Source organism: Echeneis naucrates, chromosome 17 (genome assembly GCF_900963305.1).
Source record: "Echeneis naucrates chromosome 17, fEcheNa1.1, whole genome shotgun sequence".
NCBI lineage: Eukaryota > Metazoa > Chordata > Actinopteri > Carangiformes > Echeneidae > Echeneis > Echeneis naucrates.
In genome coordinates this window covers 9,790,173-9,860,408 of record NC_042527.1, presented here as the reverse complement: position 1 = coordinate 9,860,408, position 70,236 = coordinate 9,790,173, and the positions used below count along the sequence as shown (strand labels likewise).

The following is a 70,236-nucleotide window of genomic DNA, read 5'->3' as shown; positions in this document are numbered from 1 at the left end:
CTTATTTTTTGAAGCCAAACAACCTGCCTGCCTGTTGCCAGGTTAACCAACGAAAGATTAGCGATATTATTTTCATGGGCTGCAGAGAGAAAAAGAGTGGAGAGAAAGAAAAACAGAGAGAGCACCAGGGAGTGGGAGAGAAGGGGGTTGGGAAGGGGAAACGGCCTTATTGATCTTCTATGTGCAAAGCCAGGCAAACACTGAAAGGACAGAGCTACACTATTAATGACACTCACAACCTCAGCTACTAATCCTTATCTATCTATCTATCTATCTATCTATCTATCTATCTATCTATCTATCTATCTATCTATCTATGTATCTATCTATCTATCTATCTATCTATCTATCTATCTATCTATTGATCTATCGATCTATCTAAATGTTATTTCTGCTGGTTGGTCAGAAAGCACTTCTTGGGTGTTGCTGAATAATATGTTGTCCATATTGCTGCACATTTGAGGGTTTTGTTGAAAAATTTTTCCCCATCACTCTTGGGTGTGAATTTCCAATAATTTTGTCACCCTTAGTTTTTTATCAGCATCAAAAACTCCATTCGCTATATTTTTCTTATCCATACTGGTCCCTGTTACCATTCACCATCCCAGCTACAATCAATATTTCATCAGAACTGTTCATGCAGCTTAACGTTCCCTTGAAATAGATCTTGGGATCACATACTAGTGGGGTTGGACGTAGATTTAATGTATAATCCATGTCTCATATGCTTTGTGCTTGTTTGTTTTGGGGCTTTTTTTTTTCTTGTTTTTTTTCACATATATATGAAAAGAATGCATCTTGGTTTAAATGAGTGAAATTCTGGTCACATTTTGGCAATTTTGCTGCACTGACAGCACAGTGCCTTGGGTTTGAGCAATCCTACCTGTCTATGTTCTAAATTTAGAGCTTTAACAACAGAGCACTAAATGAAAAGCCGACAGACCATGCGGTTGTTGCGTCTTTCAGCTCCGATACGAGAAGGCTATTGATCTGTGTGCCACATTTAAAAGGGAGAGTGGGAACTGTTGTATTGATCACGGCAGCCTGGGGTCACCCCGCTTCTCCCGCGCAACTAGTTGGCCCAGTCGCCCCACCACCGCGGCTGCGTGTTTATAGTCGGACACAGAGAGACAGAAAAAAGGCGTCGGGGGAGGGAAACTATTCCGAGGTTTATTGTGAATCAATGGCGATTTGCTATGTGCCGGTCAGAAATATAGACCCACAAATTTAGTAGCGTAAACGCACATGTACACGCCCAAAGTAATCATTAGTATCCTTGAATTCTGGAGCTGTGAATTTACACCAATTACGCCTTTGTAGTATAAAGTTTATATTTACGGTCAATTTCGGGAAGGCGATGCGCTTTGGTCTAGCCGGTTGAACTGTCCGTGGTGCTGAATCTCTCAGGCTCGCGCAGGTTTGGTGTGTGTTTTGATAATTTGGCTCATAAATGGGGGTCGAGGCCTGATCGGGTGTAATGTGAAATGTTAATACTGAAAGGGCAGCATCTTACCGGCCAGCCTGAGAGCAGACATCCTCTGAAACTCCGGCTCTTGTAGCCACTTCCACATCCTCCTGAAGGTCTCTCGCCCTGACTTGAGCTTACTCCAAGGTTTGGGGTTCCTTAGCAGGTCTGACAGGGTTCCCTGTGAACGACTCAAGATCCTCTGGGCGAATATGGCCTGTGGGATGGAGTATCGCTTTAACTCTGCCGTTATCCTCTGAGCCACCTCCTTTGTGTTGATTTCCTCCGCTTGGATGCCCGACCCCGAAACTCCCTGGCCGGCTCCGTGACCGTGCCTCTCCCGATCCCCGAGCATCACCGCGCCGTTTGCCTGGGAGTGGAGGTGACTGTGCGGGTGGTGATGCATGCCGCTTAGGTTGGAGATCATGCCGTGGCCGTGACCCCCTAAACTCCTTGCCAGGTGCTCTTGGTCGCTTCTGGACAGCATGGAGGCATGGGACTCAAACCCTGACACCGGAGAGAGCATCTTGGCGTCGGTGGAGAGGTGCGTACTTGGACCGTATGCAGAGAGCGGCTGCTGAGAGTTGTGCAAAGAACCCAGCCCGCTAGACAGGGGTGAAAGCGAGCCGTGCCCCATACCGGACACTGACATCTCTTTGGGGTAGTGACTGTACAGATTGCCCATGGACGCGAGCCCTCGGTGGTCCTCGCGCATCAACGTGAAGCTGCCGCTGACATTCCCGGCGGAGAGTCGTTGATGGGCGGCTGCATGGTGGTGTGAGTGCGGGTGGTGAAACTTATCCGAGACGGTTGATATCGGAGGTAGATGCTGCAGAGGGGTCAGGGTTGTGTAAGTGTTGCTAAGGCTCATCCCGGTCTCACACATGCTGATGGACTGGTGCAGGTGACCGGACAGCGCCGACGGGTCTGTCCGGTAGTCCCCGCCGGAGCCCTCCAGAAGCGAGGCCATGCCAGACACCATGGCTGACCGCGCACCGGCAGCGTGCGAGACCAGATTCCGAGGAGTGGAAGTGGGAGACGACGACGGCCGAGCGTGCGGGGAGCTCATGAGGTCCCCCGCCTGTGAGTGCGAAGAGACGCTGTGGAGGTTCTCCATGGTGAGCTCCATAGCTGAAAGGATATGTTTTCCCCGGTCCCACCCTCCCCACCCTCTCCCCGTGGCTCGCCCTCTTGCTCCTGTCTCACTCTCACTCAGAGACGCACTCTCTCTCTTACCCCCTATCCCTACCGGAGCGATAAAATTACATTTGAACGCCAATCCATTGATTAAAACTCTCCAATCAATCCAGGGCTGTAGAGATTGGGTCTTTTGTTCCGATGCAGAGCAGCGACAGAACCGAGCGACTCCGCAGCGTCTTGGCGCTTTATGCCTTCATGTGTATGGAGGCTCTCCAGGGCGATCTCTCATCTCTGGTCCAACAGCGCTTCCTCTAAGAGCAGGTTGAGCCACGTGTCAGAAACATGAGCGCGCGCCACTGTGTATTTAAAATGTGGGGCGGGTACGAGCAGAGGTTTCTTAATAGTCTTTCTCAATGGACTGAAAACGCAGCTGGTGGAAAAATAACCTCTTGTTGGATATTTCACAGCTTTAACTGATCCAGCGTTTGTTTTAGTTTGGAAACGAGGCCAGTGGTCTCTGTCCTCGTGGCGTTTGAATTTGCGCGTGTGTACGTCTGTATCTCGCTCCTATTTGTGCACGTTTGACAGAGACTGACAGGTGATGGCCTTAGAATGTTTTGCACAAAATACATTCAGTATCAGTTTCCGGACACAGGAGTTCCTTACAGATAAACTTTGTTTTCCCACGGACTGTATGGTTTTGCATTTATGCGCTTAGTGATAAACCTGATCGAAGTATTGATTGACAGAGATTAATGACGTGGCGCAAAGGGAGGGGGTGGGAGTGGTTGGGGGTGACGGAGGTCACAAAGTAAGATCCTAAGGCTGCAGACAAATGAGACAGCGGCACGCTGTTTGGTTTGTGCGAAGTTCACTGAAGAGAGATGAACTTCAGTTTGTGGTTTTATCTCCAGGGAATGTCTTTATATAAGATAATATTCTGTTAATATTTGTTTCATATGAAAGAAAACAAACAATCAAATTGAGAATGGACTGCTTTAAAGTGTCGCCAAAGAGAATTTATGAGACTTTGGATTCAATTTTCTACATATAAATGCACACAGCACTGTCTTCAGTTGGCTAATTTGCAGCTATGGGAAATAAGTAAGTTAAAATAAATAATGTGTAACTCTTTAACAGTGCTAACAATAAGGAAAATAGATTTAATTACAACGACCACAACTACAATGACAAAGGTACTGTACTATAATGGCAGGTAAATTCACATTATAACTATCATTATAATGATAATAATACTAGTTCTGTACTTAGTGTGGAATATGAATTTCTTGTCATTTATTTTGCACACAGTCAGTATACTCAGTGTGTGTGTTCAGAAAATTAAAGAAGCCTAGAAACAAACTGATTTTTTCGTAGTTCATTTGGCTTTTACATTTTCAAATGGAGTTTTGTGGGTTCTCAATTATTTGCTGCAGAGTACGATTTAATAAATGGTCAGTTGAAAAGAAAATATATAGGTACAATTATCTCTGTCCATTTATTCTGGAGTGTTTATATAGGCTATGTTACCAAAAAATCTTTGATACAAATGAATTAATTAAACCAAATGATGCTTAAATAATCTTATAAAAAAATGCGTGATTTTTAAACAATTCATCTTGTAAACATGTTGATAAAGCAAATCTTTCGGCCTACTTCTACATTTTTCACCTGACATTTTATCATTTAAACCTTAAATAAACCAACATCGGAATAATTCTGTTTTATAATACAATAGTTCTGTAGGGTAATAATTAAGTATGCTGTGTGTGTGTGTGTGTGTGTGTGTGTCCTCCTCCATTTTTTTTTCATGTGAAATTATAGGGATGCAAAGCAGCACATAGTCTCTGACACACATATCTATTTGAGCAGATATATTTTGCCCTCTGTGAGATTCAGGCCTCCTATTCTTCACAACCCCATATCAGCTAAACTCAGTAAAAGCTGTTTACTTCTTTTAGTCGCCAGGTTTTAATCCGAAATATATATTGTAAAGAGTCTTGTAGGCCAAACATTCATTCAATCATTCATCTTCTACTGCTTATCCGTTTCCGGGTCCCGGGGGTGCTGGAGCCAATGACAGCTGACTGGGTGAGGGCGGGGTACACCCTGAACAGGTCACCAGTCCACCAGTCCATCACACACAGAGACAGACAACCACTCACTCACAATCAGACCTACAGACAATTTAGAGTCACCAGTTAACCCAAACATGATGTCTTTGGATGGTGGGAGGAAACCCACGCAGTCACGGAGAGAACTCCACACAGAAAGGCCCCAGGCCGGGAGGGCCAAACGTGATTTTGTTTGTTTTTTTTTTGGTAGTAAAGTACAACCCATAAATTAAAATGAAGAGATCATCTGTTATTTCTGGTTATCATAAAGCTCTGTGGTTAAACTGCTTCCCCTAAAGTTCAGAAATTGATCGCCGCCTTCGATATATTGATCATCGATCCCTTCATGTTCACTCGGCGGTGTTTCCTAAACACAGAGACATTTGTGTGAGGTCGTTATAGTGGGTAGGTTTTGACCTGTAGCACGCAAATGACTGACAGCAGAAATATGTTGAAAAATAAATGTCAGCCGTGTTGTTTTATTATCTATTGAGTAAAGGACCATTAACGCGCGGCCTCTTCCGCTTCCAAAGAAGTTAATAATGATATACGCACTTGCTTGTAATTTAGCTTCTTACATCGATGTGATTCAGGAACGGGAATTTTTCCTTTGTGGTCCAGAATATAAAAATGTGTTATTTTATTTCATCAAAAAAGGAAAAACCTTCAGCGAAGTAGTTTTTCTGGTTAAATATGAATATCAAAATAACTCCATGTTGAACTTTGAGACCAGACTCTGTTTCTGACAGAGGCCATGAGACAGCAAACAGCGCATTCAACTGGTTTATAGCATTTATGTTGGTGTCTGCATTTATTGGAAACACTGTGAGCTTCTTGTGCGTGTGTGCGTATATTACAACAAAACTGGGAAAACAGTTTGTATATTAACTGAGTTCTTAGGCTCTATTTATTGTTTTATCTGGGCTAATGTAGTATTTGAAAATCTGAATTTAAGTTTACATTTCTAGTGTTACACATAACTTTACTGAAAAAATCTTGAAGAACTGGAAATTAGAAATAACAATTAAAAAGTAAAGTTATGGATAACACTAGAAATTTAAACTTAAATTCAGATTTTACCCCATGAGAGGAATCCATCCCACAGGCCTGTCACAGAGGAAGCCAGATGAGTTATGGCCTTTGAATAAAGAAAAAACAGTCAAAGCCCAAAATGAACAGAGAAAAGAAAATCTAATTCTGCAGTAAAAGCATTCAAGCTTTTGCCTTCCTGTCCTTTTGTCAAAATGTGCTGAAGTGCACTGTTTGCATCATCAGGGACACTGCAGCTCTCTACAGTAGGTGCAGAGAGATGCTTCAATTCTCAAAAACTCACACAGAGATGTTTTATGAGTATGTTTTGTTCTTTCACAAAAAGATTAAAAAATATATTGATTCCACATTTTCTGTGTGATGATGAAACCACAGGAAAAAATCAAAAACAAAAAAATCCTGAAATACAAATACAAATTGACCAGAAGATGGAAAGTTGATGTCTTGTTTGAAATGAAACAAAAAGATTTAGGGTCAGACAAAGACAAATAATTTACTGTATTACCTGCAAGTGTAGGCAGCTTTTCATACATAGTATATCAATAATATAATCATTAATTAAATAATCATTTTTTGTTTGGTCTTTCCATCTCAACCGTTTCACATGTGCAGTGGTAGACAACACGGGGGCATTGTCGTAATTAATTTGCTTCCAGTTTTCATAAGATGTGGCCTACATATTAGATATCTCACTGCAAGTATTTTATGTGTATGTCAAAGTCAAAGCCTCTCAGAGAAAATGTCTCCTGCAGCACAGCATGGTGCTTTTGTTTTAACAGACTTCCACTTAAAGACCTTAAGGAAAGAAATACTTAATCACTAAGGCAGTTTTCAGTTTTTTTTTATACATTCTACATTTTTTTTAATAATTTTTTTATTCGATCTGGCACAAAAGATCTCATGGATTCACTAAGCCGTATTTGAATTTTGTATTGAACATTTATGTTGCAATAGTAGGGCTATTGTCTGTGCCCTACCTGTATTACAGTGACTGGATTTGGTTCTTCTTCAGGAGGATTAATAATACAGAAAAAGATACCACATAATCACCTTTTTCAAAATGACAAGAAAACAGGTTAACCTTACTACAGTAAAATCTATTAGTTGATCAGCTGTCAGTGTCCAGTGGTTCTGACAGCATAAAAATAAACATAAAAAATAACTCTTGTAAAATTAAAGATTATTTTAGTACCACAAAGGTTTTTTTTTTTTTTTTTTTTTACCTTTTAGAAATAAAAAAATCACATTGATTAAAACATCTCAACAATTTAATCCTCTCTCTCAATTGGCACAACACTGAAAAACCAAAGTGTGATATTCTTGTCATTGATTCAAACTCTCCTGCAGCTGGGGAGCATTTTAAATCAAGAATTAAGACATGGCAGTTTTTATGATAAGAACAAGATCCAAAAAGCATGTTTTGCCTAGTTTTTGTGAGTAATTTTTAGATCATTTTACCCCTTAATGTGCAAATGGTGACATTTTCGTTAATCATATCTCTTTATAAACTGAAAATGCACAGTGGTACAACTTCTCCAGCATCCATATCCTCTCAGGCACTGGTTGCTAAGAAACAGAAGGAGAGATGTATTGAGACAGAATAGTCAATCAATTCTCCTGTGAGGTGTGTTTGTGTGTCTGTTTGTGTGTGTGCGTGCATGCTTGGTTTTTCACAGAGCCATATTGTCTCTGCAGTTGAGCTGCCTATACTGCCATACTTTGTGTGTGTGTGTGTGAGCAAAGAGTTGGAGAATTAATCTGTTTTTAAAGCTATGAAAGTATGTGAAATATCCTTTTATTTTCAGTTATTTAAATATTCTTAAAGTAAATGCTGCTATAAATGGATCACATATCTCAGGACAGATTCCCACACTAGTCAGATCAACCAATTCATATTGAGAAAAACATAATCTCCAAGCACTTTATATTGAAAGGTCATAGGTCAATGTTCTTGTCCTCCAAGAAATGTCAGCTTTTCATCCCATCGTTGGAGGGAAAACGGAAACTCTTATCTTCACCATACAGAGGCGAAGAAATGGATTGTTAGTCACCTTACCCAAACCTGTACCTGAAAGGGATGCATTGGACTTCATTTTCTTGCCCCGAAAACAATAACAATAAATATATATATATATAAAATGATAGCAACCTGACATCTAGGGAGTTTGATGTTGCTCCTGGACCAAAAGAGTTTCCTTCTCTTTGTGCAAATATATAACTGATGCGCTGCATTATTCAGCTATACATTTCAAAATTAGATTTCTTTCAGATGACTAATTCAGTAGTCCAAGGATTGAAGATGTTCTCCTCCATTCTAAAACATAATATTATCTTTAAACTGCCTGTGTCAGGAAACACGGACACGGCACATACAAATCCCTCCACACACTTCTCTCTGTTTGCCCTTTGTAATTTCTCCATGGAAATTTCCGAAAATTTTGTCCTAGGAGTTTTAAAATGTGTAAAGCAAGAGCTGAAAAAAATTGACAATCCAAAAAAAGGTAGTCAAAAGACAAATAGCAATGCACATTTTCACTGTTAACCACCTTCTCATGTCTGCTTCCCTCAGGTCTCCTCCAGCAGGAGGCAGAGAAATATGCTGGTTTCATACACTCCATTGATTTTGCCCTCCAACAAAGACAGATGGAGAGAGATGGAGGCAAGGGAGCGGAGGAGTTGAGGGGTGAGAGAAATGAGAGATAGATGAAGAGTCCTTGCCAGAATGGTAAATTTTCTTGTTTTATCCAAACACACAGCTACATAGATTCTGTTTGGCGATTATTGGCACCTAGGAAAAGGGAATATAAAGATGTGAATTTAATATCAGGATAATTTAAAGGTTCTGTGTGTGTTTACTTCAGAGGGGAAAACACTCATCAAGCTGGCTTTGAGATCCAAGTGGAGAAAAAAGCGGCATTTACCCTGCGAATGAGTGTGAGAGAGCAACAGAGCAAGAGACAGGAACAGGGAGCAACAGGGGGAGTAGAGAGAGAGTGAGCAAGTTGGGCTGGTGTTAAGGTGATTAGTCTGGTGGGTTGGCGATAGAGAGAGTTGATCAATAACCTATCGATCTCCCATTGCGAGTGTCAGGGGGGTAGTGGGAAAGAGGGGGAGAGTGAGAGAAAGGATAGGGAGGGAGTCGGTCCTGGCTTGACTTTTAAAAATCCTTTACTCTGTAGATGACAAATAACCCATTAGATTGCAGAAGAGCTGAAAAATCTGGAGGTCCTTCCTTCAACACACACACACTCACATACAAACACGTACACTTGTGCATTAACTGAATGTTGAAAATATTTCTCATTTTCAAACAAGCATGGTACAGGTAATTTTTCAACCATGCCTGCATGAAAAAAAAAAATCATTTCTGTAAGTAGTGTGGAGGAACTATCGAGCTCAGTGCAGTGAAGTTACTTAGCAGACCATTACTTCAAAGAATTCCTCCAGGCTGAAATATTCACTGAAGCAAGCCGCACTCGATACCGCCCTGAAGCCTTTTCAAATGTTCTGCAATAAGTCTATTAGAAATAGGTGACGAATGTGAATGCAAACAAAAGTGGAAAAGAAGCTGTGTTGCACACAATGTTTGTGTGTCATTGGAGGATATTCAACGTTTGGAGAATTAAATAGCAAAATGATAGAAGTTATAGTGAAATGAAAAAGATGATGACTAACAGTCCCTCAGCCACGTAGTCAAGAACAGCGGTAATTAGAGTCTGAAAAATGGACACAGAAAAAAATTACTTAAAAAAACAGCTATCAGGGCCAAGCTAATGAAACCACTTGACACCGACACCTAACACGATGTATGAATAATTCTGTTTCACCAGAAACAAGGCTATGAGGTTACAAGGTTTGTTGCTCCCCAGTGTAATCTGGACCATGCACAATGGGGTCAGAGTTGAGAGGTGAGAGGGGAGGGTCATTCAGTCCTTGAAAATACCACAGAGTCCAAAGGATGAATGTCAGAGTATAGAAGAGAATATGGTTATTGAGCAAGCCATCATTTTTACTGTCAGCTCCCATACCGGAAGTTTTTTACTACAGCAGGTGGGAGTCAGGGGTCGGTGCAAGTGCATGATGTTTCTGCATGGAAATAAAATCGTGGCACTTTTCCTGTCATGAATCACAGCTGTTCTCGGCTCCCTCTTTGCAGCGGTTTGGAGGTTTGATGGCTGCGAATGATGGATTCTCCTCACATTGGGGCAGCACTCGCTCTCTCTCAAACAACCATTATCATTACAGATTCCTGCTGACCTCAGACTCATTTGAACAAATGGAAGGGGGGTTTGATATTCAAGGGAAGTCATGTACAAGTAAGGTTAATGGGCAAAATCTGCCCCTTTGCCCAGTTCTCTCTTTCTCACCCACGCTCAGCTCTCCCATCCTTCAGCCCACTTTCATTTCCTAATTTTCCTCTCGTTTTTCCATCTCCGACTGCCTCTCTCCTTCTTATGTCCTTGTCTCCAATGTGCCAGTGCTCCCCCCTCCATGCTTTCCTCCATACCTGCTCAGGCAGCCCTGCCCCCACACAGTGTCTCCTGCTCCCATGCAGTCTCTCAAATTAATGTAGAGATATTGACAAGTAATGGGGCTGGGAGGCATAGCTCATCAGAAGGAGGAGGAGGGCTGGGATGAGGCCAGGTTGGAGCTTTTCCTGGATGTTGGGATTTCCCCCATCATCACCCAACAGCTTTTTTGACTATCTCTGTGTCATAAACATAATCTCAGAAGTCCTTCAACAGCTGATCTACTTCCACTTCACTTTTTGTTTCCGAAGCCTTAGAAGTAGAGATAAGATGAAAAAAAATGTCTGAGGTTTTCATGTTTACATGTACAAGCCTCCTTTAAAATAATAACCAGCAACAAAATATCAGAAACAGCAGCTTCCGCATTACATTTTATCCAATATACACTGGATAAGGTGCTGCTAACAATGTGCAAAATGGCCATTTTGGTCAATATGCCAATTACATAGATGAGGGGGTGGAAACTGCAAATGATAGCCAATCAGTGAAGTGCTCTCACTGTCTTCCAGCAAGAGCTGACCCCCTAACCCCATTTGATGACCCTCAGGCCAAAGGTCACCTCTCCTGGGGTCAGAGGGCATTGCCACGCACTGGCCGAAGAGGTGTTGCTATGGTTACAGTGCTGGTCAAAGAATGGCAGGATGTGGCGTTCAGGAGGCAAGGGGTTACTGCGGATGTGCGGAGCTGTGATGTGGTGTGACTTGTTTAAGATATGTTCCAGAAATGAAAATTTTAATTTGATCAAACATCACATTAGGTCTTCTCATGCCAGGTTGCTTCATGTAATGTATTAATGTTACATTGCTGCTTTGATCCAGTGTTGGAATGTAACAATTTAAGCACAGTTTTTAAATTAAGGTAATTTTGAGGATTCAAAGTTTATGATACTTCGCATTTCCAGTCACTGTATTTCAGAGGCAGATGCTGAATTTTTCACTCTGTACATTCATTTGTCAGTTCCTGTCAACCGTCTTGGCTTTGCAGTGTGTTCATTGTCGAAACTATGAAATGTTGCTCAAGCTTTGTTGTATTAGAGAGTAACAATCTAATGTTTCACATTATGTTATTCAAATGGCCAATTTACTATTACTGTTAATACTTAAGTCAGTTTAGTTAGTAGTAATTTTATTATCATTATGTTGTGACTTTAGGCCTGTTTTACTGTAACATTATGGTGTGGTTCAAATTCTTCACCACTGTTTTTATCGCTGTATTTCCAGATAAGCTACATCATGTAGCACCAGCTTATGGTGGGGGATACACACCTCTTCTGACCAGATGTTTTCTCTCCCTCTTTATGTTTTGTTGCTATGTCTACTACACTTTGAAATTTACAAGTAAACTGCTCCTCTGGGAACAATAATGAATTATCGAGTTGAATACCACCATTGCTTGTTGATCCATGTTAGTATTTTTTCAAAGATCAGAGTCTCATCATCTGTGCTTTTCATAACTTCTCAGTATCAGTGCATTACACAGTCATCATGGGGCATTTGACAAAATAATCTCAATGCATGATCCAGTCACTGGCTTTTTCCTAGCTTTTATATTAATCCCATCGTCTTCATCACAGGTTTCAGTTTGATGTTATTTATTGGCTTTATTGTTTTATGGAAAAGGTACAACAACAACAAACTAGGTTTATTTTATCCTTTTTCCATAACCCCTAAAATTAACTGTTAACCAACTCTTAAGTTTAAAATGAATTATTTACATTACGTGTAGCTATACACTTTATCCTCACCATAATGTGAGCACTACACATATTTCCACACTGAATATTCCCCACGTCGTGCAGAGCCTGTTTAGTCATTATCTGTTGACTATAGTGCCCTCATTTATAAAGTCTTAAATTGTATAACTACAAAAACCTTGCATAGAAATTAACAGTGGCCTCAGCAGCAATGACCCAGCAATAATTTACATAGGAGTCAAATTGACATAAGAGGTCCAACAGGCAGGTTATTATTGTTGTGAAAGTGGGAGGCAGCACTGACAAGAAATTCTCTCCTTCTTTAAAATTAGCTGCTATTTTACGTGATTTTTCTCATTTGCTGGCCTCATTGGAGATCATATTGTACGGGCTACTTATCTAGGCACTGACATAATGCTTTCAACAGAGCTTGTGATCTGATTTCCTTTGTTTTGCAGATTGTGTAAAGCGTCTGGAGATCAGATCAACGCTATTCACTGACTGACAGAAGAATAGTTAACCCATTAGTTTGTTTTATGCAAAGGTGGGGATGGCACAACTCCTTTTCAGTGAAACAGGTTCCTCTGGGGTATCACTGTTTCCTGCTGCAGGTGCAGTAACCACACCAGTTAAACACCAGTTAAACACCCTCCTGGTTTGAACTACATTTTTCGCAGAGTGGAAATATAAAGGAGTTTCATTAACTGACATCTTTTCGGAGTGGCTAGTGCCCTTTCAGATCCTACAAATCGTTCTGCTCAGTTAAATGCAGTACCGTTTTGCGGTTTTTGTCTTGGACACTCCCGCTCACCACTGCAGGGCATCAATGAGCTCCATGAGCAGTCGCACACATATGGACCGTTCCCTCCAAGAGCACAGTAGCTGGATTTGACCTGACAGCTGTTCACTGAACAATCATTGGGGAAACTGTTCAGAGATGGTGCAACTCGGTTATGACACTGAGCGTCTGGATGGCTGCGTCTGTAGCACTGAGAGATGTCTGAGGTATACATGCAGAATGTTCACTATTAAATTTAACAAAATCTTTGTTTAATAAATGATTCTGCATATTCTGTGGTCTAATGGGATGAGAAAGATGAAGTTGGTTTGTGTAGCTATTTCTTTTGTTAATATGCACATCTTTTATATTTTTTAATGTCTGCTTTGACATGTTGCACTCATCTGAAATATTTTTTATATATACTTTAGATCTGATTCCATTTCAGATTTTTAGAAAATTTGTCTTCCAGTAATCTGAATTACTGCTTTCTACTGAGACCTGCAGTGGGATCTGGTGTGTGACAATACTTGGAAAGTCCCTTTCTCCACTTCCTTATTCTTTGTAGGAGTCTGGATTTATTTGTGGGCAGCTCTCAAATTATTATTATTATAGATTATCTTGCTTGGTGAAAAAAAGCTATTAATCATATGATATAAACACATAGTAAAATTATAGAAATATTAATATTGAACCCAGGCACAATCTGTTGTATTTTAAATTCTTTCAAGATGAGCCACTGTAGGTGAATAAAAATGTTTTGAAGTGAGCTCATCTATCAAGTCCTCAACTGACAGACTCAATCAGGATCACACTCATAATACCATCAAATTCAGAGAGCGGTTTATATCGATGTGAATCTCTGGACGAGGTGTGAAAAATACATTTAAATTACATTCTTCACTCCAATGCTGAAATCATTGCTTTCTTCATTCACAAATGACAATGCATGTTTATTCATTTAAACATAAAAATCATTTAAATGTCATTGTCCCATTTATGTTTCAGACTCAGCTTGAAAATGTGAAATGTTTCATTAGGTTTTCTTATATCTGTTCCATAACTTTGACTATCAAAGATTACTCAATAGCTGAGTCTTGTTTCTTATTGAGATAAGAGTGGAAATAACTGCCTGACATCTAAATGGACAAGCAGGTAAAGTACTAATATAATATTGATTACAGAACCTTGACATTTCCCACCTTTGGTGACAGAGGGAAGAAAAAACTTACTTTTTAGGGGCAGAAACCGCAAGCAGAACCATGCAGGCTGGGGGAGGGCAGCCATCTGCCCTGGCCAAATGGGTAAATAGAAACATGGAGGGAACAGGTAAGAGGAAGGGAGAGTGACAGTGCGCTCATGTGCTTGGGGGAATAAACAATAACCAACATCAAACAGATTGAAACATTTAAGTTAATAGTAATCTTATTGGAATGACAACGTGGACTATAAATATAAATTTAAATGTAAAGAAAATGCCAACGTTTCCCCCAAACAAATCATCTGGATTTTCAAGGACTAATGTCCTCACCTCATTTAAATTTATGCCAGGTAGTAGTCTCACTCACCAGTCAGTAATTTTTTGTGCATTCCATCACAAGTTTGGCAGAGAGCCTGTGGTATCACAGTCACTACCTTGATCCAGGCCACGTTCGTCAGTTTGGCCATGTTCTGTATCCTCAACTATCTCAGAGAGGCTAGATATCCAATAACATCACATCAATTGTACTAGGTGAAACAGAACATGTACTAATCATTTCAAGAGTCCTCGTCATTATCTATTGGCCAACTTCTTGCAGTGAAAGAAGTGGATCATCCCCTCAGGCATGTTGTAAAATCACTGTGCTGTGTAGAGAATTCACTGTTGGCTTTCACACACAAACCCCGCTGTACTGCGCTCAGCTCACTAATGAAAGCAGTTGAGGGATTTTTTAAGATAATCAATTCTCTTGTTGTCTTATTAATTTCAGGTTCTTGGTCCTCAGTTTGGCCAAGCTGTGAGATACTGAGCAAGTCTGCCAAAATGATCCTCACTCTTCTTGGCTACAGTCTAGGTTTTGGCATTGGTTATGCCTACTTCATACGAGGCTGGAGGATGCTGCTGGATGCCACAGCCATCCCTGGCTTCCTATTTATTCCAACCTGGTGATAAGTCTGATTAATCTTATTGTTCAACACTAAGTTCCCAGCTACTGAATGTGCCCACTGGGCAAACAAGCACAAAGAGACCCGGATAACAAAAGAGCTACAATAAAATATAAAATGAATATAAAGTGATTGTACATGGCAATAATAATTATGGATACACAAAGCAAGAAGAGACAATAACAAATGCAAATAGATACAAAATTGCCACAAATATGCAATACAGCCACAAAGACATGTAAAACAACCTCAAAGTCATATAAATCAAGATGAAAAATCTTAACAAAGAGACACAAATGACCTCAAAGCAAATTTACAGTCACATGGTTTGTAGTCATTATATAAAATCTGTGCCCAGGAGCCTGTTATCTACCTGTACATATCTATCTACATAATAACATACTGTTGTATTTTTATTCATGCACCCTCATCTAAATTCACTTAATTGCTCTGTATGTTTTACTGATGCCCATGATTGTATTTGGTTTGAATATTTATTTGATTATCAGGGAAAAAAAGTATTAATCAGAATCAATGCAGTCATAAAAACATGAACACAACACACTTGTCCCAGAAAAATCCCAAAAACCAAATTTCAAACTATAACAAAGGGAGCCAGCTGTGTCTGTATTTAATTGTTTAGGAATATCCAAATAAAGAGATTTTTATTATAAATGTGGCAGATCAGAAGAGGGAAGTTTAAAGAAAAATGAGGCATTAATCTTGCTAACTGTAATGTTGTAATGTCTGTTGACTAATTTCATAAAGACTTTATAGCTTGATGTTATCATTTCAAAACTTAAAAGTTTGTATTTGAAAAAGTGTTTTGTGCTTTTTGATTTTTTTTTTATTATTTTTTTTTCAGATGGAAAAATAAATCTCCATTTCACTTTCAATCATTATCAAACTGCAGATTCATCAAAGCACTTAATTTAATTGTGTTATAATGAGAAAACTGGATTTGGGATACATTTGAGATCAATATATTATTGAAACATGCTGCATTCCATCTTAAATCGCTGTTGACTTCGTATTTCTGCCGGATGTCAGAAATAGATGCCACGGCCTTCTATGGTCTCTCTCTCAACAGTTGTAACCTGAATGGAAATGGCTACCTCAACTGCTTCATTTCTGCGGCCACTGACATTGTGGTGTATGTAGCCTCTCTGTTGCACACTGATATTCGTTGGCAAAATGCTTCAGCTCATCAGACTGCTTCCTGAGGCTCTGGACTTGAAGACACCAGCACAAAACACAAAACAAAACTGGGAATCTGTAGGATTGGATTGGTGCATTTGTAACTTGTACATGTCTAATAATTTTTTTAACAATTGGCTTCTGTTGATAGCATGTTGCTGCCAGACACCAGAAACAGCAGACTTCCAACCTTATCAGCCAGGCCAAACCTATCAGAAGGTGTGTCACTGTGGATGCACATATTATGATACACAGAGAAGATTAATGCCGCTCCTCCATGTATTCGACAGACAACTCATACTATAAACATCAAAAGAGATAAGCATAACTGTCAATGCATCAAGAGCAGGTCTGCTGATGCACAAAGTGTTACATATGTTGGTGATATTGTGTGCTTGAACAGTTTCCTTTTTGTTTCTCTGGTCTCTGCTCCTATGTGAAAGTTGCTGCCGTCCAAATCAAAGAGCCACAGCCCAGACAGACACGACTGAAGGCTGCAAAGAAATGAACAAGACTGCCCCCTGCTGAAAAAGTAAGACTCAAGTGATCACGGAGTAAAAAGCAAATGCAGTATTTCCGTGTGTATTGGAGAGACGTTAATGTCGTTTGGGCTTTACAACCAAATGCAAAATAAGCCATAGCATAGAAATGAAAAGTCCTGTAACGGTGACTTACATTAAGAGATGACTCGGTACATTTTTTCCAAACCACTTGTCCTCATGTCTGTTGTCCTGAATCTATCTGATCCTGTTGACTCGTTCTCTGTTGTTATTTCACGTGATATTTGGTAGAGATTAATGCCAGAAACTATGTTGTAAAAAGAAGTGCATTTCCTCATTTTTATGTAAGTTCTCGGGCACAGCTGCACTGAATGTAGAACAAGGAAAGTTAAACCTCTGGTTAATAATATAATGAGGAATTTTTTTTAGGTGTTAGTTAAAGGTGTTAGTTAAATAGTGGGAAGGTGCAAGATTGAACATTGTATTGATTATAAGATGTCTCTGAATTTGAAATTCGAAACGGGCTTGTTACTTTTTTTTCCTACTGTGTACAATCACCAACGGATAAAAGCTTTTGGCCTTTTTTTGGAGGGGGTCCAGCTAAAGAGCGCACAGTCCAGAGGGATTATTTGATAAATCAGTTCAACAGAGCTCAATACTTTCAAGATTTGCAGTGTATCTTCACACTCCCTGTTCGTACCTCAGGTGGTGTTTGGATTACTGTAGATCACCAGTCAAGCAAAGAGGGGAAGTTCCCTGGTGCCCCGGACCACCAATGCCCAGCTGCAATGTGCGCTGCATGTCATTCGGTTTTGGTCATTTCAGTCATTGCATAATTATCTTTAAAAATATGTCATAATATTACCACAAAATGAAAATTGTAGATTATAATCTCAGTAAAACTGTACTGCTCGTGAACACTGTGCTCATCCCAATGAGTCCGACTAATAAACTCACCCATGTCTAGGTCTGAACAGTTTATTAGGCACAACTACAGCTAAAACTACTGCAGCCTTTTGCACAAAGGCTGAATCCTTTAATATCAGATGTTCAGAGATGAGCCAGTTCAATTGTTTCACACAGCTCTTTACACCAATTCTAGATAAAATGAATATTGAAACAATTTAACGAGGGTAAGATCTATTACAGGACTACTATAATTGGTGTATACGTAAAAGTGAAGAAACTAAAACCCGTATGATCCATGGCTGATGTGTAAAACTGTGCAGTTGGTGACAGTCTCATTACATAATAGCGTTAACATACAGTCACTCCTGCCCAGCTGACTGTCAACGGCAGAAACATCGCGAGATTTTCCTCCGTCGTCTCACGGAGCAGTGCGGGATCCTCCCGGTCTCCGGTCCGGACTGATCCGTGTGCACCACTCCGCCGCCGCCGCCGGGACCCGGTGTCTGTCCGCAGCAACCACACACACCTGCCGGCTGAAAGACAGACAGAGGACACACTGAGCGGGACCACAGCCCCCATGAGCCGCTTTTTTCTAAATGCACAGCCGGAAGTCAAGTAAAACAGTCGCTTGCTATGTGCGGTGTTTTCACGCAACAGCTAGCAGAAAAGGTTAGCTAGCTGCTAGTGATGGCTCTGGTTCTGAAAACATTCAGATTTCCTTTACCTTGTAGCTAGTTTAGTGTATATCCATTTTAAATACAATTATTTCCCGCCAGCTCAGTGATCACGGTGTCAGTTATCATTGTAATGTATCGTCTTCCAACGTAAGACAGTTAAGTTAGCTATTATTTTAATGTTAGCCATCTAGCTAATGATAGCCTTACACTATTGCAGGCTCCCCCCAAACAACAGGAACAGAAAAGCATTATTTCTTACCAGAATTGTTGAGCCCTGAGGATAGGTCTGACCCACCTGACATTGACAGGAAGAGGGGTTCATTTCGTCCACATAGCATCTTAATGAAAACACCTTTTTGCTATTTAAATCCTCAGACCAGTGCCTATGAAATTGAATTGATCTAAAATAATAGTAGTTTAGCTCTAGTCAGCCACTTTGAAGTTATTATTTATAGCACAGAGAAAAGTGCCATTAAACTTACAAATAATAATACATATATAAACAGTTCATCCATAACTGAGCATGCCTCCTAAAAGGAGACCCGTTCCCTTGAACATTGCTCCCATTGGTGATGGATTATCCACCTCCCCCAACACAGATGTTGCAAAAGAGTAAGTTATCATGCTGACCTAACTGTAGACATACACCAAATAAAAGATAAATATGTAATTGATTTACACTACCTGAAAGAAAGACCATTCCCTTTCTGTATTCATTTACTCAGGGCTAATTTAGAAGCACTCAAGAAAATATTGGAAGAGTTGGACCTGGATGAACAGCAGAAGAAAAGATTAGAAGCTTTTCTAACACAGAAGGCCAAAGTAGGCGAGTTGAAAGATGATGACTTCCATCGAATCTGTGAGCTGGGTGCAGGCAATGGAGGTGTAGTCAGTAAGGAGTGCCACAAACCATCAGGAATTATCATGGCTAGAAAGGTGAGCTACAAAGAGGACAACTGACTGGCGTGAATGTAATTAAACTTGTTGTTCTGTAAAGGAATTCTGAATTAATTTTTCATCTTAATGTTGGATTCTGTTCAGCTCATTCATCTGGAAATTAAACCGGCTATCAGAAACCAGATCATCCGAGAACTTCAGGTGTTGCATGAGTGTAACTCTCCCTACATTGTGGGTTTCTATGGAGCTTTTTACAGCGATGGAGAAATCAGCATCTGTATGGAGCATATGGTGAGAGAACATCTGCCATATTTGACTGCTCATTCCCACAGGGACGTTATCGTTTTTCTTCTATTGTTCTTGTACTCTGATGACCCAAAACACGAGCAGTTGCAGATGAAGTGAATAATGTTGATTATCTTGCAACAATGTCACATATGAAAGCTGTATTACAATTAAAGTGCAAATAACAGTAATGGGTAACATGTGCCCTTTCAAAATGCTGTGCTCATTTTATTATTTCATGGACTGTTTCTATTCTCTGTCTCCTTTTTTTTTTTTTTTCAGGATGGTGGATCACTGGACCAGGTACTGAAAGAAGCAAGAAGAATCCCTGAAGAGATTCTGGGTAAAGTTAGTATTGCTGTAAGTATATAGTATTGTCATATTATGTGATATTACATGGTTACACAACAATTGGTAGGACAAGTTTTTACTTTAGATTTAGCACTTTCATCAAGATGTAGATGTATCTGTTGTCACATCATTCTTTTGCGCTACTGAATTGAGTGCAAAAGAAACCATGGATTTAATATGCAGACTAATACCATAAGCCTGCATGGGTTTCCTACTTGTTTCTGAATGTTGTTTTCACATTAATGTTATTTATAATGATAGACTTAAGTGACTTCTTTCCTTTTTTGAAAACAGGTTTTGAGAGGCCTTGCCTACCTGAGAGAAAAACACCAAATTATGCATAGAGGTATAAGAATTTTCATCAGGTCAATTATTAAGTTTTTCTGAAAGACTTTGTGCACAATAGCAAGATGCTTTATACTTAGTCAATACATGTACATTATTCTGCTTGTACATGTTTTCATATACTAAAGATAAATGAGGTAAAACACATTAATTCAACTGTGTGTCAAAGATTGCAATGCATTTGCACATTGTTATAAATGACTAGTCAGGCAAAGTTTTCAATCCATATCCTTTTCACCAACAGATGTGAAGCCCTCAAACATACTTGTGAATTCACGTGGTGAAATCAAGCTATGTGACTTTGGTGTGAGTGGACAGCTCATAGACTCTATGGCCAATTCCTTTGTTGGGACACGATCTTATATGTCGGTATGTCGATCCTTCCGAATTTTTCTGTGGGCACGTGAACTTGGTTCATTTGCTCAAAAATCTGCATCTAACTTATTTGTTGTTGCTTTTTAAATCAAATGTGTAAATCTTTTATGAACCGCCCAATCCATACACAAATTGCAATGCAGATCAAAATATTTGTTGGGTCCAGCTAATTTGACATTTAAAGCTTGTTCAGTTCCTTGTATTTGTTTATATAATATTCATTAAGTATCTCACATTGGCGTGTATTGTTCATTCTTGCTGTTCAGCCTGAGAGACTGCAGGGCACCCACTATTCTGTGCAGTCAGACGTGTGGAGTATGGGCTTATCCCTTGTGGAGCTGTCAATTGGACGCTACCCCATCCCGCCACCAGATGCTAAAGAACTGGAGGCCATATTTGGAAGACCCATATTGGACGGTGGTGAGGGAGAGACGCACAGCACTTCACCCAGACCGAGGCCACCAGGAAGACCTGTTAGTGGTGAGGATCACAAATCTATATCAGTAAACTATGTATGTTTTCACATCACAATGTTCTTTGAAATGTTGATTATGAAACCACCTATTCCAGGTCATGGTGCTGTAATGGCCATCTTTGAACTCCTAGACTACATAGTAAATGAGGTGAGAATCTAAGACCAGCTAAAATGACTTATCTGATTCTATTTTGTATTAGCTGTCATCCTTTCAAAATCTGGAAGTTGTAATATTCTGTTGTTGGTGATATGCTCATATATTCATTCAATTTCAGCCTCCTCCGAAACTACCACATGGTGTATTCACTTCGGATTTCCAAGACTTTGTGACAAAATGGTGAGAAAACATTTTTGCCTGGCAACACTGCTTAGCTGTCTTTTGTCATATACAATTAACATGCAACAATCTTTTTTGTGATTTTGCTGAGTAGTAATTGTAAAGATATGATCCAATGTTTCATGATCAATTTGATGGATGAAACGCTCTAAAATGTCTTTGATCATTTTTAGTCTCATCAAAAATCCAGCAGACAGAGCAGATTTGAAAATGTTGATGGTAAGTGTCATGACTTACTTTCAGATTTCAGTTCAAAATTGTTTTGTTCATCTTATTTGTATTGGGAACATGTTCAATATCTAACAAGTCTAGGAATTAGTCCCCCTAAAGAAAAAGATAAAGATATCATACACTTACTGTCAGCAGCACAAACTTTTTTTGCACATTACGTTTTCAACTCCTAGCATCTTATTTCCATGTGTGCATTTGTGTTTTGTTTCAGAACCACATGTTTATCAAGCGGTCTGAGGCGGAGGAGGTAGATTTTGCCGGCTGGCTCTGTAAAACCATGGGGCTGAACCAACCAAGCACTCCCACACATACTGCAGACTGAATGCACAATCTGTTAACACTGATTAACACAGTATAAAATAATATCATGGAGAAGCTGCTGCCTAAGACCATACACCCACACATAAATATCTTTTTGCCACAACCTCCTTCAGGTTAACTCCTAAAGGCTCCAGTTATCAATTCAACTCAACTGACATTTGAACCAGTTGATGTGAAGGCTATTCTGTCTACAGTTAAACCAATTGTGGAGTTAGTCCTTTGAGAGTTTATTATCCGTAAAATGTCTCCTTAAATCAATTACAGTATGATTCCTCTGAATGTTTGTTTGCAACATGGGGAACCTATGGCTTGCAAAAGTATTCATATCCTTTGAACTTTTCAGCATTTTGTCACATTACGACCACAAACATAAATATATTTTATTGGAATTTTATGTGAAAGACCAACACAAAGTTGCACACAACTGTGAAGTACAAAGAAAATTATACATGATTAAAAAAAAATGTTACAAATAAAAAACTGAGAAGTGTGATGTGCAAAAGTGAGTCAAAATACTTTGTGCAGCAGCCTTTTGCTGCAATTACAGCTGCAACTCTTTCGGGGTATGTCTGCCAGCTTTGCACATCTAGAGACTGAATTTTTTTTGCCCATTCTTCTTTGCAAAATGACTCAAGCTCAGTCAGATTAGTTGGAGAGTGTTTGTGAATGGAAGATTTCAGATCTTGCCACAGATTCTCAATTGGATTGAGGTCTGGACTTTGACTGGGCCATTCTAACATATTAATGTTTGGTTTTAAACTATTCCATTGTAGCCCTGGCTTTATGTTTAGGGTCTTTGTCCTGCTCGAAGGTGAACCTCCGCCCTAGTCTCAAGTCTTTTACAGACTCCAACAGGTTTTCTTCCAAGATTGCCCTTTCCCATCAACTCTGACCATTTTCCCTGTCCCTGCTGAAGAGAAGCACCCCCAGAGCATGATGCTGCTTTTCAGTTTTTATTTGTATAAAAAAAATAAAAAAATAAATCATGTATAATTTTCTTTGTATTTCACAATTGTGTGCCACTTTGTGTTGGTCTTTCACATAAAATTCCAATAAAATATTTTTATGGCTGTGGTCATAACGTGACAAAATGTGGAAAAGTTCAATGGGTATGAATGCTATTGCAAGCTATTGTAAGTCATTAGTAATTTGGGTTAAGTTAAATTCAGGACTGTGGACTATTAAATCTCCTTGGAGACTGACATGCCATTAGGCTTTTGTTCATGCTGTTCTTGATACCCTGCAGTCAAACAGACTGTGCACACTGTATGCAGACTGGAAGAGTTATCCCATAAAAGAGTTTCAAAACAAATATAGTAGCTGTGCTCAATTTTCTAACATGTCTCTTTTTCAGTTCAGCTCTCTGGATCTCTGGTGTTACTTTCTCCACAGTGATATGATAGTTATGGTCCTAGTGTGTCAACCCAATTTTTATATTCAAGGTTAAGCATCTTTACACACATACAGGCAGATGCATGTGTTTTTTTTGTTTTTTGTATTTGATAGACACACAAACATATTGACAAACGTTTATTTTACAAAACACATCAGGTAAGTGGCCAAAATAAACTCTTTGAATTAGTTTTTTGTATTTTTAGACCTTTATTTCAGGCAGTAATCAGCAGAGAGGCTGCCAGGAAATAGGTAAAGAGAGAGAGGAATGACCTAAAGCATAAGTCCCCTGGCACAGCTAATTTCTAAGCTTGTCAACAAAGTTTGAGATATACTCAGGTGAACTCAGTGTTTAGAACATTTCAGCATGACAGTAACATGAGAAAACCATGTTTTGTTTTTTTAAGTTACCAGCTGTAAAGCACCACCCCACTCTGTGTGTAGTTTTGTCTTTTGGTAATTTAAAACAGCGTCCTGTTTACTCAAGCTTCATATTGGCTGTGCAAGTGGAGGCAGTGTCATTGGGAAAAACATAAAAAGAATTAGCCAGGGACAATGCCCTCTGCAGCAAAAATTTGAAACAGGCCACATTGCATCTATGAGTAGGTGAGTCCTGCCAGATTTCCTGAGCCCTTTCATTCTACATTATTAAAGAAATATGAGTTTTTATGGTAAACTCATAATAGGCTTTGTTTGAGAATCACAAGTGTCAATAAATGTTATGCATTGGAAAATGTTGACATGGTACCTTCATTTGTCAGAATCTGCTTTCTCTGCCACACACTTCTCTTTCCAGAAGGGGGCATCGTATCAACAGCATAGCACTGAGTAGCCCTGATCGGATTCCAAATCAAAATAATCAACCAAACCAACAGACAAAATTATTCCCTGGTTGAATGGTGTGTGCACGTTGTTGCAACCACATTAATACATAATACTGAAAGGAGGCAAAGAACGTGAAATAAACCACTGATAAGAACGTATTTGGAATTCTGATACAATACTTCTATTTTAATTTCACAATCAAACATTGTGATTCATCTGTTTGGCTAATGTCTGGTGCTGTGATAACATGTCACCCCTTCAATGTCTGTCAACTTCAGTCTGAAAGTGAGAGGCATTGAGCTCAGAGAGACTGTTGATAGGAGGGGACCACTGCAGCAGAAAAACAGCAAAGTCTGCAGTCATTAATATGCAAATATGCAAATGAGAGGGTAATTAAGATAGGGCGTTTGTCAGTGGCTCTTTGATTGCTAATGAATTCCAATCTGCACAAAAGGGGGAGGGGATGATGAGGTAAAAATTAGGAAAAAGAACAGAATGTTATTGCGCTTTTTCTTCTCCTGAAAAAAAAAGGAATAAGTGAAGGCTATAGAATGTACAAGCTGGTTAGAAAGAAATCATTCTCTGATTTGTTCAAACGCAGAGAAAGAAAATGCTTCTTTCAAACTTATACTAACAACCACCTTCCAACACTGACACAAACCAATCTTGTGTGGGAGATGCACTAAATGTGTACCTTAAAATATATCTATCTATCTATCTATCTATCTATCTATCTATCTATCTATCTATCTATCTATCTATTTATTTATTTATTTATTTATTTTCAGACCAGCAAAAGGTACAGCATACAAGAGGTGAAATGGGGCTATGAAAATGTGCCAAGACAATTAACTGTGAACATTGTCACTGAGCATTCAGCATGGAGGAGCCACTGCAGGAAGGTAGGAGGAATTGTGCTCATTAAGAGTGATGTGGTTAGCCCCTGTTGTGAAAGATGCTCAGGTATCTTGGTGGGGGATGTTGGGAGGCAGAATATTGTGTGTCAAAAAAAAAAAAAAATGTTTCTTATTTTTGGCAAATGTGGTTGTGGGGGGAGGGTGGGGGGTACACAGTTCACACACGAGCACACACTGCTGTTACTGCTGTTTCAGTGGTCCCTTGACACTTGTCCATCTCCCTCCCTGGCATGTGAAAGACAATATGTATACATGAAATAAAAACAAATTAATTGTTGTGAAGAATGGTGTAAACAGCTGCTCTTGGTACCTAAAAGCATAATGACTTCCTTCCAAAACCATAGCTTAGTGTATTCCTCAAGGCTCAACAATGACGGCTGCTGTTTGAAATGTTAATAAAAACTATTCAATGAAGGCTTGATGTTCTTGTGGTATTGAGCCCATTGGATATCAAGTTCAAAGTGTAAACCGATGTATTTGAATTTGGCTGATCCCGGCCCTACGCTGCTTGATGTGTGATGAGCAGTGGATTGTGTGTGTTTGTGTTTGAGTGTGTATGGGCGTGGGTGTGTGTGTATATTTGAGTCTGAGAGAGAAAGAGAGAAAGGGGGCTGTATTTTTCACAGGAAACAGGAAACCAGAAGTCATAACAGGATGCCCCTGGTTTTCTTACTGTACCTGATGCGTGGGTGGCTGCATAGGGGTAACCCATTTACAAAACTTAAAGCTTGTATAGAAGAAGAAGAGAGAGCCCAGGAAAGATTGGGTGGAAGAGAGGGTGCACACATTGGGGTTAGGAAAATGGAGTCCCACTCTAAATATAGCTTTTTCTGAGTCTTGGGCCTTGCCATGCAACCTTGATGTTGTTTTGCCTCCTTGCTGTTCGTCCTACTTTCCAAAAGGCAACAAACCAAACATTGTTTGATGTTTTGTGTAGAGCTGTGATATTATCACTACCATGGCAAATACATATAGCAGCTTTCCCCAGGTGTGCTGTAGGAGCTTCTCAAGTGAATCTGTGAAATGAGACCAGTTTTGTCATAATGAGGTTGATGTGCTAACACTGCTGCTAAAATATGTAGAGAAGAGTTGCAATCTGTATTTTATGACAGGAATCAAAGCATTTGTTGTCTAATTCAGTAAATTAACATCCTTTGGCACTACTTAAAAAAAAAATAAAATATTTAAGCCCGAAAGGACAACATGTTAACCCCATTGTTAATGACAGACAGGTGTTAACTGCATGTTTGCAGTGCATGCTGAGCGCTTGTGTTGTGAACCACAAAGTGGATGGCTGAGTTTTCTCGTAAAGGCCAGCACAGATGTTATTTAGGTTGTTTCCCCTAAAACCAATTGAGGTTTTCTCTAGAAAGTCTCAAAACAAACACTGACATTAACTGCAGCCCTGCTTCCATAAACATTGATGTACAACTCAAGAGAAACAGCAGCCAAACCTCCCCCAAGACTTATATGCTGGCTCATGCTGCAAACTCTTTATATTCCGATGTGTGACAAATAAGTGGCCCCGGCGGTACTTTCTAAAACATGTCAGAGACATATAACTGCAGGGTGCTGTCCCTCCTAAACACCAAGTTAAACTGCAAACCGCATTATAGATGTAGAACACCGTTATTAATGTAACTATTTTTTATTTTATTCTTTTATGTTTTCAGTGTTTCTCCTTTAACTTCAATATAAAACTAATGAAGCGTGCATCGTCAAAACAATATTTAATATTGCATGATTGCTCATATTATCCTGTCTGTGCCATGTTTTATTAATACCAAGGTCATCACTCTGTGAGGTTTCAAGGATTTAAACTGAAACCTTCTTTCAATCGTATCCAAGTTTCACACAACAAAAGCTGAACTCTCATCTGCCTTCAGCACACACACACACACATTTTATTGCACTGTTGAGGAACAAAATTAAAGCAGCCCGAAGGCAAAGTGAGTCTGCCCTGAAGGATAGCATTGAAGCCTGATTGGCCGTCCCTCCTGCCAATCAAATATTAATGATTTCTGATTGGTCCTCGCTCCGACATTATCGTTCCATCTTCTACTGCTCTGGTCTGAGCTTTCTGCCGTCTTCATCCGCCACACGGCATAGATCCCCGCGAATTGCTTCTCCGAACCTTCTATGTCTAGTCCGCAGACACGAAACAGTGACATTTCTAAATATTTATCACATTCGCCAGATCAATTCAAACACTATCGAAACATGCCTCGTTTAGATACCTCGTTTTAGTTGAAATTGGACACCGCTGATGTTTGGAGTGTCCATGTCCTCCCGTAGGCTGTGCTGCGGAGTGATACTGGAAATCGACAATGTGGAGGCTGTTAAAATGTCTACTTGGGAAATGAAATGGTTACAATTTCTCTAACAAAAAGGAAACGGACTAACGCAAGAGTTATGGTTCGTGTCGGAGACGTGTTTTCAGTTTCGTGACGACGACAGCAGCGAGCCGAGGCGGCGGAGGAGTGTTTCACAGAGCCTTTCCACCTCTTCATCAAGCCCTCAGTCCGGACCACGGGGGAAGGATCCGATCCCTAACTTTGTTTTTCTGTCTACTCCGGCCGTCCGCTTCTCCCCGTTGGATGCCACAGCATTGAATCCAGGTAAATGCGTGGATAGGTGCACATTCGTGTCTGCATGTTACACACAAGTTGTCTGTCACGTTGTTGTCGGAGTAATAATCAAGTTTTACGCGCATCGCTGAAGTTGCTCGGAGTGGCACCGCCGGGATAAGCGGTCCTTCGGATCCTCGCCCCCTCGGCCTGAGCCAACTTGCTGTTATTACTGAGTACCAGCAGCCCGTTTGTGCTGCTGAACGCTTCAATGGGCTGTAATGTTACAGCACATTAGCATACTACCAGATCGAGTGCCCCCCCTTTCTGGATTTATCTGTCGGAACCAAAGAATGAAGCTTTCAGCTGGCAGAAGTCCGGACATTAGCCGCGGACAGTCCCCGCACACAGACCTCTTTCTTTGACGGCCCCGGTTGTGATAAAATGTCACAACTCGTCCACCTGTATTAAGATCCGAGTCTGGCAAATGAAGCTTAATTCATCTGTAATAACTTTAAACCGCGAAAATGTGACACAATATCAAACCTTACGTTACAACTTGGGAATTTTTTTATTCACACCCACCTTCAATGATAACAAACCACAAAAGTGTAGCAAACTATACAAAAAAAAAAAAAAAAAAAACGCAAAACCCCAAATCTTTGTTTTCCACTAAAAAAAATACGCTGCGAGCAATTTTCAGAAGAAACGGTGTAATGTTGCTGTGTGTTTGCTGCTCAGCTCAAACTTGGGTGTCTCGGCTCTTTTGTGTTGTTGGTGTCTGCTGAGAGCAGGCAACAGGTCTGAGCGCCTTTTAAACGGGCTTTAACTCACCGATGCACCCGAACAAACCGGCTCAAGGTAACACTTTATATCTTACTTCACGCCAAGGGTGAGATTTTGTGTTCCCGATGTGTTTCTGTTTCTTTTTCTTTTTTTTTTTGGTGGGGGGGCTTTAGCTCTATTCTCCAAATGGGCAGGCCGAAGGTGGGGGTGTTCAAGGCAAGCCTGTGCAACTTCCATTTGTTAGGAGGGACGAAACACTTATCCCCCATTTTGACCTCAGCTCACTGACAGGCAAATTACTGGATTATGTACTGTGGAAAATGTTGTTTGGTTTAATAGTAACACATTAGTCATTCACTGTGTTTTTATTAGGCCAGCCGCCACTATTTCCAAGGCCTTTCCCTTTAGATCTTAGTGGTAGCATCCTTTCATGCCCCCCGGACTCGGATACAGTTGTTAGTTTCATCAATGACTTAGGCCTGAAGAAAAACTGTTGACGTTGTCTGTCATGCTTTTTGATTTTAAACACAGTTGTGAAATCAGTCACATTGTTTTTATTACATTTCTCAGCAGCCCTGCAAGTATGTACAAGGTCGGTTTAAAAAAAAATATAAATAAATAAATAGCCAAGCTTAAAAGTGTGAGTGATGCTTTCGAAGTCCCCATAAAAATCCCAGATATATGAAACCAAATGTTTGTAATGTACTATTTTAGAATAAAAACATATTGCAAATCGTGCTCTGAAAATGATACAGAGTTATCCAAGTGGCAGTTAAAACGTCTCAGTAACATCTCAGAAATGCCCCTGAGGTCATGTCAAAAAAATATATTTGATTTTTAAAATGGCAGGGCAGAAGTCTCCAAAATCGTGATGGCTCATTTCAAAATCAGTGGAACCTCATCTGCTAAGAAGAACAGTGATCACAAGTGAGCCATAAAAAACGTGAACTGAGAAACACTTTATTACATTTGCTAATAACAGACCACAAGCTGCACCTCCACACATGAACCCTGAACTTGATCAACACCTATGACCACAGACAAAGTCGCAGCATTGTCGTTTCCCCCCTTAATGCTTTCTGCAGTGCTTCTTGTATTGCAGACTGGTTCTGTGTGTTTGTCAAGCTCATGTAGAAATCATACTCACTGAGATGTTTTACAGACATAGCTTACATTTTCTTTGATACAGGCTGATTTTACAGTACATTGCCTATTTGCATGTCCAGCATGCTATGTTATTATTCTGGAGGTTACCGTCAGAGCAGGTTGGTTTACGAAGTAAAGGAAATGGCCTGAATCTATGGTCTGGGTAACAACAAGCGCAGTGTGGTTTGTGGCTGAACCATGGTCACCCATGTCAGATGTTGGCCACGAGGCAAACTCATTACTTGGTCAATAGTCGGTTGGTCTCAGCCAAGGATGTGCTACTTGAATATTAATTCTGTCTAAAGAAGGAGGCATTAGTGTTAAATGCATGCCTAACTATGTCATTGATAGAAAGGTTATGTGAGCCAGTGTAACACTCCCTAAAAAGCTGACTGAGTGTAGTTGTAAGTTATGTGCAGTGTGTTGATCTTCACAACATTTTATTTGACTCTACTCCAAGTTGTTTTTAGCAGCCTCATCCACTTGTAACATGGTCAGCTGTGTAGAGATGTATAATTTTCATAGTAAATTGGCATGTGGGATATACTTTTATACTTTTAATCATTATTCTTGTGAGTCACTCTGGTGTTAAATTTAACATTTATTCAAAGTATATAAATGTAGCAATGTGCTACCTTAAACATGGAAGATCATGTTTGAATTCAGATTGTTTGCTAATTCTTGGAGACTTCTGTGTAGTAATTTCAACTCATATCTAGTAAAAGCAGTTTAGATGATATAGTCAGTTGTTTGAGGAAGGCGTTTAACTGGACTGATGAATTTCAAGTCTAATTACCTGTGTGGTTTTCCTATGTGGATGTGGTTACAAAGCTGCGTCTGACAATCTTGTCAAAGCCAGGTGAGTTAGCTGTGGGGAGCAATAGGAATGATGAGCAAAATTATGAAAATAAAGCCCCTTTTCTGATATTTCAAAGAAAGTTTTTCTTTGTTTGAATACTACTTGGCAGTCAAGTGATATATCATCCTGGACTCTTAATACGTATTTCCTGCTGAAGGAAAAGTTCTGTCTATTTGGTTGTTAGACAATACCACCTTCCTTTGTTTTGATTAGATTTTGTGCCAAGCACCAACAGCCATGTCCATATTGTTGTCTCATTATCTGAAACAAGGTGTCGAAACATGGACTGATACCCGATTTTGCGAATAACTCGATCTTGTGCTGTGCACCTTTGCTGGTCAGAATAGTTAAACATCTTACAGATGGGTAATTATACTCATATTCTCCGTTCCTCTGCTTGTAGTCGCTTGCTGAGACTGAAAGGGCCAAGTGAACAGCAGCAGAGAATGGCTGCAGTGGAAACAGACAAGGAGCTCAGCGACTTGCTGGATTTTAGCGCGGTAAGATCTCTCTGAAGATTGCTTGAATTTCTCGAGTGTGCATCCACGTTCATTCTATGTTTACAGAATGAAAAATTACTTAAAGGATCATAATTAGTCTTGTTGTCAAGTAGGTTGAAACATGAATCCATATCAAAGCATCCATAAATGGGTCCAGTCGGTCAGTGTTGGAGGGAGTGTAGTGCGTACATCAGATTTGTTTTTTTTTTTAATGAGACTGCTACTATGCCACCTTAAATTTCATAGCCACTCAGTCAAGGAACCACCATTGGACTTAATGCCCATTGTAGCTGTTGGCTAAAATGGATAGGATACCACCAAAACAACCTTTACACAAGTGAAGAGGTTACATCTCATCAAAGTCTTATACAAACTTACACTGGTGTGTTGACGGTTGCATTATTCTCATTTCAGATGTTTGAGCCTCCAGTTTCAAATGGCAAGAACCGGCCAACAACTCTGGGCAGCAGTCAGTTTGGGGGCTCAGGTAAGATTAAAAAATCCCAAAAAACTTTCTAGACTCTATTCCCTGTGATTTTACATTTTACTATAAACTAGAGCTGGACAACGATTCATATCTCTTTTGATAGAAAATGTTTCAATAACAGTGATGTGGTGTTTAAGCACATTTCTGATATTTCAGTAGACATTATTTCCATCATCTCACTGACTGAGGTTGGTCACAGGATACTGCCGTTAGTTCATTGCATTCAAGCCGAGCAAAAAGACCAGAACACAATAGACTACGTCGGTGCGTCATGACATCAACACAGGCACGCAGCCAGCGCTCAGCAGTACTAGGCTCAGCTCAGAAATGGTAAATTTTAACTGCTAAATGTGAATCCCTGACCGCAATACAAATGTGACTGAACAAGTTCCCACAAGTTAGAATTAAACAGACAGACAGAGAGAAGAGACTAATTTAATGGTGTGGAAGCGTTTCGGCTAACGTGGCTCTGATAAACTTCAGGTTTCAGTGTGCAGCTAAATGTGCTGAAGAGGAGCTGACTAGCAGTGGGGAAACATCAAATCTGTCCATCATCTGAGGCAGCTCACCTCAGATCATAATCTGAGAGGCTGAAGATCAAGCAGCATAGAAGTTTAGGACAGCTTGTCCCTAAAACAACTTCACCACAACCCCACACAGGTCTTTGTTGTTGCCTACTCATTTTTTCAGTTTTCTGTAGAAACTCTGAGCACACTGCACTTTCTTTATTGTGGCTAAAGTGCTTTTGTTACAATCCATTTTCACAAAAACAAGATAATCAGTTCAGATATAGTAATACCGACAAAACCCAAAGTTTTTGTTTATTTGACAGTGATGCCATGTTTTTGTTTTGTATCTTAAGGCTGAATACAAGTAAACGGTCAACGCTGATTTCCTAAACTTTATTTAGTTTTATAGGTGAAGGTTACATAGATTTGGCAAAAACAATTATCAGAAGCTTGTAGGTACGGAAATCCATGGTTAGTTTTTCTGTGACTTTGCAATTTCCATAATTATATCAGAATTATAATGTATCGACCAAAATTTCAATACTTATCTAATTTTGTGGTGTTTCTGGGCCTTTGTGTTTTGCAGCCATATCCAAAATTGCTAGATGTAAACACATCTCTATCTGATCCTAATATAGCAGATCGACTTGCCCCACATTAACTTTTCTCTCATAGAAGTAGAAGTGCACCAGCTCTTTTTTACCTGGCAACAGAAAGGAAACAGGATATTTAATTATGATGAAAGCTGAGCAAACGTGGGCAAGGTGGGAGACTGTTTCTTCGTCTCATTTGTAGGCCACTCGCTTGTTCTTTTGACAAGCCAAGATATGTGTTTACAAAAGGGACAAGTAGATGTAATCATTCTAATAGCTCTAAATAACATTCACCTGTTGCCATAAAATTATACTTTGCCCAAAAGTTGACCATTGCGGGTATCTGTTTTTGTTGCTGGAAATGTTACCAATAGTCCCTCATCATTGAACTCTTCAGCCTTTGCCGTGTCTTTGAAACAGACAAACTTACACAGTGGGAATGAGTGACATGCAAAATATTCAAGAGAGCATACTTCTAAAGGAATACTTAAACACATCTGGGAAGAACACTTATTTCGGATCCTTTCAGAGTTTGAGGAATGGCAGGTGAACTTATCATAGTATCAAGAAAATGGCTTCCCAAAGTTAGCAGAAAAAAACGTACCAGCACCTCTACAGTTTATTGATTGATCAACTTGTGCTCTTGGCAGAGATGGTACTCAGAAGCTTTGGGCAGATGGATGAACTGTTGCTCATCAAAAATGATGAGACTTTTTTTGTGTGTGGGGGGGAAGTTTTTATGGATAGTATGTGCCCAGATCTTCACCTCATCTCACTCTTCACTCATCTCAGGAAGAAAGTGTATTTCCCAAAATACCATTTGGCACAACACTGTACTGTTTGCCTCAGATACTTTCACAATCAGGTTGGTCAGAACAGTACTGCTGGCAAGTCTTATGCATGGCCTAAGAAATAACTTCAGAGAAGAACGATTCATGTCTGTCTCTGTCGTAAAGTTAGTAATGTAAATGTTTGTTATTCCGTTTAATTGAAGTCGTGATAATATATGATCAGCTTCAGAGAATGTGCTTTCTGTGTTCCCACTTTCTCTGAAGCAGCTGCCACATGTTTTTCTTGTAGAATCAGTCAGATGGTTTCCTCCCCAGCATGGTAAAAGTTTGGGATATGTGGAGATTAAATAAGTGTGGCTATGGTGGCTCTCCCTGATAGCGCTTTCAGTGATGATAATGTCTCTGCTTTGCTCTTGTGTGCCTGTAAAATACTTTCCACTAAACAGCCATTTTCAGAGCACTTTCATTTTTTGGTCACTGGAAACCGAGAATCCTAAAATGTATTTTTAAACATTGGTATGGCCCAAAATGCAGAAGAGGGGGTATTTTCAATTTGCATCAAATCTTCCATTTTTCAAAACACATCTATAACTGGATTACAGAAACTAAAGGCTGGTAAAATTATAAGAAGAATGAGAGTTTTACTGGTACACACATTTTTGTTCAAATGTGCGTATGTTTTTTCAAACAGTGTTACAACAAAGATGTTCAAATGCACTCTTTGCTTCATTACTGTGTTGTTTGAGTGGTCCCCAGTGACCTACAAGTTAAAATAGCCTGGCCTCTGTTATTGTAGGTTATTGTACATTGTTCAGCATTTCATTAACAGTGTTCCCTCTCTTGAGATTTGATCTGACATCATGCTTTGTGTCTGAGTGACTCACATTGCCAAGGGAAGGAAAAAGGTGTGTAGACCAAACGGCACACTGAGTTTTAGGTGCCTTGGGCAGTCTTCCTGTAAAAACCACGACATGTCTGCAAGTTCAGTCAATGTATGTGCCAGAGTTTTGCTCATGAAGCCTATGACTCAGGCTGGCTGTCGGTTTCCAGCATTTCTTCCTGTGTAATTATAGACCAGCCATGCTTAAAGGGGCGTTGCATTCTGTGAGGAGAAGTGCATTGGGGTTCACCAGAGAATTTGTCTGATGTTACTCACCCTTTTTTTTTAATGTTGCTCTTTCCAGTCCTGCTCGTCTGGATGAGTGCTGCACTACTCATGGTTTTCTCATTGTTTGATGCTTCCCATGGCTCTGATCTTTTTTTTTTTATTATTTCTTTTTATACAATGACATCTTTAATTAATTTTATACCTGTGAAGTCTCAAGTCTTTTCTCAGATAGTAAGATAATGATGAGCATTGTCATCAGTGCACAGGCCAAGGAGGCAGAAATTATCACCATAAGGGGAATGAATGCTAGAAAAGAGTAGCGTGGAGAAGTTGAAACGCAGCGCATAAAGAACTGAATAACCTTCAAAGGGAAAAAATTGTTTCATCATAATTGGTCAGAACAAACAAAAGCCTGTTGGAGATAGTGTGGAACAGGAAACAAGTATAACATGTTTCAACAGTTTTGATTAAAACTTTATACTGATACTTTTTGAATGGTTTTTATTTGGGGTCTATTCTACACATGAAAACACTGATTGTTGTTGAAACACTTATTTTACAAGGACTGTAAATGCACATATTTATGAAGCCACCAGCAACGAAGAGGATCACACAAGCCAGAGCCAAGAAAACAAGAGGTTCTTGTGTGCTGAAATTTTGTGGCGAAAAACAGATTTTCCAGGCGTTTCTGAGCCAAGTATCATATTAACTTTGGCTATATACATATAATACAAAAGTTAAATGATTCTGTCTCGCTGCTGTTTGGTCAAATGGAAGTTCCCACTCTTTGCCAGTCACTGGATACGCTCAGCAGCACCTACATACATTTTTGGCTTTTTTTGTGAAGAGAAAAAATCAGAGGGATCTTAAAAGCCACAGCACAGTAGTGACATTAAAACTGGGATTATAGCACCGTGCTGTATGTAAAGGTTGACATGTATTATAACCAGGTGATCCACATGAATTATGTCTATTGACCTATGTATGTGAATGCTATTTGTTTATTAGTTGTGTATGGAGAATGATAATTATTGTGGCTATATTGAAAAAAAAAAAGCAGACAATGCCGAGACCTAAAATATAGAAGCCCAATGAACTGAGTAATTAGTTTTACATGTTGATTTAAGTCGTTAGTATAATCGGTTAAATTAAAAAATAAACCAAAATTTTATACTCCGTTTTGTTTAATCACCTGCTTGTTATTTAGTCAGTTAGTTAGAACATGTGGCTCAATTGGTCACAGGTTCTCAATTTAACAGTAGATTTTCTTATGCCTCTTACTCTCCCATTTAGCTTGAATATTTATCCTATGAGACCATACCTTATTCTTATGTGTAACCTTACATTAGTGCTCCTCTTAGGTTCTCCAAACAGTTGAGCTCATGAAACATGCTTCCAATTTTCCCATTTACATTACCTACCTGCACAAAGGTTTTTGTTACACGTTATTACCCAATGTTTTTCTATTGGGCTAGACAGTTCTGATAGGTGACATGGCTCTGTATACTTTGCAATAATGTAGTGTCCATAGTATTGCACTGGCTTGAAAACACTTCATCTGTAAACGCTATTCGTATATGATTTTAATAGTCTGTGCTAATAAAATGCAAAAATTAGGCACTTTACAAGTACATTTAAATTTACGTTTACATTTTAACTTGTCCACAACAAACTGAATATTTAATCCACAAGCGTGTAATGTAAAAGAGCAGAAGACATTCAATAAGGAAGTTTTTCTTGCTGGAGATTGGGTATTTATGATTTCCAGTGGGAAAAAATTTGTCATGTGCGTTATTTATTGTTTTCGATTGACATGGATATGACAGGCAGCCATGGAGAGAGGACAGGACATTGGTTCCTTCATCTCTTCTTTGCTGGTGTCGTGTCTATCGATCAGTTGTCACAGCAATCTAGCAGCTCTCAGCGCTGTGGACCCATCACTCTGTTCTACTGCTGATCCTGTCATGATTCTAGCCCGCCTCTACCCCCCACCCTCTCCTCTCTCTGCTTTTTAATTAGACAACAAAACAGAAATATGAATATTCATAGCACTGATCTTCATTAATATGCACAATTATGCAGATTAGTGCGCAATTAAGCTTCTGCTTTCCCCAAGAGATGCTGTGGAGCAGTATGAGAGGAGATTGAGAGAAAGGGGACGGGCAGGAATTTCTGCTTCACCAGTCTTTAAAATCATTCTTTTCAAACGTGATCACCTCTTAGAAAGCTGTAGTGTCTCTGGTCAGGAATAACGTGTGACAGGCATGTAAGTTTGAGACTTTGTGTCTGTGTTAAGACAAAGGTGTGGGCCAAATGTGAGAAAATAGATGGGCGGTGAAAGACTGTTGCCATGGAAAATGTAAAGCATTGGAGTGGGAGAGTGAAGAATGTCGAGGATGATTCTGGGAGCTTCATACTGGGTGTTAATTATTCAAACTTCCTACAGCTCATATCCACATTATGTGACGGCACCATCACTGTGCTGTCTCTGTGAAGGGAAGCTCTTTAATGGAGGTTACTGTGAGAAGCCTTAAAGACCTTTGTCAAACCAAGTGATTGTTCTTTGAAGTTAAACTTTCCAAAGCCAGAGCTTAATTCCCTGTTAGTAATTTGTGTGCCTCGTGTACTGGTTGATAGGCCTCATCTTTGTCTTCCAGGTATAGATGAGAGGAGTGGGTCCAGTCCATGGGGACCAGGAGAGCAGAATGGTTCCTCTTTCAACCAGGGAAGGGTACGGCTTCTCCTCCTACACCTTTCTCACACAAATAGATTGATGATGGAATGCTCAACTTTAACTTGTCTGCTAATACAGCACCAATTTTATCCACTAAGTTGTCATCTGGTCCACGCCTAAAGTTTCACTTATCACAGCAACACTTTCGGAGTTCACAGGAAATAGAGATGCAGCAAAAACACTGAGACAGTGAAAAATTAAGTTAAGTGAAACTTGGGGATATAGATTAAAAACCATTTTGACAGACATATCAGTGCCCACATATTTTTCTAGATTTTGACCCAAACTTTTGGTCTTTGTTTTATTAAATACGGGAAAAGTCAAATAAAAAAATTATTTCAGTCAGTGCTATATTAACCCGATAGCTGCTGAAGAATCCCATACTTTAAACCAAAATTAGGGTATCAGACAGGATCATTTTTGCTGACCCACTGAAATGATTTTGCTACAGTACAGGATTTCTTACATTATGTCATTGGTGTGAATGGGGTATTAATGGGATTCATTTATTTTTACATCCCTTAAGCCTCTGCTGTCTCTCCCCTAGGGTTATGGAGAAGAAGGTCTTTACAGTGAACCAGAGGGAATGGCCTCTGCCCCTATATTTGGATCAGGGACTGTTGGTAAGAAGATTTAAATTGCTGTTGTGACATAGGCATCATAATCATCACGTCTTTTTTTTGTTCTTAATATTAAAAGAACAGGGGAAACACTCTTTCGAATAAGAGGGCTTTTTGATGGAAGAACGTAAACATTTATGTAAATGGATTGTGGGACTGAATTAAAACAAAGAGTAGTTGGTTTGGGACAGCAGCCATTCACAAGTTAGAAAGTGATGTACTACTTAGAAGCAAACCATATTTATGGTTAGGTGGTGATGGATGAAAAGAGCAGGGTAATCAGGGAATATGTGGCGGAGGGGTTTTGTTTGTGCATGCAGTGCAGGGGGGTGGAGGGTGTAAAGGGCACCCATGCGCAAACAAGGATCTCCCTTGGGACTACGGTGGCCTATAGCTCTCCTCTGTTTAACTGTCAGTGGAGGGGACAGAGGTTGGGCACAATTACCCCCAAACCATTTATAATGGGCCAATTTGTTGTTGTTTTGCAGTGTACAGCTATAAATACAATACATTATCCTATATCCTCACACAACAGATGGGAGGAACCCCAGTGCATAGTAGCGAGTTGTGATTTGATATTGAAACAAAAGCAGAATTTTCACACTGATGGTCTGATTTATATTCTGTTTCTTTTTCTTCACAGGGAAGGCTGAGCGAGGAACATATTCATCATTTGCAGTGCAGGTAAATCACTTAGAAAGGCAGTTGCCTCTGCTACATTCTCTTTCCGTCCTTATGCTCTTTGTCACAAATCACATCCCCCAGTTTCTTTTTGTATCTCTCTGACTTAACCTCTGCAACAATTTCTATTAACCTGCTTTGTTACACTCTATCAGCTTGCTCTTTCTTTTACGTGGTCTTTAGCCTGGCTTTATGGCCAGTGAGATGCCCATGCCCAGTCCTGATCCACTCTCTCCATCTGGATTGAAGTCCAACTCCCAATTTTATTCCTCCTACGAAGGGAACAGTTCTCGCAGGAGACCCGCACAGGATCCCATTGGTAAGAAAGTAACCTGCTATTTCTAGAACTGTGTTGAACACAGTTATTAAATGAATGTGCTGTCACAGGTTGTCTTTATTCAGACTAAATTTTACACTGCTCCTGCTGATGTTTTAGAAGGTGTCTGAGAAATCTCACTTTTTAGTGAGAGAAACTAAAATCACTGAGAGCTCAATACTTTTTTTTATCAAACATTAATGAGTAGTTACAAAGACAGACAGATAAATTACCAGCCAGGGATGAGGCTACAAGAATGAATGCTTTCATCAGTGTATTTATATTCACTTCTGAAATAGGTATTAATACGATATTTGTGTGGGTAAGTATGTTTATATGCTTTCACTCTTTCTGTCTTTGTCTCCTCAGAACCACAGCCAAAAAAGATCAGGAAGGTGCCCCCTGGCTTGCCCTCCTCTGTGAGTACTAACATCCAGAAATGCTGCAGCCCTGAACTGCATTTGAGTCCTTGCATTTTCTCGATGGGAGCCCATGTTTTCATGTTTTACGCCCATTTTACATTCCATTTGGCATCTTAAGTCTTTGCCTGGCTTGCTGAGCAGTGGAATAGCTGCTATACAGATCATCCAGCTCTTACAGCTGTGTATTTTCACCACCAGTGTAAAAAAAAGGAAAAAAATTGGGGGAAAAAGCCACTCATTCATCCAGTCACTCATTAACAGCATGTATTTATAGTCTGTTGTGTTTGTGGGCCCTGTACTTTATGGCCACATTTCTTCCCCTCAGCCAAGTATACTAGTTAGATCACTGGGGGGAATTCATACTGGGGTTTGATGGTTCTTACTCCACCTCATTTTTTCGCTCCCACTCTCCCTCTCTGGGCACCCTATTTCCTCCACCCACCACCACCGCCACGAACAACAGCCCTCCCCTTTCTCTCTCCCTCCCCCATCCCTCTATCCCAGCTGCCAGTGGAGTTGGCTGCCATCCAGGATTCGGCAGATGGTTCAGTAATTAGGAGTGCATCTCTCCATTCCCTCTTCTCCGCTCCCCTCTTTTTCCTCTCCTTTTTCTCTCTGTTTAATCAAATTACAGAAGACAACTTCAGTCCATTTGGGTCTGAATTTTTCAAACACAGTTTGATGCTTGATTTTCCTCTAGAATGGTTTGATTGTGAAGGATATAGTTGTTCAGAATACGGGTGCCTTTTTACTCAATATAGCATTCACATACTCCAGCAAGCATTATATGGCCACGTCTCACTATTAAAACAGCCTGAATTATGTATCCGTCAAGCATTCTCAGCATGTATTTATTTAACAGGATACTATGTAAAAGCTTTACACACAGGCCGAACAAAATTGCTGATTCTCTACATTCGATACTTTGTGCTCGGTGCTTCAGTCTGTTGAGATATTGCAGCAGTCTGTTCACTAAATTAAGTTGTAAAACCTGAGAGTAAAAATATATTACAAATTAAATTCCCAGGAAGGAACCCATACTTTCAAGAGCTGTCTTTATTGGCTATTTTTAGTATATATCCTATTTTTTATTATATTTTTCTCAGGTCTAGGCACTATTTTTGAAGGAAAATAAATTTCTGCTCTTGCTACCACCACCTGTCTAGCTGATCACAAGGAAACTTTCTCGAGACTGTCTCAGAAGAAAATGGCACAGATGCATACTGTGCTTTCTGGTTATATTTATATATGTATATAGATTTGTCTATGTTTATAATAATGTGAGTTTTTTTGCTAGGTTTTGAAGCACAAAGCTGAATCACTTTTCTGTTTTTCTGAAGGTTTATGCATCAGCATCAGGAGACAATTTTAACAGGGACAATGCTGGCTACCCAGCCTCCAAGGCAGGAAGTGCATACCCACCGCCTTTCTACATGCAAGGTCAGTTCAAAAAAGAATTGCCCACAGAACTTCCCCTTGTTCATTGTGTTGAGTTTAGAGACACTCCTAGTAAATGTGGACATATATATCAGATATTAATTAAATTAGTTTCCCATCCTTATTAAAGTCCATAAGAACTTACTCTGAATGTTGTAGCTGTCTTGTAAACACCCTTGTGTGATGACTGCTAAATTGTACATCACATTTGAATGAAGCCATCACAGTAATGCGACATGTCTCATATGCGTCCATCATTGTCTGTCCATCTCCTGTGGCTGGTTATCCTGTGCCCTTTTTGCTTCTCCCTCCTCCCCTGGATGCCCCATGACAGAAGGCCTCCACCCACCTTCTGATCCATGGGGCTCTGCCGGGTCAATGGTTCAGCCTGGTTTTTCCATAATGGGCAACTCCCCCCATTTGAGCCAGCATGGTCCCTTCACTGCCATCAACCCCCAAGACAGACTGGTGAGCTCTGCCCTGAAACTATTGACATGTTTTTCTATGAAGACATCAAGGCATTTTTGACACCATTTGATGACTGCATCATTTAATTCTTCTTTCTGATTATTTATTTAAATCTCTGTGGTGTCCTTGCTTCCAAATAAAGACTCTTGTATTGATGAGTGATGACATTTTTGTTTAAGAAAATGCGATCAAAATGTAAATATTATTATTATTGTTGTTATTTCTCGCTTTCAAGAAACGGCAGCCACTGCCACTCTCTCCACAAAACTACCCTCTGCATGGCAGTGAGGTAAACGGGACTCCTCCCACTGGCTTCCACTCCGGCTCCAGCAGCTTCGGAGTTGCCAGCCACACACCCCCAATTGCTGGAACTGACACCATGATGGGTAAAACCTTTAATGTTTGCTCTTTTTTGGCAAAAGGGGCTCTTTATGGTCTCATACAATAAAGTCACACAATACAGTCATTTGTTTTGTATATTTTGTGATTGAGATGCTTTCTGCCCCCATTCATTCAAGCCAATCGGGGAGCAGTACCTGGGAGTTCAGGTGATGAAATTGGAAAGGCCCTGGCATCTGTAAGTAGTCATAAATTCACACACTTAGCATGTTGTTCAAACTATATTTCTATTAATCAATAGACAATTAAAATACTATGTTGTGTTAACTAGAATAAAAAGAAAAAACATTTGTGTCTAGATTTATCCTTCAGACTCAACCAGTAATGCCTTCCCACCGTCCCCATCTACTCCCTCTGGCTCTCCTCAGGCTGTATCAGGTGAGTGAGTAGCTGCAGTCATTTTTTCCAGAGACCTCAAGGTCAACTGGCTTTGTAAGTTTTGTTTGTTCAATGCAGGGTCTTTCCTGTTTTGTAAGGAGGTGATAACATCTTAGAGAAATGCATTGTTTTCAGTCTGACTATGAACGGTTTATAGTAATAATGCAGCTCCATCTATTGGGTTAAAAGTGGAAGTCAAACGTGTTTTTTTTTTTTGTTTTTTTTTTTTTCAAGGAAAACCAGTTTTAAAATGCATAAACTATGTATCACTCTTCTCAATCAATCTCTGAACTTGTGAACCTTCCGCACTCTTCACGGAGGGACGTGCTTCATAAATCTGATTATAAAAGGTTGTTCTTCTCCAATGGTGTCAATGTGTTCAACCAGACCCTTGTCATCTGCTGGCACTGAACAAAGTTGAACAAAGTGAGATGAGAGATAAGTCTGGTTATCTGGACATTCAGGCCTTTTGATTTAGTGGTAAGAAATATCTTATTATAGTATAGATTCAGTGTATATTTAATATTGTAATGTTGATATTATCAATTGATAATAGTGCATACATTCATATTTCCTGTGTTCATGCTGTAATTGTGCTGAGGACCCCCATCAACAGCTTAACCTTCACTTGATCTTTACACACGGACGCACAAACAAACACACTACCCAAATATAACTTATGAGAGAGGAAGGGAAAATAAAAAGAGGGTGGTGTCACTTCCCTATTTGTCTTTGCATTGAGTTCATGAGAGGGCTCATCACATACTTCATACATTAAATACCACTGCTGTCACAAGATTCAGGGGACGGTTTCATAGTTAGGAGCCTGATGCAGATGAAATCACAAACGGCTGGTTTTTTTTTTATTTATTTATTTTTTTTGACACTTTTTACTCTACTCTGGTCAAACTATAGAATGCAAATTACAGTTGTTTTTTTATCTACTGTATCCTCACATTTGGTATTAGTTTCATATCCCTAAAAAGTAATTTCGCATCTTAAATCTACAATTACTAACAATTTCTTAAATGTTTTGTAGGCTTAGTAATCAAATAATTACCAGCACAATATTTAAAAAAAACAATAATGGCTTATATGGAGGGATAGATTTGTATGATGTTCATGTAGATAAAAATGATATAATTTATAATGCACATATATATCAGAGTGTGGAGAACAGATGATTCAAGCTGATGCTTCATTTGCATTGGTGATCTTCCCTGTAGCTGGCCATGTCCAAGAGTGACCACACTACTTCTGTGCCAGGCAAAAGTGCAATATATATGATCTTAAATAGGAAAAAGCTAAATTCTAACGTTAGTAATAATAATATAATGCTAATACAGTAATTGACCATGTGAATAAACCTTGTGATCCTCTTCTTTTTTCCCAGGCTCTGGATCCCAGTGGACTCGGTCCTCTGGTCAGGCCACACCATCACCTAACTTTGACGGTGGAATTCAGTCCATGGTGAGTTCATATCCCTCTGTTTTTATGATGCATCAAAATACTATTCAAGTAAGTTGCGTAGTAATATTTATACAGTTTGCTGTAATTATGTGCTGCCTTCTGCTTCTGCATTGTCCATCGTTTTTGATCATGTATAGCAAAGTAAAATGGAGGACCGTCTGGACGAAGCCATCAATGTTCTTCAGCGTCATGCCAGTGGCCAAGGAGGTCCAGGACTGGCTGAAATGCACAGCCTCCTTGCATCTGGGTTAGGGCTACCTACAGGCTTCAACAGTGCAGCACTTGGACTGGCCAGCCGTCTGCCTGGACTGGTGAGATAAATAGATATTTTTATGACTGAATGAATTATTTACCTTAAATTGGTGTCAATCTTCTGATTATTTTACTAATATTGTAAGTTCCAACAAGGCTATTGAAAAATTGATTGATTGCACATCCTAAGGTGTCCAGCCACAATGAGGACTCTGTTGGTCTGCCCTCTACTGGAGGACATTTGCATAGTCACCATGGCCCCACATCTATCGTGTCAGGCTCTCAGCCAGAAGGTTTTACTGGTGAGATGTTCTTTGGATATCTTATTTTTTGGGGTTGTACTACACTATAACTCTAATCCTAATTCTAGGATATAGCTATTACTGGACAGCTAAGTTGTATATGTATATTTCTTACTAATTACCAGTACTCAATACCTTTGTCTGTGAACTTTGTGCAGGCCTGCCTGGAAACCTAAGTCGTTCCAGTGGTGCAGATATCAAACAAGAGGAGAAGGAGGATGATGAGAACTGCTCGATCACAGACAAGTCAGAGGACGAGAAAAAAGACATGAAAACCCGCCTTCGAACAAGGTGATGATTTTTTTTTTCTCCCTGATAACATTTATAATAATTTATTTTTGTGTGGCATGACATTTGATCAAGTTTACCTTTAATTCAGCAACAGTCTCAAGGGCACTAATTCATCAGCATAAACCCTGAAATATTATAGAGAATGATTGAACCTCTTGTAATATATTTTACCTTGTCACATAAAGTTGAGCAAGACTTTCAAGTAATTTTAGCTACATGTGCTTGTGCATGTGCTTGTAGGTTTTAGAGAGACTGAACTATTTAAAGAGTTATCTCAATGGATTTTACACTTATTTTATTCATAAGCAATCTGAATCCATATCAATGACTGCATCTGTATAAAAAAATAAAGGCTAATGACAAAAAAAGTGCCTTTATCCTGTAAGCGAAAGCCTAGAAATCATTTCAGGATAGAGAAAATCAAGCTTTAGCAAGATCAATGCCTCATGAAATGGGACTTTAGTTTGGATCTAGTGAAATCACAAACATAGCTTCAGATGGAAATTGCATGTTATGCATGTTAGTTTAATCTTAACTGGTCTTAATTGTTGATACATTTTATTTTTTGTTTCCAATATGCATTTACATTTTTTTGACCTTTTAGTTCCAGGTACTCGTTTGTTCCTGATACTTTTGGGCCAAAGTACCTAATTGCTGGGGCCAAAAACTTATATAGCCCACTTTTTATTGCAGTGTTTATAATTGTGACTGAGAGTTTTCAGAGATTATGATGAGGTGGTGGTTTTATTATTATTATTATTATTATTATTATTATTATTATTATTATTATTATTATTATTATTATTATTATTATTATCAGTAGTAGTAGTAGTAGTAGTATAATTAGTCAAAGTCATTGCTAAATTGGTAAAGAATTGTTGGTGAACTGTACCCCAACTCTTTTTTCATTTCCTTCCTCATCTGCCATTGGCGCTTCACTAGTCTGGATGATGAGGATGATGATGAAGATCTGCCGGTGGAAATTAAGGTTGAACGGGAGAAAGTGCGGAGATTGGCAAACAACGCCCGTGAGCGGCTACGTGTGCGGGACATCAACGAGGCTTTTAAGGAGCTGGGCCGCATGTGTCAGCTCCATCTGAGCTATGAGAAACCGCAGACCAAATTGATCATACTGCAACAGGCCGTTAACGTTATACTCAACCTGGAGCAACAAGTTCGAGGTCAGTGGGTGTCCAGGGAAAAAGGAAGCGGAGGGGAAGTGACTTCTTCAGCACAGCTTCATTTCTTAGCCCAGAAAACATTCTACTAATCATTTCTGAAGTCAGTTTCTTTTCTGCATATGTAAACTGCTTTTTATATAGAGTAAATTTAAGTTTTATATTTTTTGCAGTACATCCTAAAATGATGAAAGAGTAACATGAGGAAGAAATGAAGCTGTGTGACTGTTTTTAGACCATTCTCCAGCTCACCTTTTACATTTATTTTCCTCTGGTAACATGTAACAGCCTGCTGTTAGTTCTGATGCTGTGTGTTGCCCTGTCTGTCTTAAAACTGGTCCTCTTTTTCCACTGAAAAATGCTTACATTTCTGTCTGCACCACACTTAAACTGGATTAACATATTTTTGTTTATCACTTGATTATTCCACTGCTGCCTCAGTGTGATTTTCTTAAACTATTACGTTGTTTTTTGTCTGTTTGTTCTTTTCAAATAAGTCATTTTACGTATTAAGATGCCTTTTTTTTTTTTGACGTTTGACCCATAGTGTTTTGTTTTGTTTTTTTTATTTGCATGAAAGGAGACCTGTCTGTCTTCTTCATTAACATGTCTCCAGCTTCATTGGGATTGTCTCTGTCCTGCATGTCCCGGCCTTTTGAGCTTTAACCCTTTAATTTTTGAGCCCCCACATGTCTCCCATCAACTTCCTGTACTTTATTTTCCTTTTACAGATGGCAGCAGTGACACAGTCTTCCTCACACTCAGATAAATACATCTTACTGCTGATGTATTTAACATGATGCCTTCAGTCTCTCCCTTTGGCTTTATTTCTCTGCTCTTTCTATATGCTTCTTTTGGCAGAGGGTGTTGCTTCCTCTCTCTCCTTCCTCATAACTTCTCTAATTGTGCTGGACATGTACATATCCCCTCAACTTCTGGGCTGGACCCCAATGACCAAAATAAAACTGTTAGTTGGTCAGACCTGAGGGCAGATTTATCAGACCTGTTCACCCTTGTTGACTCCACTATAGCCGTTCTCAACTTGAAAACATTAAATATCACATCTGTTTTAACCCCAAGATTCAGCATTTGACTGATTGAGAATATCATTATCACATTGCTGAACTGTGGTGTGGTTTTTTTTTTTTTTGGGGGGGGGGGGGGGGGGGGGGGGGGGCTGTTTCCGCTCAGTCACCCACAACTCTGCATTTCCACTGGGATCCTCTGGCAATCTCACTGGTTTCATCTTGAGCTTAAAGCTTGAAATTAGCATTATTCTGAGGAGAAAAAAACTGTCTAGATTTAGCAAGGGTTGTGATCTTGGTTTGTTAACCAACCAATCAATCCAACCCCCCCCCCCTTCCCTCTCCTCTCGGCTGTAGCATTGTCTCGGTGACTGATGAGAACCTGACTGCAGAGGAGAAAGAGCAGAGGGAGCGTGAGCGACGCCTAGCTAACAACGCTAGGGAGAGGGTGCGTGTTCGAGACATTAACGAAGCCTTCAGAGAGCTGGGCAGGATGTGTCAGGTCCACCTGCAGAGTGACAAGGCACAGACCAAGCTTGTCATCCTGCAACAGGCCGTTCAGGTCATCCTGGGCCTGGAGAAGCAGGTGCGAGGTAGGTCGGCCAATACAGGAACACACAAGAGAGCCAACCATCTTTCATCATCACCCCAAGGAAAGTCTCTTTTTGGGGTGTTCTCACTTACTGAGTAACATCAACTTTGAACTTCTTCATTTTTCAATGTAATACAGACAAATGCAAAAAGAGAAGTTAGGTGAAAGGGAGAAAATTGGAGGAAGTGTATCCCTGCTGGTCTGCCAACATTCCGCAGTTCTCATACTGTTCTTCATTTTCCACGTCTTGCTTTTCTCCCCTCTCAATTTTCTTCTTTCTTTTTTTTCCCTTTTTTATGAGATAAACATGAGTTTTTCAGTGCATTTGTTTGTTTGTTTGTTTTTTAATCCGTGTAATTTTTCATTTTCTTTTTTTTTTTTTTTTTTTTCAAAGAGCGTAATTTAAACCCAAAGGCAGCCTGTCTAAAAAGGAGGGAGGAGGAGAAAATGTCAAGCGTGGATCCCCAGATGCAACTTGGTGGGGGTCACCCTGGTTTAGGAGGAGATGGACACAACTCTGTTAGCCATATGTAATTATCAGGTCAGTCTTTGGAATCTGTTAAGTGCCATGTAAGCGAAATAATATAATGAACTTCACATATTTTGTTGCTTATTTTAAGTGTGCGTTGTGGAAATGTAGTAATTTCTTTCCCTCTTTCTCTTCCAGTTCCTGATGATTGTACAGCCCTTAGAACACGTGGCCTTAATCTATTGTTGTCATGCATCTCAGTGTGTGCTAATCAAAATTTCAAAAGCACACACACACACACACACACACACACACACACAGACACACACACACACACACACACACACACACCTCATTACGGACAAAGCAGGTGGCCACATTCCTGTCGACGAAGCATACTCATACAGAAAGAGAAAAACAATAAATTACTCTTTACATGACAGTACTTCGAGGACACTGTTTTTGGATACAGTGGTAATTGGACAAACAGACATTCTTGTCATCATGTTTTTTGTAAGACATTTTCAAAGATTGCTTTATATGTTGGGAGCAAAACTTGTTTGGATCAAGGAACATTTTTGGATCAAGCGCTCATGTGAGCAGTTAGGACTTGTACCGTTGGATAATTATTGGCATTCCCATCTGAAAAGAAGGTCTTACATACTGCAGAAGGAAAGATGGAAACCTTTATATGTTATGACTGAACAAATACCTTTTCTAAAATGTGCCTGAAACAGGCCGGACGCATAGTGTTTGGTTAAGATTAAAGCAGCCGTCATTGTTATCCTCCAATGTGATGAATGAGTTACAGTTAAGTTTAAGGACATCCAGCCACTAACTGGGCAATCAACTTTTTGATATGCTGGTAATTCTGGCTGTGTGTTTTGTTTTTAGGTTATTGGGTTGTTTTTTTTTTTTTTCTTTCTTTTTGAACTTCTTGCTCTGGCTGAAAAGATGTCACAGTCAGTGACTTCCTCGTGTGTGGTGGGAAATGTTTTTTTTTTTTAAATGGATTCCTGTTTTATATCTCCTTAAGTCTTGTACATGTGTTATCGTCACTGCCATGCAAGTGGAATGGAAAGACTGCCAGAGAGAGACCCACCACTGACACAAACACAAGCAAAGACTCTTTACAAATGCAGGATCCCCAGTGGTGTTGAATCAAATGTACACACAGACATCCCAACCTTCCCTCTGTGAGGCTGCAGTTGGACTCAAGCATACAGGTGTCTTCCTCACATCTTAAACCACCATTCAGTTTCAAGTCATTCAGCCTCAGCATGAACGCTCTGACTGTAACACACCTAGGGATGCACCAGCCTGCTCACATCAAATGTTGCAAAAAGACACTTGCGTTACGGTGAACTTACTTAAAGTTTAAGACTCAGCAATTCTATTCTATAAGGTAAATAACATTTTGCTAGAAGGCAGAAATGGGTATTGAAGAGGTCATAAGTGTTACTGCTACCTTCAGCATTGACTGACTTGTTCTGGTTGTTGCTCTGTGTTGAGTATTTGGGGTTTTGTAGAATTTTTCCCTTTTGAACAATTGCAAAGCCCGTTGTATGGATCTTCCTTTGTAGAATTGCTTTAATCTTGTTTTTGTTTTTTGTTTTTTTTAGTTGATTTTTTTTTTACCCTGTAAGATAGTTGAATGAGTTCTGTTTTCTCATTTGGAATGCTTTCTTTTTTGTTTACATTGATTAAATGTAAGATGTCTCAATTTAGATTCCAATAACAAACAGAAGTGTTTTTTTGTGCCAGGTATTTAGAAATGTTAGAAATGACAAAATGATCTGGCTGTAACGTCACATGTTGTGATATTGCTCTTTTTATTACAAAACATATGCCTGTTGAATACAAACCTGTCAGGCCAGTTGTAATGGAATTGTTCTGGGCTTTTTTTTTTGTTTGTTTGTTTGTTTGTTTGTTGTTGGTTTTTTTTTTTTTTTTTTTTTTTTTTGGACTGTTTTTTGAATGAAACACAATATACCTTTCTTCAGCACACCACCCTCCTTTCCCTGATATCCAGCTCTGTGATGAGCTTATTGTTTAGTTTGGAGAAGAGGCAGGGGTGGTCTTTACAATCTGCAACATAATTCAATGTTTCATTATATTATGAACCATAAAATGAAATCACAAAGGGTGGCCTTAGTCATTGTCCTGACTTTGGGAGTTTTGATGATGGTTACTCACTAGTGCCTACATACTTCTCTGCTACATGGTGGATGATATTGCATTTGAGGATTGATAGGTTGTATTTTATTTTATTTTTTATAAACCAAACATATAAAAGCATATATACTTCAGTAACATCTGACTGTGTCTCAAAAGATCTGAATGAAAGGTTACACTCATTGTCACTGCCAATTCATTGTCTGTGTCACATTAGATTTCAAGTTGACTTAATAACATGGTCTACAATATTGATTCTGAAAAGGTGCACCGAAAAATAGTCATCTTTCATGTACTTACTCTGTTGAATATAATTTTGCCCTTGACTGGTATGTGCATTGATATGTATGTAGAGCTGTATATGTTTTATTCAGCTTTATCATTGTAAGCTGATACTGATATCTAACAGTATTTGGTTTAGCTCTCTACCTGTCATTTCCTCATAAATCTTGCCCCATGGACTAGCCCCTCACATTATTTTCTTTACCAATTACCCTGGCCTTTCCACAGGAAAATGTGATGTTATGAAATGGAAGATCGCTACTGATGGTTTGTGCTTTTATTTCTTTACATGAAAGTTATTAATTTCTTCAATAGCCAAGACATACTCCTGATTTTCTTTGTTACCAAACCCTTTCTGTCCTTCACAACAGATTACCTGCTACAGACCTCTCTGTTTTCACTCATGTTTGGGGACATCATCTATGTAGGTCATGTCCTCAAAGTGCCTCCAGTTTCCTATTTTTTATATATAAAGTAGATAACAAGAACTGTTGTGTCTATAACAGTAATGTAGCAATAAATGTGCCATTTGTAATAACAAATCCCACCTTTTCTACTGAGTTCTTCCATGCTAAAAGAAACCGATAAACTTGGACTGGCAGCATGACGTTTTGTGTGGGTTGATTTGTCCACTAGGGGGCATAGACAAGCTACACAGTCAATCAGTTCAATGTGCATCACAGCTTGATTATATTCCATACAAAGTCCCAGAAGGGAAATTACTACTCCTGTGTGGGAATATTAACTGTCGCACATCAAATCTTCAGGTTTGTTGTGTGTAGACTAGTAAACAGTTGTTTATAAGGTGGTCCTCCCAGTGGGCACTATATAAATTGTGTCAGTAAATGATTGCAAAAGTAATTTTGACAGAAGGTTTTCTTGCAGAAAGGATCATTATTATTCAGTCTTCTCTAACTTTTATTGTTGTAAAGAACTTTTATTATTTGGACAACCGGAAATACACACAGCACATGCGCAGTAAGAGCAGTCGCTCGTTAGCAAGCGGAAGTTCTTCTCAGGGTTTGAACCGGCTCGTCTGTCGTTCAGGACGTGTTTTATTTTTCCAAAAATGATCTCTAAAGTTGTCGGTGCGAAGTATGTTTCCGTTGTCAAAACATGGTAAGTTGTATTTTCTTATCTTGCAGTCGTAAAAGCGCAAAGGAACCAGACAGGGTTAGTGTGTCCTTGGCTAGCTGTTAGCCTAGCCGAGGTCATAGCTGTAGGGACAAGATGAATGTAGCACGCTGACAGCTAACCTGAACCCAGCCTGGTTAATATTCTGTTAAAACAAACAAATCAACAGAAAAGAGTCAGCGAATCACCAAAACAGTGGGTTTTATAAATTAAAAATGAACGCAGGCCTGCTCACTGGCTGGGTGGTCTCAGGTGAAGAGCTGCAGATGTATTGCTAGATTAGTGAAGAGAGTTGGTCCCCTTTAGTTTGTAAGGGTTAGATATCATAATAAAGTCTGTTCTGTGTTTCACAGGATCCCAACTCTGGCTGTGTGGGGGGCAGCTGGAGGTGTAGCACTGGTCCACTTCACAGACTGGCGATTAGTATTGGACTATGTCCCTTACATCAACGGCAAATTCAAGAAGGACGAGTAGTGCTCAGGTAAGACAACGGGAAGGATGGAGTAGGGAGGTGTGGTGATGGATAAGGAGAGTTAAAACATTGCCATGTATTTTGTTTGTGTTGATTTCTGGCACAGTAACTGCAGTTGGCATCATTACGGCAGATCCTTTGGTTGAACAAGAACCTGGGACAATGTCTTTTATACATGTGGTGCACAGACCTGCTCAGTCAGTCTGTCCATGCTAATCGGCCTTTTGTCTCACTCCTCACATTTTTGAGTCACATTTCTGCCATGTCACTTGATTGATTAGATCACACATAGTTTTTTTTTTCCGCTCCACCTGTGGCAATGGCTACTCATGATTTTAAAAAGCTGTCTGCTTTTGTAAAGTAATGCCTGCTCTGTAACTACTTCACCGTTACCTTTTACACTTTCTATTCTCACAGCCAGCAAAATCCCACGTGTTGATCTCTTTTCATGCTTAGTTGCAACACAGCTAAGAGAACAAATGCAAAATGACATACAAGAGTAGCGCTCATGCAAATATAAATAATTGAAACAGAGATTGACCCAAATCCAGAGACAGCAGTTGGTGGAGATTTGCCCCGTTTCAGAAATTGACTCTGTTGACAGATGTTATTGTCTGAGTGGTCATATTGACATTACCACATGCCTCCATCTGATACAATTTAAGTCCAAACACCAAGTCACAATAAGGAACATACCATCACCCGATTTATAAAGTGACATTAATAATAATGATTCACCAGGGACCAGAGTACTATCAGGACTGTGGATGTTATATTCTTTTAAATCCAGAGACAGTATGCTGGCCAGGAAACCAGCATACAGGACAGTGGTACATTTTAATGCTGTGCTGTATTCAGCAGCTTTTAATAACACAGAAATGTCTGAAAGACTTTTACCACTGGAAATATATAGCATTTAGATCAATTGAAAAAAGTAGAGGATGAGGGAGAAATGTATTTTTTATGGATAAAAATCTAATTTCGTAACAATGTGTGCCTACTCTCAGCCACGTCAGTCAAATTCCAGTTTCCTCAACAGCATTAAGATTCAGTTTGCCTGTTTAAGCAAAACCGAAGTTTTTATTGTACAAGATAATTTTTTTTTTTCTGCTGCCAGGTTGGACACTGTTTTTCTACACAAAGAAGAAGAAGGGCAAGAGCCGCTACCGCCAGCACTTTGTTTTTCATCTACATGCCAGGCCACTGGAAACCCATCGTCTTCATCCTGCAGTCCAGTCAACAATGAACTGTTCATCACTAATACTAAGTGGAAACGCACTAGGGGTTTGGCATTTCAACTTTCCTCCCCCAGTGAAAACATGAATGGAAGGAAAATGAAAACCAAGATGATAAATATAATTTTTATTTACCTTTCTTTGTTTGGGTTCTGGCTTTTATTTAAATCATCACCCTGACTTACAAGGTAAAATTATGTCCTTCATGTTTTGCTGTATGTGATTGATATTGTGACTGTGTGTAATTATTACACTTGAAATGGATTAAATGTTTTTTTCCCCTGCTCTTGATATCAGTTTGAATTGCTTTTAAATTTCTGAATGCAGAGTTGTGTGGCAACTTGTCAATAGTTGACAAAATGTTTAACCAGTTGATTTCACTCATACTGTACAATAAAGTCAATTACTCTTACAGTAACTATTCTTAGACATTTTAACTGATGCTTTAAAGGAAACTCCACTTACACTTACAGTGACTTTGGGTGTGACAGCATTTTCCAATCCTGAGTATTGATGTCCTGTATGAATTGGCAGGCTTTCCAACTGTTGTCATACATTTCCAAGTGTTACTGAAATTATTTGTGTAGTTACAGAAATACTGTCTGAATTTCCAGTCTACTGGGATTAGCAGAAAATGAACGAGTGTATAACAAAATGGATATACTGACATGAGAGTAGTATTTTAATGTAGTTGTGTTCCTGGTGGTAACATTGTTTACCTTTATTTATAATCTTAGTAACAGCTGTCCTCATAGCTGAAGTGTTCTGTTTAATTATTATTTATTATTTATATTATGATTTCATGGTGCAGTCTGTATTTAAGATGTGCTGTATGAAAACAAAGTTGCACAAAAATCAAACATCCAGAAAAAAAAGTGATGAGTTTATGAGTTCCTTCTCGGACTAGATTAAGGGAGTGCAGCGGACGGATTACAGTGGGAAAGATGTGGCGGGGCTGGCGGAGTGATCTCAATTTGCCAGAGAGACAGCGGGATCGATAACAAACCGGACTCGGACTAAATCCATGACTGAGATCTGAAGCAGCGGGCTGGACCTCCATCTCTCCAAAGACCGAAACACGGACGGCCAGATCAAGACAGCCGGGACGATGGAGAGAAAAAGGTTGGAGCTTTACATGTCCGGTCGAAGGAAATGTCAAAATGAAAGTTTCTCTGCAGGAAACGCACGCACGCACAGAGACATGCGTTTTTTAGTTGAGAAAACGCTCAGCAGCCAAAAACCTGGATTGGTTTAATCCTCCAGACTGGATTAAAGTGATTCAGGTGGAGTGGTTGTTTGCTGTGACCGCGTTAATAAACTTTAAACAGCAGCAATCGATCCGCTGCTCCGCTGACGTTAACGGCGCTGCTAGCTTGATTAGCTAGCTTACTTTCATTGTTTACACATGCTTGACCTGCGCTGAGACGGGCCCGGCACACACACAGGAAACACCAGGAAACACCGAACCTGCAGGCTAAACGCTGAAGAGGCAGCCACCTTTATAGTCTTTCAGCTACCAAACCGATGCATTTGAACTTAAATAGTCATCCACACAGGTGTTTGTACTGAGCCGAGCTCAGATGTGTCTGATCACTTTAGCTGTCACACTGCAACAACCTGCACATTTCCCTGCTGTCCATGTGACACCTCACTTCAGTCCACAGGTCTGGATAAGACCGATTGTGTGATGGAGATTTTTCTGTTTCCCCCCCTCAGTGTCCCCGTGAAGTGTATACTGAAACAGCCCCAGATCGTCCGGGGTCTGGCCCCCAACACACACTCAGACATGAGTGTGTCCCGGACTGGACGGTCTCTCCTGACCAAAGTGCAGCGCAGCCGGCAGAAGACTGTGTACAACATCAACCATCAAGTCAGGGTGAGACTGTTGGCTTAATATGAGCTATGAATGACTGCAGTGGTACTGGAGGAGAAATCAGTAGAAGTTATTTTGCACTCTTTTATCTGCTATTTTTTTTTTAAACAAGTAAAGTCTACTGACTACTATGATGAGCCTTAAATGTTAAAGTAAAGCAGATAAGTGGACAAAGCATTTTCTTTGTCATGTCTGTCCATGTTTCATAACACATATCTGGATTAATGAACGCTGACTTAGCCAGAACATCTATATCTTTGTTTTGATTGCACAAGTTTAGTATAATTGTCTGTGAGGCCACAAAGTTCAGCTTTTATTAAAGAAAATAACCTTCCTCTTCAAAGATGCCATGAGACTTTTTTTTTTTTTTAACTGTTATTTGGGCCAGTCTGCCAGCAGTTCTGTAAACAGTTTGTCTGAAATCAACTTTGTTCACTCATTATGATCCACATAATAACTTTTTTTTTTTTTAAAGATCATTCTTTTTGGCTTTTTATGCCTTTTATTTTAGACAGTGACAGAGAAGCAGGTAGGAAACAGGGACAGACGGAGGGGAACAGCTTGCCAGGTTTGAACCAGTGATTCTGCAGTTACTTTTGAACCTCTTTCTGAACCACTCAACCACCAGTGCTCCACATTTATTACATTACTCTTAATAAATGCGCAGTTGTGTACTCGTATGGTGAAATAGACATCTTAATGTGTAAAAGTTACTTGTTTCAACTTTGACTAAGACCAAATTGTTCCCTTCCTTACTGGTAAATCTCTCCTTCAGAAATGTTTAAATGTTGATATTATGAGGAAAAAGTTTTATCATAATTTTGTCCAATTATTCATTGTGTTGTTTTGTTTTTCTTATATAAGGCCAAGCCTGACTTGAACACAACACTACCAGTTCGACAGACAGCGTCAATCTTCAAACAGCCAGTGACAAAGGTAACAAATCACCCAAACAACAAGGTGAAGACTGACCCACAGAAGGCTGTGGACCAACCCAAACAAGTAAGTCAGAAGACAGAAAAGTTGCTCATTTCAGCGTTTCTCCTTACTACACTTTTTTAAGCTTTCCCAGTAAACATTGTAAATTGCTATATTAAAAACTTGCAAGTGAATAAAAGGAAATTTTCACAGAGTTGAAAAGTTATCATGACTCAGATATATCTTTATGAATATACAAATTTATCTTCATGAATTACACAACAATGAATATGTACTTGCTCTTGGTGCAATAGATCACGGTTGATCTGTGATGCATACGGATCACAGTTTTCTGCAGATTGGCATGATGATTGGTTGAGTAAAAAAAAAAAGCTGGTTGCATGTTCACGTGAGCAGGTCATTTTAAGCACAGTGGGACAGGAGAGCAAGCACGTATCATTGTCCATATCAGCTATATGGGAGTACTCTGGCTTCTCTGTCAAGTACAGTGATGATGGAAGAAGGTCAGTGGACTATACTGTCATGGTGTGTTGATAGTGTGGCATGAGAGAGTCTAATATTTAAACTCTGGATGGACATCTTTGGGGGGGGGGGGGGGGGGGCAGCGTGGCATAGTGGTTAGTGTTGTTGTCCCACAATAAGAAGGTTGCGGATTTGGGCTTTTCAGTGCATGTTCACCGGGTGCTCTGGTTTCCTGGTGTTTGGGTTAACTGGTGACACTAAATTGTCTGTAGGTCTGAGTATGAGTTGGTTGTTGGTCTCTGTCTGTCTCTGTGTGTTGGCCCTGTGATGGGCTGGTGACCTGTTCAGGGTGTACTCTGCTCAGTGTGAGCTGGAATTGGCTCCAGCGCCACCCAGAAGTTGATAAGTGGTTGAAAATGAATGAATGAATTAGGTTCTTTTGGGGGTGGGGTTTAGTCCATTTTTAAAGTATTCTGAAGTATTCTACAAAATAAACAAGCATTTGTCTTGTTCTCGCCCATGTTTTTTGTTCCTTCCTCTTTTGGCTGATGAAAAACGATCCAAACTGTAATACAATCCTAACCCAAGTTTTAGGATCCGTTTCACCCCTAAAACTTACTCAGGATGTTTTTGGGTTTGCTTCAATCTTCAGCTCTTCTGGGAGAGGAAACTGAGCGGCTTAAATGCATTTGACATTGCAGAGGAACTAGTGAAAACCATGGATCTGCCCAGAGGTTTACAGGGTGAGAGTAACCTAGAAACATGTTGTCCATGTACACATCAAAGCGATCATTTTAATCAACCAGGTGTTTTGTTTGTTTTGGTGTTTTTTATTCTCCTTAGGTGTTGGACCTTCCTGTTCAGATAGAACGCTGCTTTCTTCCATTGCCAGTGCTCTACACACCAGTCCCTCACCGGTCACTGGACAACTCACTGCTGCAGTGGAGAAAAATCCTGGAGTCTGGCTCAACACAGCACAGCCTCTGTGCAAAGCCTTTGTTGTGACTGATGATGACATTAAGTAAGATGCTCACAAACACAGCACAGCTGTAGTTTCTGCACTGCAGTTTATCACCATCAAGAACACATTAGGAACTGACAACAGGGAGAATACCTTGATGGGGGCTTAAGAGGATGGTTTTGGTTACAGGGGTCTTATTAAGGCAGTGATTTAAAATCTCAAATGTTAATTGGTTTTCTTTCTTGGTCAGAGGACACATGTATGTTTTATGTAACAGCAGTTTTTGCTCATTCTTAACTCATTCAGTTACATAACATTGTTACACCACTCTTAAACTGTGCTGGGTGATTGATAGCTACCAAAAAGGTCATGCCTTTTTTTTTTTTTTAAACTATAGTATTGTCAAGAATTTGCTGTATTCTACTTTTTAAGGTGTCAGATTTTCTTCTGTTAACAAATTGAGACTTTCAACGCTTTATAATTTATAATCATCAATAGCTTCTCCTCTTGTTATGATCTTCTATCAAGGCATCCCATTATATTTATATGATGTTCCAAAAATGACACAAAATGAACATAATAAATAATATATTCTGTTCGGGAGTAGGTAGTAAGAGGTTTCTTTTTGTTTTTTTTTTTTTGTTTTTTTTTACATTGACACTAAAAAGTGGTGATTTGTTGTCATTTTGGACACTGACTCACTATTTCACCAAAGAGATCAGGAGTCCTTGGTTAAACACAGTCACAATGGTTACAATGTTAAAACTAAGTCATTCAACTTATACACAGGATGACTCAGGGCTATAATAGTCCTAGTATCCATTTTCTTCCCTTTTTCTCTGCAAGCTGCAGTGGACCTGTTGATCCATCATCAGCCAAGCCAGCAGCAGTTGTTATTGTTCACCTCTCGTTCTCTTCAAGTTCAATCTGACCACTTTAGAGTTATGCTTCCCTGGTCAGCAGAATTACCACTTCACCCCAATGACCACATACAGAGGGTTAGGGTTAGGTGTTATCAGATGTTTGGCGTGATGGCAGTGGGAAGACCTGAGGTATTCCACACCATGCTGTGTTGATGCTGCGTTGCTACTTTAAACCTGCTGAGTTGAGTGTGTGATTATTATGATGAGGCATTGCTATAATCAGGGATTCATTCCTGCCAAATGGCATGACCTATTGCAAAAGTCGTTTCTGCCAAACCTACTCGGGCTTAAATTGTACTGGATAGTGCGTTATTGATCATCATATGATGTATGATGTATAGCAAATATATAAATTATTGTGCTCAAAAATAAGGCGTGTGTCTAAAGTAAGTCCTTTTCATACTGATTGAGTCTAAAGATTGTTTTCCATGGTACCAACTTTTGAATTTTTTTTTTTATTATTATTATTTTTTTTTACCTTGTCTATGTTCTCCAGGAAACAGGAGGACCTGGTGCAGAATGTGAGGAGGCGGCTTGAGGAAGCTCTTATGGCTGACATGTTGGCTCATATAGAGGACACAACTGCAGATGCATCAGCCAGCAAAGTAGAAGAGAAGGTTGTACAGGTGGACAAGGAGGAATTATAGCCAAGGTCTGTCTTATCTTTCCCACAGACTCGCTTGACATGAGGTTTGCTGGTAAACTTGTCCAAATAATTGGCTTCATGAAGATTCTGCTGTTACTGAAACAGAACCCGAGTGCAGGCAATCTGTAAAATTTGTTTACCTAAACAAAGATTTTTTTTTTCATTTTTTACATGTTACTATGTAATCCTGAAGAGTGCTTTGAATTTTAATTTTCAGTTCCTTTTTACCTCTGTATGACAGTTTTTGAATGGTGCTCTAGACTTAACAATGCAGTGTTACACTCAGTTAACAGCTATTCAAGCTCAAAGTTACAAAACACAAAACCTGGTGTGTGTGTGTGTGTGTGTGTGTGTGTGTGTGTGTGTGTGAGATTCAGAACTTTTAAGGGTGTTTAACTGTTCAACAACATGTTGCTCTTTCATATTTGAACTCTGTAGGTAGTGTGTGTAGTTTGCAGTATGTTTACATGCACACAGCTTTCTTGTGGCTGATGTAAATTATCATATTTAGACTTTTTTATTAAAGGTTTACAGTTGTAAAAGTGGTATTCTCACAATAATCTTGAGTTTACATAGTTTAAGGTTTTGGCCATGATATTTGTATTAACATAAGAATGTCTATTGGTTTGACAACTACAATTGAATAAATAACACAAAAAGATGTGCACCCTCAGAAAATACAAAAGCAAATACAACACTGATGTACCTCATAACCTGATGTACTGTACCTCATGACAAGATCCATTTTTTGACTCTGAATGACTGTCCAATAAATGCAGCTCTTTTGTTAACTTTGTAAATGTCATTATTTAATAATTTGTTACATATTTTATTTTTATCACCATTCATACATTGAGGAAGCTGATTCAGATGGGGACATATTTTAAGATTAAGGTTGTGGTCCTTTCTTCCCTAAATTGGCCTTGGCCTATCTTAAAACAATGCCTGCATGTACTTCTGCCAGTGGAAAGGTCCTTTTTTTCAAATCAAAAAGAAATCAACAGTCATTCAGACACAGCTAATACGGGGCTGCAGCATTTAGTCAAATTAAGAATTTATCCTTTTAGTCCTAAATCCCCCTTTGTGTGACTATCACTCCACCACAGCTCTGCAAGGGAACACAGGGAATTTCTTCCTTTAAACAAAGAGAAAAAGAAAATCAAAGGAATCACTTAGTGGGCAGCATGGACCGGGGGATGATTACAATGCTGAACAACCCTGTCAGTGTATGTGGGCATATGGGTGTACTATTAAAACAGTAAGGGGAAAAATGTGAAGCTCTTTGCAGGAACTTTTTGCAGTAGACATGGTCGCTCTTTGAATATTTTAACTGTTTGCATGATTTGAAATGAACCCACTGCCCTCATTCCTTTTATTGTTAATTTTTAATAACCTGAGGAACACAAATGAATGCACACACACGCTGCATAAGCATCATTCAATGCTGTAGTTGGACCACCCAAAACACCTCATTGGTAGCCATGATGAACACACCCAGCCGTGACCACATTTTATCAGCAGCTAGGATGCAAAAAAAAAAAGAAACAAAAAACCAACAACAACAACAAAAACAACACGTTCCACCGGAGGAAAATGAAATAGTGCCGTGCAGACACAATAGGGGTGACAGGGCTGTGCGGGATGCTCTCCCCTTGCTGTATGTGGCCTTTGAACCCATTGTTGTGTCGCGGGTGACGTCAGTGCCGTGTGCGGGAGACGGAGCGGCGTGCGCCTGGCGAGACAAAGGCGGCGGACCGAGCGGGGTCAGGCAGCAGCGCCGAGCACACGGACAGCGTTTTAACTGAAAGGTAACCGCTAACCTCCGATTTGAGCCGCGGCGTCCTCGGAGCGACCCCGGGATGAGGAGCCAGTGAGACTCCCAGGACCACGGTGCGAGTCTCCACACGGAGGAAAAACAACAGTTGCCCTCCTGGCGGTTTTAAAACGGTTTTCTTCTACGCCCCCCTTTCTGCCTGCTAGTTAGCTAACTAGCTCCTAGCGCTGGTCTCCTCCTCCTCCTCCACCTTCTTCTCCTCCCGGCTGCTCCTCATCTCTACCCTCAGAGCCGGGCGACAGCAGAAGTGCGGGACCTCGTCGACGAAGGCAAGACAAAGTAAGTTGGTGCGGTTTTGGCACTTGTTTAATTTTAAAAATCAACACGGTCTCCTTTGAGAGAGGATCCCAAGTTCGGCTGACAGAGCGGAGCTAGCCGCTAGCAGCGGTGCTCCCAAACAAAGGGGTCGACAACGTGACTGAGAGCCGACTGTGTGCAGCTAGCCTGTTAGCTCGGCTGCTGGAGCTAACAACAGCTCACATCTCCGCCTTTATCTGCATTTTCAAACACCGATCAACACGCACGGCCGTGGTAGAAGTTAGCGCCTCTAAAGGTGCCTCTTATCGGCGTCGGGGAGCAGCTTGTTCATTGTCGACACAGGACATGCTTCATCCTGACCAAACATCCAGCCTGGATGGTTTCAGTTGTCAGACAAGGAGCAACAACAGACAAAGCAAGGCGCCCAAAGCAACGCTGCTGCTGTCTGCTGGTGTTTGGGAATGATCCGGGGCTCCACCGGGCTCACCCTCCAGCCGTGTGGTGTGTAATTAATGACCAGCACACTCTTTACTTTTTCTCTCTTTCATTTCAGAGGAAGAAGAGAGTGAGCTCACTCCTCAACTACCAGGCATCCGTGATCTGATGTGAGATCCACGGAGAGACTATGCCTAGCCCTTTATTCCACCCCGAGATTATGGACCACGACGTGGTGATCAGCAGCCAGCACAACGGGGTCGGTCTGCCCCGAGAGACAGACCAGGAGTCCCGGGAAGAGGACCACCAAGAGGCGCTCCGCTTCGCCTTGGACCAGCTGTCACTCATGGCCCTGGAGAAAGTGGACTGTGGGGGCGGCGGAGGCAGCGGGGGCGGCGGGCTGGTTGACACCCTGGATGGGAACCAGGGCCCAGGCTCTGAGAGCTGCAACGGCGTGGGTGGAGGGGGCTACGTGGACCTCCAGATGCTGGAGCATCCCGGCGGGTCACGGGACTCCCCGACCTCCTGCTCTCCATCCCCGGAGTACTACGGCTCGGGCGGGTACCACATGACCGGCTCTCACTCCATGCTGCACGGGGAACAAAGCTCCGTCCTCTGCAGCAGGAAAAGGAGCGTGAACATGACCGAATGTGTGCCGGTCCCCAGCTCTGAACATGTGGCCGAGATAGTGGGGAGGCAAGGTAAGAGCATGGCCGTGTGTGATGCTGCTTGGATGGAGGAAATCTGTGTTGTTTATGTTTATGGACGGTTTGTTCGGGCAGCATGCAGCCTGCTGGTTCTTTGTTTGGGTGGCTCCTGGCTGAGGAGGAGGAGGGTCTCTGAACTTTTACAGGCTGAGCTCGGTGCACCGGTCTGACTGCACTAATTGTTTGGGTCTTTAAAGTCATCATAATGCGGCGACTCCGTTAAAATGTCCCACCTGCTGTATTTGCGTGCCGTTTTTAGTAGTATTTAGACAATGCCTTGACAGGGAGTGTGGTGGATGAGTAGGAGGGAGGGGGAGGGGTGGGAGAGGGTCAGACAAAGCGGCAGATTGTCGGGAGTCTGGACATGTCTAGCAGCCTGCACCAAACAAAGGAAATACCCAAAATGTGCCCATTTTGCACATCGCAGGTCTTCACCGGCACATTTCAGCCCCGAGCTCCCATTTCGGACTCGGGGATAGATATTTGCGGCGGATTAATTGCGTTCGCGGAGCAGTTTATTTGGGCTGAAACGGGGCAGCAGGCGCACAAACACGGGACTGGGCGGTGTTACGCCCTGCACCCATCTCTGTCTGCCGCTGCTGCGGAGCCGCCGCAGCGCTCACACCTGCGAGTCCCGCTCCGGGTTTTGGCCCCATCGGCCCTCCGCCCGGTGCGGGATGCCGCTGAGGGTTTGGAGGGCCCGGGGCCGCCGCGGCAGCGTTATGGCATTGTTCTCTTTGTTTGAAAAAGCCATGCTTTCTGCTTCCCACAATGACATCACACTCTGCGCGCCCCATTGGTCGCCGGGACGGATCCGTCCATATTTAAAGAAACAGGCGCTGCCGGAGCAACATGAGTTGACATAAGCGGTGCAGCAGCCATCGGCTGTATGATCGGGCAGACACACTCTTCCTGCAGAGCTGCTGAAGCTGCTCCCACTCATATTTACACACATGTGATTGACCTCTATTATCCGAATCAGGGCGCAGTAGTTTTTTTTTTTTTTTGTTTGTTTGTTTTTTTTTTTTTGATGGAGCGTTGACTATACAAAATGAAATGAGTGCTTTCTTGTGTATTTATATTTACACATAATTAAAATCAGTCAGGTGTATGCAGTAGTCCTTTTTAGGAAACCTATTTTCATTTCAACCCAATTTCATCTGAGATTTTTTATTTATTTATCTTTAAATAATTTTAGAGAAAGCTTTTGATTTATTGAAATTTGAAATGCTATATTCTGCATCCTGAACTTCAGTTGTCTCAAACTCCGGTGTAATATGTTGCCCGCCCAATTTATATCAGAGGGGACGCATCTTATGTTAGAATAAATAGCTAAACCCACAGTACCGGATCCAACTCCCTCGGTTTAAATGAAAGCAAAACAAGATTTTTGTGGGAGGAGTTTTGTGTTTGTGTTTCTTTCCATTAAACTGCTGTCCATGTGCTTCTCCTTTCTGCATCTTTCAGGTTGTAAGATCAAGGCTTTACGTGCCAAAACAAACACCTACATAAAGACCCCGGTGAGGGGCGAGGATCCGGTTTTCATTGTGACAGGACGAAGGGAGGATGTGGAAATGGCCAAGCGTGAGATTGTGTCCGCGGCTGAGCATTTCTCAATGATCCGTGCATCCCGCTGCAAAGCTGGAGGACCAGGTGGTGGAGGCTCTCTCCCTGGACCGCCACACCTACCTGGACAGACCACCATACAGGTACAGAAACCCCCTTGGCTTGGTCATTTTGCTGTTTTTGTTTTTACTCTTGCCATGTTAGTGTTATTCATATTTTTAGAAAGTGACATTGAAGTTGTTGTTTATTAAATGTTTTTCTCTCATCTGTCCAGGTGAGGGTGCCCTACAGAGTAGTTGGCCTAGTTGTTGGCCCAAAAGGAGCGACCATCAAGCGCATTCAGCAGCAGACACACACCTACATTGTTACACCCAGTCGAGAGAAGGACCCGGTGTTCGAGGTGACTGGGATGCCAGAGAACGTGGACAGAGCGAGAGAGGAGATCGAGACCCACATCACCCTGCGAACTGGAACCTTCGTAGACCTGCAGGGGGACAACGACTTCCACACCAACGGCACTGATGTCAGTCTGGAAGGCCTGGGCTCTCTGAGTGGGGGACTGGGAGCATCTCTGTGGTCCAGGGCTACCAGCCATCACTCTGCACCCCCTCCACCACCTCCTTCCCCTCCTCCTCCTCTTCCCATGTCCATGCACCACTCCTCCAGCAGGAAGATGTCTTCCTCCGTCACCTATCACACGCACAATGGCGGGATGAGCTCAGACAGCTTCAGCACCACCCGCAAAGCCAATGAGGGGGGCAGCCCCACTAGCCCTTTTAGCACAGGCTCCAGCAGCGCTGGAGGAGGATTCACTTTTGGGGGGGACTCCACCCCAGGACTGCCCTCCTCAGATGAACTGGGCTTTGAGTTCAGCGCTTCCAACATCTGGGCGCCCTTCGTCAATGGAGGAACTGGCAATAAGACAGCCAGCTCCTCCCAGCAGCAGCCCCTACGTCGCAACAGCAGCGGCCTCAGTGGTGGTGCCATCACTCCACGATTGTCTCCAACTCTGCCTCAGGACACAGGAGTAGGCCCTCTGGATCACCCGCTGGCCCGTCGTGCACAGAGTGACCCCCTCAGCACCCTATCCTGGCTGCAGTCTGGCAGTGCAGGAGGGGGCTCCTTCTCCGGAGCCTCCAGTTCCAGCTCTGGCGGCTCATCGACAGGTTACTCCTCCTGCTCGGCGTCCTCCCTGCCTGGTGGCTCTCCCACTGACTCCGAGGGAGGCAGCAGTGGCGTTGGCCTCAGCTCTGGGATGCTGAGCCGACTCAAAGGCGGCTCTGGCCCTGGCGTTGCAGGTCTGGTCGGCGTTGGCCCTGGGGTCAACAGGGACTGCTTTGTGTGTTTCGAGAGTGAGGTGACAGCAGCTCTGGTGCCTTGTGGCCACAACCTGTTCTGCATGGAGTGTGCCGGGCAAATCTGCCAGTCCGCTGAGCCGGAGTGCCCCGTCTGCCACACCCCCACCACACAATGCATCCGCATCTTCTCTTAATGCGCTGGGCAAGGGCAGGGGTTGGGGGCGGAAAGAGGACCCAAGTTGGGGTATCAGCTGTGGTGGAGTCGATGGAAGGATTCACACTAATAACCTACACACACACACGGACCATAATAAATACATTAATAGAGATGATGATACTATACGGATGTTGATTTATTGCTCATAACTGTCAAGATTAATAATAACAATAATAATAATGGCAGTGACTTATTTTCAGAGTGAAGTTAATTGAAACTGGTCTACAGACCGTTGGGGCTCAGATAGTCTCTTGGTGGTGAACTTATGGAAGGAAACTAGTGTCTTATCTCTCTTCAGGCCTTCATTTTGACCCGGAGCAGCCTGCACCACTGGCCGCTGCTCTGTCTCGACATTTCTTCATTCTGGCTTCTTCAGATCTCTGCCTGCTTTCTCTCACAGCCTTTCCTTTTGACACTTTTGTACTTAACAGATATTTTTCGATGAAGCTGTCACTGAGGCCTGCACTTTTCTACTCCTTATTTTAATGTTCTTGACAGGATGCAAACTGCTCCAACAAACAAACCCCTTGCTTTCTCCTCTGCTCTCACTCATGCTGTTGTTTGTGACATGAAGCGGCGGGGATGCTATTTTTCTGTAAGCTTGGAACTTTTTTAAGGTCGGCGTGTAGTCAGGCACCAAGCAGAACAATACACCAGAGGGACCTCTAAAGGATGAATTCCTGTTTCTTGTTGCCACAGAAGAAAAATTAGCCATCTGTAATGCCAAATGAATGCTATTAATAGACGTCTCGTAATTCCTGATCAAACTCAATAACATGTTTGATGAATTTGGATGACTCTAACCCACATTTCAAATGTGGCTGCTGCATTGATTCCCATTAATTATCCTTTAATAACCGTCGGTGATCCTGAAGGAATGTGTCTGAGGTCTGTACGTTTGGGCTGCCGGACAATCCCTTTACATCTCTATCTTGCGTGTGTGTATGTGTGTGTGAGCTGCTCACACTCATGCTGTTCCTCACATCGGCATCATTACGTGTCCTCACCTTGAGAAGGTCTGGTTTCTGTCCTGCTGTCCCTGTCATTCACTTCACTCAGTCTTATGGGAAGGCAAAGCTCTGATCCATCCACACCGACACGTTTCCCTCTCACATCCTGTCTGTTACACTTATCCACTCATGTAGTGTTTTTTACTAATTTTTGACTCTTGACTGTCGAGTGTGTGACTTCCAGACATATTTTGAACTCTATGATAATATAGGGCTTTTCTGATGTCACACATGAATGTTCTGTCTAAATGGTTAAGGGGAGATGTCCACTTCTCCCACATGAAGCGATAGTGAGGGGCTCAAATTTAAACTTTTTTTTTTTTTCCTCATGCACTGTAACTGGCAGCCCCTCTAAAAAGTAAAAAACAAAAAATCAAAAAAGGAAAAAAAAAAAACAAAGAATCAGCTCTTACTGTTTTTAAGTTTTGGTCTTCCACCCCACTCTCACAGCAAAGCTGTATGGCACTCTCTCAGATGACACACTGTTACACACACAGTGCAACAACTCTGGCCAAATGAAGGGCACAGTACGGTTAGCTGTTTGTGATTCGTCCCATGTTTCACACCATAACTTCCAGTGAGGCAGTCGCATCTAGTGTTTGTGTTGTTCATTTTGCTGGAACTGCCTCCCGTTGTGTTAACACTGTGCGGAAGATTCGGCTGATTTTGGTGTGACGGTACACGGTTGCTGTTTGTGGCCCTTGTGAACATAACATGGAATTAACTCATAGAATGAGACAAGCCATGACAACTGAATTAAAAGGACACATACCCAATTCTCAAGGGCTTCCTCTGACTGCACAGACACATGATCACATTTTCAGGCTCGCACAGTAGGAAAGAATCAACTTATCCTTTATGGCAGCTAGTAGCTAGGTCATCCAGGGCTTCCAGACACTTTGTGTTCAAATCCCAGCAGCTGCAGAATGTTTTTGCTTGTTCTTAATGATTTTCTGAACTGTCCCCACACCGTCATCACATTGAGATCCTGTTAGAGTGAAGTGTGTCGCCGCCACAGTGTGTCCTCCTCCCCTGACGTAGTGGCAGATCAGGACAGGTCGTGGGGTTTTAATATCAAGGAATAAAGAGTAACTCTACTTGAGCAAACAGTGGTGAAAATTGGCAGTTGCTGCTGCGCTCTGGTGCTCCAGCCAGTATGATGTTCAACTTATTTGGTGTCTTGACTGTTTGTTTGCTTCTTAAGTGATGGCGGCAGTAGGAATCTAATAAGCAGCTGTCCTGGTTGAGCGCAGCAGTGCACTGATTCTTGTGTCCTCACGTGTAGGAAAAGTCTGCCCAGGAGCCAAACTAGTAGTCTCTCTTAAGACTATCTCTTGGTGCTTTGGCTCGGCAGGAGGGCCACTTAGTCCTCAGCCGGAGCTCGCACCGTGCACCGCAGACCTGACAACCCTGTTCTTGTTGCAACTGGCAGCCCCTCCCCTCCGATGCCAGACGTGGCTTTTTGTCTCTTACTCGTGCGCACTCAGAACAGATGCAGCGGTGCGAATGTGTCGGAGTGACCCGATCGGTGGTGACTGCTGTGTGAGTCTGTTGAGGCCAATCTTGCAGCCCATCTTCAAACTTTCCAGGTCGATGTGTTAAAGAAATAGTTGTATTTTGCCAGATGGGTCTAACGTCCGTTCTGGTGCTGCACCGGGACTTTTCTGGCCAATGAGAGAATGTTAGGGTTTAATGTACAGTAGTTTAATTGTTAAAGGTACAAATGTTTCCAGATTGACTGCTGATTTTTATTTTATTTTTTTTAGCCAAACTTTCCCCCTCCCCCATTTCCTTCCTAAAGGTTTGAAAACAGGGTTTCCTGAGGCATGCTAGCCAGTGACCTCTGACCTTTTTTTGTGATTAGAGGGGGGATACAAAGAGAGCCACGCCAATAAGGGGGGGACAGACCCCCTTAAGCCTCCGCTCTCCTATTTTTTGCTTTAATTCTCTTTGTATGCAGAACCAAAATGTAAAATGTCAGCAAAATAGGTTTCAGTCCTGACCTGTGTGTATATACCCTGAATACAATCATTGGGATCTTGTTTTCAAAAGCGAAATGACTTAAAATAAGTGTAGTTTCTAAAGAACATGTATCATTATTTGTAAGTTAACCATCTGCATGTCTTCACGCCACCTGGCATTAGCTAATAATTTTTAAGATTAAAAAAAAAAAAAACTTTTTACACATTTTATTTTTTACAATTTATTTGCTTACCTAAATATCCCAGACAATAATGTGACCCTTTTTATTACTTCAAATTTATTTTTATTTTCCATTTTTTATTTTCCTTATTTCCTGTGTGCTACATATAGGCAATTTATAACAAAATGAGAAAACTATTGAAGAAATTTTAAAATTGAAATATATTTTATTTGAAAGTTTATGGACCTTTTAACCGTGACCCGGGAAAATTGTATAATCATATAATTTGAGCTGACTTGACGGTTATGAGAAATGTATCAAGAGTTTTATTTTTTATGCTTCTTTAATAAAGTCTTGTTTTTTGGTTTCATTTTTTTACTGTAAAATAAGAACTTGTGGCTTTGTGTCTTTATTGTTCCGAATGCAGATGAGAGAACATGTTCACCACATGGGGGCAACAGAGCTGCAGATCAAATGATGGGGGGGGGGCAGTTAACATGTTTCTGTGCGCATCTGAAAATCAAATGTTTCTTCTTGGGAAAATGAATAGGATGATGACAGATTTGGATTTAAATGGAAATGTGTTTGGGTTTTTTTACATCAAGAAAAATAAACAGTTTTGTGAATGGTCCCTTATAAAGTGCCTAAATTGTTTTTTTAACCAAATATCTGTAGTTCATACATCTGTGATCAGACAGCAAATTTATTCAGCTTAGATCTCTTTTCACTGTTGTTACTTTTTGTGATCTCCACTGAAACATTTAGTTTGATACGAGTAACTTTTAAAGAACTTTATATATATTTAATGTGAGTTGTTGCTGTTTTGGGCTTTTGAATTGTTATTGACAGTTAAAAGATAAGATGTAGGACTATTATTACTATTTACTATTTTTCAAATGCAATGAGGAAAATCAATTGAGTCACTTTTTTTTTTATCCTAAATCAAAGTTGCACCAGCAGTGAGGTCCCAACTTCATTTGATTTAGATTATAGCAAAAATATAACTTTTCAGTAATAGCATCGGAACATCAGGGTTGAAGTTAAATGTTTCTGGCTGACTGGACTCTTTTCTTTTTCTCTAAAAGTGATGTGTGATGTCCCCTCCCCCTCTACAGCCAGGTCAGAGGTCATGGAGAGCGGCGGCCTGAAGTTGAACCTTTGTGTCGGTAAAACACCCCTTTGTCTCCAACATCTATGAAATAATTATTTAACTTTAAAGATCAAGTTTGAGTGTCCCACGAACACTAACGGTATAAAGACTCATCACACTGCAGTAATGTGATTTTGGTGTAGCACAGAAATACAAATAAAGAGTTCCAGATTAGGGACACAAATGTCTTTTTAATAGGAAGCAGATCACAATCAGGCTGCATTCCAGCTCCACTTCATCCTCATTAAAGAACAATCAATAATGATAAGAAACAAATTAGAAACATCCTCAGTAGAAAATAATTCTCTCATGCGAGTTTTGTGTTAACACGACATTCCTATTGGTTACAGAAGACGTATTCACAAGCATTTTTGAAAAACAAACACAAAATAAACATTGGTGAGTTATTATTACACAGCTTTAGAAATTAAAAACAAGGAAAATTAAAAGCCAAGAAACATCAAAGACACGTGCTGGCACATGCAGTTGTGGGTTGTGGGTTGTGGGTTGTTTCTATTCACAGGGTGGGCATCATTGGTCTCATCCTATCATTGATGCATGCATGTGTGTCATCTTACATGTGCCCTTTGTGCTTGAGCAGAGTTAAGTGTGTATGTGTGTGCATGTGCGTGTTTGTACATATGCATGTTAGTGTGCATGTATGCACTGTGCAGGTTTGTGTGCGTGTGTGTGTAGATACATACAATTAGCTGACAAACCCCATACTGGACAATAACTTGTGTTATTTTTTTCTTTTTCGTTTTTTCAGCTACAATCTAACAAATGAAGTTGCTCCTTGAGCCCTGGGATTACTTAGATGACACATGGAAGTGATCGCACTTCACTGTGTGCTATACGTCACACAGATGAGGCGGAAAGCTCCTTAAAAAAAACAAAACAAACCAAACACAAAGCACAACTGAAGACATGAGCCATTTACTGAAGTGAAATTTGGAAGCCTAAGTCAAAAGGCATGAGTTAGTGTGCCCAAGCTCGTGGTGGGTTTGGATTAAACGTCCCTTTGATCGCGGAACGAAGGCTCTGCTTGGGCTTAATAACATTCACAAGATCTGTATTTGGTAGCATTGAACAGTTTTATGCACAGACAGCATGTGACAGGCCAGCACTGATGTCTGATGGAGCTCCGTGCAGTGACAGGAAAAAGTTCCTGAGGCGTTTTCTCACTGT

At 40.7% G+C, this 70,236-nt stretch overlaps 6 protein-coding genes across 8 annotated transcripts in view; 5 read left to right on the top strand and 1 right to left on the bottom strand.

Annotated features, from left to right (window-relative positions):
• The window catches only part of onecut3b (one cut homeobox 3b), a 10,400-nt gene extending 7,806 nt beyond the window's left edge, over positions 1-2,594 (bottom strand). The window contains exon 1 of the mRNA XM_029524752.1: positions 1,514-2,594. Within this exon, the coding sequence (XP_029380612.1) occupies positions 1,514-2,594 (1,081 nt within the window). The remainder of the gene's footprint in view (positions 1-1,513) is intronic.
• A 15,340-nt stretch (positions 2,595-17,934) lies between these two features.
• On the top strand, positions 17,935-23,931 carry map2k2b (mitogen-activated protein kinase kinase 2b). Its single transcript, XM_029524086.1, has 11 exons — positions 17,935-18,809; positions 18,923-19,133; positions 19,239-19,385; positions 19,662-19,739; positions 20,025-20,076; positions 20,320-20,444; positions 20,717-20,930; positions 21,021-21,073; positions 21,201-21,262; positions 21,436-21,481; positions 21,705-23,931. Exons 1-11 carry the CDS (start codon positions 18,721-18,723, stop codon positions 21,813-21,815), a joined length of 1,188 nt encoding a protein of 395 aa, XP_029379946.1. The 5' UTR covers positions 17,935-18,720; the 3' UTR covers positions 21,816-23,931.
• A 3,307-nt stretch (positions 23,932-27,238) lies between these two features.
• Positions 27,239-49,251, top strand: tcf3a (transcription factor 3a). Of its 2 annotated transcripts, XM_029524084.1 has the most exons (20): positions 27,239-27,566; positions 30,710-30,806; positions 31,221-31,293; positions 36,952-37,025; positions 37,576-37,651; positions 38,292-38,332; positions 38,513-38,648; positions 39,015-39,064; positions 40,408-40,507; positions 40,839-40,972; positions 41,208-41,358; positions 41,491-41,549; positions 41,671-41,749; positions 43,143-43,219; positions 43,357-43,530; positions 43,662-43,773; positions 43,932-44,064; positions 45,007-45,245; positions 47,254-47,400; positions 47,527-49,251. In XM_029524084.1, the coding sequence occupies exons 2-19, from the start codon at positions 30,753-30,755 to the stop codon at positions 47,391-47,393; spliced, it is 1,902 nt and encodes a 633-aa protein (XP_029379944.1). In that variant the 5' UTR covers positions 27,239-27,566; positions 30,710-30,752; the 3' UTR covers positions 47,394-47,400; positions 47,527-49,251. The 2 variants fall into 2 exon arrangements, with proteins under 2 accessions (XP_029379944.1, XP_029379945.1); XM_029524085.1 differs by lacking the exons at positions 27,239-27,566; positions 30,710-30,806; positions 31,221-31,293; positions 36,952-37,025 and having other exon boundaries at positions 37,601-37,651; positions 38,485-38,648.
• Positions 49,252-50,769: 1,518 nt separating this feature from the next.
• Positions 50,770-52,912, top strand: uqcr11 (ubiquinol-cytochrome c reductase, complex III subunit XI). The gene is made up of 3 exons (XM_029525223.1): positions 50,770-50,904; positions 51,273-51,400; positions 52,509-52,912. Exons 1-2 carry the CDS (start codon positions 50,855-50,857, stop codon positions 51,391-51,393), a joined length of 171 nt encoding a protein of 56 aa, XP_029381083.1. The 5' UTR covers positions 50,770-50,854; the 3' UTR covers positions 51,394-51,400; positions 52,509-52,912.
• Positions 52,913-53,600: 688 nt separating this feature from the next.
• On the top strand, positions 53,601-59,215 carry mbd3a (methyl-CpG binding domain protein 3a). The gene is made up of 6 exons (XM_029524905.1): positions 53,601-53,748; positions 54,343-54,502; positions 55,364-55,501; positions 56,553-56,643; positions 56,744-56,921; positions 58,281-59,215. Exons 1-6 carry the CDS (start codon positions 53,735-53,737, stop codon positions 58,429-58,431), a joined length of 732 nt encoding a protein of 243 aa, XP_029380765.1. The 5' UTR covers positions 53,601-53,734; the 3' UTR covers positions 58,432-59,215.
• Positions 59,216-60,016: 801 nt separating this feature from the next.
• Positions 60,017-67,990, top strand: LOC115058359 (RNA-binding protein MEX3B). 2 transcript variants are annotated; one of them, XM_029525711.1, is made up of 4 exons: positions 60,017-60,543; positions 61,076-61,658; positions 63,132-63,373; positions 63,505-64,722. In XM_029525711.1, the coding sequence occupies exons 2-4, from the start codon at positions 61,148-61,150 to the stop codon at positions 64,720-64,722; spliced, it is 1,971 nt and encodes a 656-aa protein (XP_029381571.1). In that variant the 5' UTR covers positions 60,017-60,543; positions 61,076-61,147. The 2 variants fall into 2 exon arrangements, with proteins under 2 accessions (XP_029381571.1, XP_029381572.1); XM_029525712.1 differs by lacking the exon at positions 60,017-60,543 and having other exon boundaries at positions 61,148-61,658; positions 63,505-67,990.
• The last annotated feature ends 2,246 nt before the right edge of the window (positions 67,991-70,236 follow it).

Excerpts from the sequence above, each read along its gene's own strand:
- map2k2b (XM_029524086.1), top strand. The coding sequence starts at position 18,721 with ATGCCTCCTAAAAGGAGACCCGTTCCCTTGAACATTGCTCCCATTGGT. Across the intron at positions 19,740-20,024 it reads TGGGTAAAGTTAGTATTGCT|GTTTTGAGAGGCCTTGCCTA; the intron begins GTAAGTATATAG and ends TTTTGAAAACAG. Across the intron at positions 21,482-21,704 it reads CAGATTTGAAAATGTTGATG|AACCACATGTTTATCAAGCG; the intron begins GTAAGTGTCATG and ends GTTTTGTTTCAG.
- tcf3a (XM_029524084.1), top strand. The coding sequence starts at position 30,753 with ATGGCTGCAGTGGAAACAGACAAGGAGCTCAGCGACTTGCTGGATTTT. Across the intron at positions 37,652-38,291 it reads ATTTGGATCAGGGACTGTTG|GGAAGGCTGAGCGAGGAACA; the intron begins GTAAGAAGATTT and ends TTTTCTTCACAG. Across the intron at positions 45,246-47,253 it reads CCTGGAGCAACAAGTTCGAG|AGCGTAATTTAAACCCAAAG; the intron begins GTCAGTGGGTGT and ends TTTTTTTCAAAG.
- uqcr11 (XM_029525223.1), top strand. The coding sequence starts at position 50,855 with ATGATCTCTAAAGTTGTCGGTGCGAAGTATGTTTCCGTTGTCAAAACA. Across the intron at positions 50,905-51,272 it reads GTTTCCGTTGTCAAAACATG|GATCCCAACTCTGGCTGTGT; the intron begins GTAAGTTGTATT and ends TGTGTTTCACAG.
- mbd3a (XM_029524905.1), top strand. Across the intron at positions 54,503-55,363 it reads ACATCAACCATCAAGTCAGG|GCCAAGCCTGACTTGAACAC; the intron begins GTGAGACTGTTG and ends TTCTTATATAAG. Across the intron at positions 55,502-56,552 it reads CTGTGGACCAACCCAAACAA|CTCTTCTGGGAGAGGAAACT; the intron begins GTAAGTCAGAAG and ends TTCAATCTTCAG.
- LOC115058359 (XM_029525712.1), top strand. The coding sequence starts at position 61,148 with ATGCCTAGCCCTTTATTCCACCCCGAGATTATGGACCACGACGTGGTG. Across the intron at positions 61,659-63,131 it reads CGAGATAGTGGGGAGGCAAG|GTTGTAAGATCAAGGCTTTA; the intron begins GTAAGAGCATGG and ends TGCATCTTTCAG. Across the intron at positions 63,374-63,504 it reads CTGGACAGACCACCATACAG|GTGAGGGTGCCCTACAGAGT; the intron begins GTACAGAAACCC and ends TCATCTGTCCAG.